The following is a 51253-nucleotide window of genomic DNA, read 5'->3' as shown; positions in this document are numbered from 1 at the left end:
CAAAACACTTCCAGGTCGTAAGGACGAATGCCCGATAAATTCCTTTCCACCCTTTCTTCCGCGGATATGGCATTAATGTCCAACCTCTCAATCCTTCCTCTGTAACCTCATCCTTCTCTTCAGGGTAGACAATTCCCCTTGAAACAAAGTCTTAGATATATGGGGAAAGGTCATCGGTCCCCACTTGACTTCTATCCCGCCCAAATGTGCTCTTCTCTTTCTTGCTTTTTCTCCATCTCTTTCCTCCTTTCCCTCGCATTAGGCTTATATCCCAAACCATAACGGTCCTGTTTGTTAATTAGGATCGGTACTTCGACCCTTCCCTGGAGGTATTTCCCAATCCTCTTCCAGGCAATGCTCCCTTTCCCATCGTTAGCTGTAAGCTCATTGACGTAGCTTTGGATATCTTAGGCTCTGGGATTTTGCTCATCTCGATGACAAATGTGGCATTTACGAATTCCAATGATCGGAATGAACATTCTATCGCTTCACTATCGGCCTCTATGTATGGCATATCATCGGTGACTGATGCAATGATGTCTTCTTCTGCATCTATAGTCACCAATCGACCCTCCATCACCAATTTTAACTTTTGGTGAAGTGACGATGGTACAGCTCCTGCAGAATGGATCCAAGGCCTCCCCAATAGGCAATTGTAAGATGGTTTAATATCCATTACCAAAAAATCCACCTCGTATGTATTTGGACCAATCAATAGAGGTATCTCGATTCTTCCCATCACTTTCCTCTGAGTGCCATCAAATGCTCTCACTATATTTTGGCATGATTTCATGTGAGAACTATCCACATGTAGCCTGTTTAATGTGGACAGGGGCAGAACATTTAGGGCCGATCCATTGTCAACAAGTACCCGGTAGTATACACCCTTTGCAACGGGCAGTGATGTGCAAGGCCTTGGTGGATCCCATACCGCCTGGCGGGATCTCATCATCGTTGAAGAAGATGAAGTTATCGGTATTTATATTGTTAACCAGGCGATCCAATTTGTTCACTGAGATATCTTTAGCGACATAAGTCTCATTTAGCACTTTTACCAACGCATTACGATGTATCTCTGAACTTAGAAGTAACTCGAGCACTGAGATGCGAGCGGGTTGCTTATGCAATTGTTCCACCACGCTATATTCGCTATGCTTCAAGAATTTTAGGAATTCTCTAGCCTCATTTTCAGTCACTGGTGTGTTAGTATGCGGTTCAGTTCCGATCGTCTTCGTTTTATCTTGTTCAACCGCCAAGGTTTTTCCTTTTATAGGCTCCCTTTTGTATTTCCCAGGTCGTAGCGTTTTCCACTACGCGTATAGAAGCCTGCGTCATTACCCTCTTCTGAAGCATTTATCGGGTTCTCCTCTCCCGTGATCATCACATTGCAGTCGTAATTTCAAGGACCTTTGCATCCTTGTAAGAAGCTACAGTTTTTGATTATGACCTTGCGCCATTGTATTCATCCTTACTCTTGCTTAAATATCACCACTGGTGATTTGGGCCTTTCCATAGACCCCTCCTCGAGCATAAACTTCTCCATTTTCAAGTCCTTTGATCTCTTCATAAAATTCTAGCTCTTTGTTGTCCATCAGATTTTGCACCAAGGCCCTGAATTCAGTGCAGTTTCGAATGTCATGGTCTTCTTCAGCATGAAACTCGCAGTACGTCTTCGTTCCTTCGGGCCTTTCTTTTGAATCTTGTTTGATGAGACCTCCTTCTATCATTTGTCTCCAGACCCAACTCAATGGGGTTTTTATCTCTGCAATGTCGGTTTTGATTCTCTTTTTCTCACCTTCGATTATTGCGTTTACCCCTTTATCAGCATGGTTGGGTAACGGATTCGCTGCTACGTTGGGTCCTAATGGGTCGTCAAACTTCATAATCCCCATCTTAATGAACCTTTCCACCGCCTTTTTAAACCCAGTACAGTTCTCAATTGAGTGTCCTGGTATCCCTGCATGGTATTCACATTGGGCGTTCGTGTCATACCATTTGGGATATGGAGGTTGCATGGGCTCGAGATAAAATGGAGATACTATGTGTGCATCAAATAACTTCTGATACAGTTCCCCGTATGTTATTGGAATGGGCGTGAACTGAAGTCTCTCTGTGTTAGTCCTTGTATTGGGCCTTGTGTTGGGTTCCTGCCTCGAGGGGGCTTGGTGACTAGTGGTTATCATTTTTGGAGGGCCAACAGTAATCGGTTTTGAATGGCTCTTGCTATATGTGCTTACGTTGTTTACTTCGCCCTCCTTTTTCCTTGGGGCTGGTCTTTTGAAGCTTTCTCCCGTGTCGATTTTACCGCTCCTTACCGCGTTCTCAATCATTTCACCGGACATTACCATATCCGAGAAGCTCTTGGTAGCACTCCCCAACATGTGGTTGATGAACGGGGCTTTCAAAGTGTTGATAAACAACATGGTGACCTCTTTTTCCAAAAGGGGTGGCTGGACTTGTGTTGCCACTTCTCTCCATCGTTGGGCGTACTGCCTGAAATTCTCGCTAGGCTTTTTCTCCATGTTTTGTAACGTAATTCGATCGGGTGTTATATCCGTTACATGACTGTATTGCTTCATAAAAGCTTGCGCCAAGTCTCTCCATGAACTAACTTTAGCACGACTCAGTTGGTTGTACCATTTGGCTGCAGATCTGATCAAACTGTCCTGGAAGCAGTGGATTAACAGCTGATCGTTGTTGACGTATCCTGTCATTCTTCGACAGAACATAGTTATATGAGCTTCAGGACAACTAGTCCCATTATATTTTTCGAATTCCGGCATTTTGAACTTAGGTGGGAGTACTAAATCAGGGACCAAACTCAGATCCTTGGCGTCAACCCCGCGATGATAGTCGATGTTCTCCATGACTCTAAATTTTTCCTCTAACCATCTACATCGGTCCTCCAGCTGTTTTGGCAGGTTCATTCTTGTTTTTCTGTTTCTACCACGTCATCGAGGTCTGGGACCACAGGATTAGTGGGATTATCCCCGGGATTAGAACCCGAGCCCATTTGAAAATGCACTGGTACCGAGGCACTAGCCAGACATTGAGGTCTAATGGTAACCGGTATCCTCTGTGGGTACACCTCTGGTTGTGCTTGGATGTTAGTTGGGGTAAAACCTGGAGGATAAACAGGGTCATCGTGATCCTCCCCAGCATCAACTACGGGGTCTTTTCCTTTGTTATTCCCTCCAGCCAATAACTGCTTTAATTGGTTCATCACAGTATTCTGGGATTCTAACATGTCCTGCTGGATTTTTTCCAGTCGTTCATGCATCTGATCTTGCATCTCTCGTTGCAACTGTTCCAATCTTTCCATCATTTGATCCATTACTTTTGTTTGGCGACGAGTACCGTAGTGATATTTGATTAGATTTTTGTTGGTTTCCAGGGTAACTGTCATAATTTAATTTTATTAGGGTCATTTTATGAAACTTACTGCATATGATGTAATGCAAATGTATGAAATGAATGCAAAAAGAGGCATTGATTCGAATTCAATTTCATTAGAAAACTCAACTAGAAAGCAAATTTCTTTACATAAAATAAATTACATATACGACTTCGCCTTTATACCCAAGGCCTTAACCTTCCTAAGAAGCCAAGCTAAATCTCGACCTCGGCTTGATTCTGACTCATATTTCAAACTCAATACATCGGCCTGAACTGCTAATGTTTGCAGATGATCAGCCACTTCCCGCACTTGAGTCACAGCTTCGCCCATAACGTAATCTCTGTCTCTAATCTGCCTTTGAGAATGATGGAATTGCTCTTGCCATTGATCATTACTCCTCTCAAGAAGCTCCATTCGTAGCTCAGAATTGTGTAATGCGTCCTCAAGCTCCTCTACCTTTTCCTTCAGTTCTTCGATCTTATTTAAGCTTGCTCTTAATTCGATCATGGAGTTGCGACTACGGTACGAGTGAAGTGACTTTTCTAGCTCTGTCACCTTGGCTTTTAATCCTGCCTTCTCATTTCGGCACTCTAACAAACTCCTTTCCAAAGCGTTTTCTCGAGCTCGAGCATCTTGAAATTTCTTTTCCCACTGATCGGCCCTATTCTTTTCCTCATTGATCTCTTGTCGCCACTGCTCTGACGTTTTGCCCAGACCGACAGTTCTCATCGACAATCGCAGCTTCTTGTAATCTGTTTTTAGACTATCCAAATCCTCTTCAGCTTTGTTCTTTCCCTTCCTTAATTTCTCGGCTTCTAGCTTGTGGATATCGATGTCTAATCCCAAATGCACTCTTTCTTCTTCTAACTGTTCTATCCTCTTTCCCAACTCAGAATTTCTTTTCTCAAAGTCTCGTTTGATGATCTCTAATTCTGACGGAACTACTTGTAGATGCTCTTCTATAGACTGAACGCAATCTTCCCTCGGCTTAGGGATGTTGTCATTGACTCTTTTACTCCACCACCCATAATATTCTGAAGTTGCCATCGCTCCTATGGTAAATCTTTTCATTCGGTGAACCTGTTTCCAAGCGTTAGATATTTCTCGAGTTTTTCTCTTGTAGTTTTCATCCTTATAAGAAAACTCACATTGAGCCAACCCTTGTGTTGCTGGTATGAACTGTCTCGATCTATATTGTCTTAATACGAGTAAAGGGGCATAACCGATAGCTCCCCAAATTCCGAGTAAAGGGACCCAGTCGAAATCACCACATCGATACAGGATCTCGTCGGGTACCATCCAAGGAGCTTTCCATTCAACGTCATCCTCCTGAAGATTTTGGAGAATCATCATCCATTTCTCTTCCGTGATGTCGTCTCGTCTTGGTGTAGCAACTTGTTCCTTCAACGGGGAATAACCTTCTGAGAAGACTCGATAAGAGACATTTTCCACCTTCCAAAAGTGACTATGGAACCACACCAATAGTAGCTGTGCGCATCCGATGAACCTTCCCTCCCCTGCTCTTCGACATGCGCTTAGAGATCTGAAGGTTTCTGCCAAGATTGCCGGGATGGGCGTGACTCCCTTACTAAGCCGATCGAACAAATCAGAGACGGCCTCATCTACGTGCCCTAAAGCTCTAGGGAAAATTACCAAACCATAGATACCTAGAGCGAAGACATCCACTCTTTTCTTCACATCAGGGTGTGCCAATACTAAATCTCGCAAGCTTTTCCAAGGAACGCATTTACTGTCTCTTTTCTGTTGGATCCGGGCAGCGACCCACTGTTCGCTCATCCCTGTAATGCTCATCAATTTTTTTAATAATGTCGGGACACTAGCAGCTCTAGAATAGGCTTTGTCAATTTGAATCTTTGGACACCGAAGCAAGGTCGTATATTCTTCCACGGTGGGCACCAAGTCCACTTTTCCAAAAGTGAAACAACTGTAAGCAGGATTCCAAAACTGGGCTAGGGCTCGGAATAAATGCTTGTCCACTTTGACACCAAGTAAGTAAGGCAAGTCCCCGTAGTCACGGTAAAACATCTGCTTGGTCCCGTCGTCCCATTGATCCCATATTTCCTTCATTTCTCGAAGATCATTTTGGATTACGCTGATACGGGTGAAGTCCCATAACTCTGATACGTACCCTTCTGCAAGACTATCGCCTTTCTCTCTCCACATCGTCTCAGCCCATAATCGTACAGCTGCATTGTCTTCTACTTTATCAAGAAACCTCTTTTCCATGATAAGCTTTCTATCTATACTGAACGTGAATCGACACCTCTTTTGAAATGAAAATGCCATGCAACCACAAACAAAGCAAATTAGATCTAGGATTTAAAGTAAACAATAACAAATACAGCATCTATTCGGTAAGCACTAGGGTCTGGAATAGCTCTATCTCGGTGGGTTCTTATGGCTTGCTATGTATGGTTTGGTTCTAAAGTAAGGGCACCTGAACCAGCAGATTCCTCGATCCTCACCCATTATAGGCTCATATGGACCGAGTTCAGTTCAGGGGAATACATTTCCCTATGGCCATGCGGAGATGAAAATCTCACGAAGACATAGGTACGGATGTATCCCGGAAGCTATTCACTATCCCATGCGGAGGTGAAAACCTCACGAAGGCGTAGTTTCTCACTCCCACTTAAAAGGTGTGACCAACGGTCATGCAATGGAATGTGCGGAGGTATAAAATAAAATACAGAACACGATAAAAATGTAACTCAAAACAAAAGATGAGAGGATCGTAAATTTAAATCGGATTTTCAACTTTCGACAAAAAGTCAAGAAATAATCAACACGTGGCTTGACTCTCTTATGTCCCCAGCGGAGTCGCCAAGCTGTTGACTCCATTTTTTGAATGAAAACGGGGTCGACTTGGATAAAAAAGAATGAAAACGGGAGTCGCCACCGATCCTTTTTGATGAGGTGTGATCGGGTCACCTTGAAAAGTGGTTGTTTTTAATAAACGATTTAATTTTTATTAAAACAAAGATTTTGGTCTGTGAAATTTTAAAAAAAACGGGTTCGGGAGTCGGTTACGCACGAGGAAGGATTAGCACCCTCGATACGCCCAAAATTGGTACCTAGTTGATTAATTAGTGTCTTAGTGTCGAAAATTGAAAATTTGAAGGGTTTTAAAAATACGATCCTTAAAAGAAAACTCTGATAACGTGAATTGAAATATAAAATTCTCTTGTTCCGAAGGAATATCACATCCAGCACATTAGGACACGATACCCTAAACCATCGAAACCAAGATCACCTTATAGTTTAATAAAACTATATTTTGAAGCTTTAAGAGGATATTTGGCTGTTTAGTCGAACGAGAAATCGAAACCCAGCACGTTAGGGCACGTTTCCTCGATTTTCCAAACGCGAAATATCGCCTTATTTAAAAGTTTAAAAAGGATATTTGGCTATTTGGTCGAACGAGAAATCGAAACCCAGCACGTTAGGGCACGTTTTCTCGATTTTCCAAACGCGAAATATTGCCTTATTTAGAAAAATTTTCCTTTTGATGTTTGGTGTTAATGCTTGACGAAACAATAACGAATACGACAAGGTAAGCAAAGTAAAGTGAGTAACAACAATACAATAGGCAAAATGAAATGACGAGGCGATTACATACACGAAGCATACAAATAAATAAATAGAACTAACATTTAAAAAAGCACAAGTGTACATGAATAAATAAACAAGCACCCAATAACAATGATGACAATAAATACAATTATGTAAAAATGTATATGCATGTATAATTTAAAACCATAAAATAAGAAATATATATATAAATTGCAGAATATGAAAACATAGATAAGTATATACGCATATGTGAAATCGATAAATATTTAAAAAATGTAAATGTATATTTATATACTTACAAATCGTGATAATATAAGATATATGTATGTGAATTATAAAATATATGAAATATACAAAAAGCATTTTTAAGAGTATAAAATATATAAGTATGTATATGATGTAAAATATGCATAAATATATGTAAGTGTATAAAAATTATGAAGTGTGAAAAAATATGTTTAAATAGGTATAAGTACGTATATCTACATATATATGTAAAATATAATATTTAAAAAGGGGGTATATATTTATATATGCGTAATATATATAAAATTATAATATAATGTTAAAATATTCACATAATATACATAATAATAGTGTTGAAAACATCTATTAATAATAAATACACACTTATATGTATTAAAGATATATTCATAAATATAAAAAACATATACTAATAATCACAATAGTAAAGACAAAAAATGTATACGTAACATAATGCGAAAATATATAAATGTTGTGATATCTAAAACATATACATAAAAATGAAAAAAAATGTATGACGAATAATGCAAAGATATTTGTATGAGATGATGGGAAATATACGAATAGCACGATATTTACAAGTGTATGCCTAATATAATTATAAAAAAATGATATAAATAAATGAATACATGAAAATAATACCATATACACAAAAATACCTATATATATATGTAATGAAATATGTGAACAAATATTAATATTAATGAATATATGATACATGTATATAATAATAGAAACGAAACAAAATATATATATAGTTAAATATAATACAATAATAATAAAACAACAATGATAATAATATTATATATATAACAATTTATATTTAAAATTGAATTAAACAGCAAAAATATTATGAAATTTAAGGTAAAAAATTGAAGAAGGGATGAGATTGGATTAAAAACCAAATCTCTGGGGCGAATTTTGAAAGAAATTAAAGGAGAATGAACTTATCAGAACGCGCGTTAAACTATGGGGGATCAAATAAATAATTTGTCCAAACACTTGAAACGACACCGTTGGAAGGGGGACTAAATCGCAAAGTGTAATGGATTTCAGGGTCAATTTATAAACAACGAATAACTTAATTGCGAAATATAAAAATGCGGAAGGGCCAATTGCGCAAATAGCCCTTCCGCTCAAAAACACGCGGATCCTACCCTGGTGTGGGTCGGGTCGACCCGCCCCACGTCCGAAACGACGTCGTTTTATCATTAAACAGGGGGGGACCAAAACGGTGCGTTTTGGTCCCCTATAAAAGCTAAAATTTTTTGAAAAAAATTCATTTGAGACCAGGTGAGGGAAAAAAAAAGGAAAGAAAGAGGGAGAGGGAGGGCACGGAGCGATTTCCGGCAAAGGGGGGGTACCGGACGGCCACCGGAGGCTCGCCGGCGCCGGCGCCGGCCACCGCATGCGGTGGCCGGAAAGGTAAAATTTTTTTATTTTTTTTTGCTAACTCCCTTTTTTAGATTTATGCTATGTAAAAATATGTAATAGAGAGTTTTTGAACAATAAAAACCTTAGATCTGACTGCCTTTTCTGTTTTTGGTCTTTTTCGCTTGAATCTGCTTTTTTCTTGTATTCTTAAGTAGTATTACAGTTGAAAAATGAAAAGAAAAAATCCCCCCTGTTCCCTTGACAGATTTCGGCTTTTAAAGCCAATATATTTGTTTTGTTCCTTTTGTTTATCATTTTCCCCATCATCGCATGCTTTCTTTGCTGTTGTTTCTGTCTCTGTTGCAGGTGGTGGGCACGGTGGAGCAAGTAGGGGTGTCAGACGCGTGGGGCGTGGTGGACGAGGAGGTGGAGCGGCACACATGCGGCGCTCATGGGCAGTTGGGGCTAGGGTTTGCTGTTGCTGAAAGTTTGTTATGGGCTATTAGGTTTGGGCTTGAATTTGGGTTTGGGCATTTTGGGTTAATTTTTGTTGTAATGGACTAGAAGTGTTTTACTAGTCTAGTTTGTTTGGGTTGGTTTGCTGGTATGGGCCCGGGCAAAATGGGCTTGTACAGTTATAAAATAATTAAATATATTAAATAAAATTTGTAATTATTGAAAGTTAAATTTATTAAATTATTTAAATTTAAATTTAAATTGATAAGATTCGTAATATTTTTATCAATAATTTGATGGTTGAAAGTTTTTTTCGGTAGTTTGATGACCAAATGAAAATAAGCTAAAAGCTGAGGGACTAATTATGCAATTTACAAGAAAAAAAAGAAGGAAAAACTTGGGGATTAAAATTAACTAACATGGCAGGCAAAGAGCAGAGTATAAGGCCAAACAAAAAGGTTCATCAATTCCAAAATACAAAGACAAGAAATAATACCACATCTAATTAAGCAAGAAATGTGGAGTGAGTGGACGGAGTGTGGTTAGCTTTATTTTTGTCCTTCTTGATTTCACCCATCATTCGTGCAGCCCCAGGTAGACCTCCACACCTCTTCATCAGTTCCTCCTTCACCTTGTTTGAAATTGTTGCGTCTTCACTTGTCTTTTTACCTTTCACTGCCTCGTCTGTTTGGATCATTGAGAGGCTGAAGTCGATGCAAGTTGTCGTCTCCCACCACTTTCTTTGCTGCTTCCTCCGACCTACACGTCACGATAACCGCTCCCCCTTTCTGCTTTGGAAGATGTTCATCGCTGAAGCATTTGTTGAGATCTTCATAATAGCTGTCTTCCTCTGCCTCCCCCACATCATCTAACACAATTAAATACTTGTTCTCCGCTAGTTTCTCCTGATGATCGCTCAGGCGTCTAAGAAGATGAGGCACATCGGATTTGAATTTGATGATGTCCCCTGGAAGTGTATCCTCAATTTCCTCTACCACCTCCTCAGTTTCCTCTACCTCCTCCTCAGTTTCCTCTGCCTCATACCACAAGCTTATCCAAAACATTTGCGTGTAGCTACTCTTCACCCTCTCATTTCGGAGAATGGACCTGCAAAGGGCTGTTTTGCCAACACCAGGCAGCCCGACAACACCGATTGTCTTGAAGGGTTCATCCCTAAATCCACCTTTGAGAAGCATTATTTCAAGCGACATCTCATCTTTCTTAAAACCACGCACAGCGGCTGCAGGCTTATAAGTCTTTTTAATATTTTCTTCAGTGATGAGCTCCCTTCGCCGGGATTGTTTGGGGTAACATCCCCGTTTGAACCTGCAGGTGGGGCAGCTCCTGCTGTGGCCGATCCATTCTGTTTCTTATCTTTATTTCTCAAGAAGCCAAAGGACTTCCCCTTGCTGCTCTTCTCTTGGGATGGCAAACTCTCTTGGTACTTGTCGTACAGGGTCTTTCCCTGGTTTTCAGGTAGTGCGGCCATATTCTATCTCTCAAACTCAAAGCTGCTTCAAAGTTGAGATCTTTTATATTACTACTAGTACAACCGAATGGTTTAATAGAGAAGAGATCCGCAATGATTATCACTCAGCTGAGATGGGAGAGGATGGATGGGAAGACACAGGGAGTGAAAGAACAAGGAATCCTTTGCGAAACCCTCAAAATGATATAGAAACAGATTCACTTGAATGAAAGAAAAGAAAAGGTTAGCGGGACCCTATTCTTATTACTGATACATCACGACTTTTATGGTCAATGAACAAAGTCAAGAGCTTTAAAAAATTTATGAATAAAAAATTATTAAAAAACTGCTAAATTCTCACATGTTGCAGCCAAGCGGGACAACTTTTTTAATCATTAAAAATTTTACTATTACAACATCCTTTGAGAAAGATGGATACTCAAGATAATTAAATTTATTGTTCCCAAAATTAATAATTAAATAATTTGGATGGTTTTAGCCCTTTTTCTTAATATTTTTTGTTTCTTATTTTGAGATAATGTGCACTTTTATCTTATTTATTATTATTATTTTGGCATTGAATTCTTTAAAATTATGTATATTTCATTTTAGGTATGTGTACTTTTCTTTTATAAAGTTATGAATATTTTTAAATTTTGAGATATATGTAAATTGTCATATTTTAATTTTTCCGTCAACTTTTTAATCAAATAAATAATTTTAAAAAATTGTGGATAAAGTGAGAACAACATTAAACAATAAAAATTAAATTTATTTTGTTTTTATACTAATCAGAGAGACTCCGGCAGACTCGATCCAACTCCACCATCTTTAAGAAGAAAAAGACATTAACTAGAACAACAAAGCCTTGGGCCAGATAGATGGCTTCAGTTAACTAGAAGAACACAAAGCTCTCTAGTGTCGTTATGCAAAGCCTTGGGCTGTTTTCGTGCATGACACAATCAAAGGTAATTTGGGCTTAGCTCGGATAGCATTGGCTCAACATGTTGTAGCATTTGCAGGGAATATACCAGTATCATTCATGAATACCTCTCCTTGTCCCTAAGGAAAAACCTTGATATTATATTATGAAACACTGATAAACGATAAACAACTAATTGCTGAGATTAGAGTTTGGTGCTAACAAGATACTGTTGTTTACTATCTAATTAAACCTTAAAGATCCTAAACCTTTGCTCTTTATGAACTCTTAGACCAAACAACTAATCTAATTAAGAAACTAGTAGTAAATAAAAATCAATCATCTATATCTAAAACATCTTAGCATTGGTGATGTCAAAATTTGGATTCTGAGCCATGAATTGCTTGAGCATGTTCTGGTTCTCAATCTCCTGACTAGTGGGAAGCCCCAACTTCTTCTGCCTCTGGTCAAACATCATCTTCTCCACAGTGGATCTCGTTTCCATGTCCAAATCAGACAACTTGCTCTTCTCTGGTTCTGCCTTTTGAGTATCAATCTCCGGTCCTCCCTTCAACAACGATTTCCACCAACTGATTTTGTCGCACTTGGTCATTAGCAAAGATATTACCTTTTGGTCCTCCAAACTCCAGTACGAATCGTTAGGTTTCACGGTCTCGAACAACTGCCCATCAACAATAGGGGTCTGACCCTTGAGCCCAACCTTCAAATAATCCTTCTTTACATCGCATACAACGTCCCGGGATTTGGTCCCCAGAGGGACAGGAACTGTAACAGTAACCTCTTGCAGGTTTTGTCCCCATGAATGGTTGTCCATGTCGAGACCGTTGTCTTTGTTTGGGTTTAGCTTCGGCTTCGGCTTCTCCTTGATCTCCTCTTTTTCCTTCGTCTCGTGCTCTTTCTTTGCTGCCTCTTCTTTCATTGTCCTTTCCTTGATGTTCTTCACAAGAGATGATATTTTCTTCTCCACAGAATCGGTGTTGAACATGTCAGAGTTTTCGGACACAAAGTTGAAGGCAGATTCGAGAAACCCTAGAGGATTTGAAGGGTCTAGAACTGCATTGAAAGACAAAGCAGAAGAAGTAGATGATTGCTTGTTGTCTTCATCTTCTATGTAACCAGAGAGGATGGCCATGGTTAAATTCTTGGGGGGGGGAGAGGGTTTGAGGCGTAGAGAAACGGATGATTTACTAACTATTAGGTCTTTTTTTCTTCCTTGAAGGAGACTAAAGGCGTCGAACGTATATATAGGCGTGGAGTATACGAGTTCAAATCAAAGTGGGAAGCCCTTCGTCACAGATATTAATTCAGTTTGCAGCATGTTTTTGGGTAACCTACATGTATCAAAAAGTTTTTATTTTAAGCATTTAAAAATAAAAAAATTATAATTTAACCTCTCACCTTACATAATCTAATATGTTCTAAAAGATATTATTAACTAGAATTTTAGATATTATTATTATTTAGAAAAAAATTGATCAAATAATATGAGTGTTTAAATTGTAAATTTTTATTTTTGAGTGTCTAAAATAAAAATTTTTGATATATAGTTACATGACTATTTATGTAATTTATCTTAGATTTTCTTATTCTATTAAAATACCAAAAATAATTCTTAAATTTATTATTTGAAGTTATTATAGTAAAATAAGTTTTTGAATTTAAATGTATCATCTATATATCCAAATTAATTATTAAATTTATAGTAAAATAAGTTTTTATATAACTTTATATTTTTAATTTTAAACAAAGAGTTATTTGACTTAGGGGCAAGCATTGAAGGCAAAAGAAAAAGAAACTAAGGGTTCAAATCAAGTTTAAAAAATTTTGGAGTTGTTAAATCTTAGTTTAAATTTAAAAATTTTCAGTTAAGTGAATTATCGAGAAAGAATATATTAAATTAAAACTTATGAATAGATTCTAAGTAACAACATATAAATTTTTATATATATCAACAATTCTTTCAAATCAAAATAAGAGATAAATAATATATTTTAATATGATAAAATTGATTTAATAATTTTTTTAATTTAAAGCTTTGATTTTATCATTTTAAAAAAAAATAAAATTATTATAATTTAACATTTATTATAGGTTTTTTGCATTTGTAAAGATTATTTTGAATTTTTTCAAAATTATACCCATTTATTTTTCTAAGATAATATATACAATTTGATTAACTTAAAATTTAAGAAAAAAATTGATTTTCCTGAGTTGAATGAAGTTTGAAATTTTTTTATTTATTAGCCTCCTAGCATAAAAGCATATGTATCTAAATACAAATAGAAAAACAATAAAACTTCTTTCGCCTAGATTGGTTGTACTTTCTAGAAATAATTTTCTAAAATTTTATCTGGTACAACATCCTATATTAGCAAATAGCTTCAACAGCTAGCCTCTTTGTAAAGTTGGCACACTCCGTTGATCCAAATGTTGCATCCGAGACATCAATCGAACATCTCTCCCTCCCAACACACTCCTGCAAGAAACCAATATATATTTTGTACTTAATAACACTAGGTTATCAGATACAGAAACATATAATCTGTATGTTGATGCCGAGAAAGTAGTCGTGACTACGTACCTTTTCCAAATAAGATATGCTTAGATCTGCATCACAAGAGCCTTTTTGGAATGAGCCACATTTTCCCTGAGGATCACCAAAGCTGGCGAATTTTATCTGCGATATGGTTTGACCTCCTTGGCATGATAGTTCCAACGTGTTGCCTTCGCTTACATTTGCACAAATCGAACCCACAGTGACGGTCTGAAAAGACACTTGCGAAGGGTTTCCACCCATTTCCTCAAATAAAATCAACATGTTGTTGTCGTCATTTAGGAATGATCTCGGAACATGGTACCTGTTACAAATGCAATACGTATATAGTATCAGGTTTCGGATTTTGAGACTAATTAGTTGCTGGTAAACCAATATTATGTGAGAGGTGACGTTTATACCATCTTTGAGAAGGATTGCCACAATTTGATAAACATTTTCTCTCATTGTATTTCCCACGATAATCACATTCCGTGCCACAGCCATTGCTATCAGTAATTCGTGCCGGCCAGAAGCGTCCGATGCTGTTTCCGTTTATCCAGGCATGCCCCTTGCCCATGCCTTGTAAATCCACAACTACAGGGTCTGTTCCTGGCGGAGCTTTGAATTCAGTCTAAACAAACACAATGCAAAAACAAGTTGCTTAGAATCATAATTTGAATCCACAATCAAAAGGGAAAAGTTAATTTGAATTATACTTCAAGTACCTTGTACCAAACCATAGGCATGCCGATGAAAAGTTCAAGAAATTCTGATGAAAACTGTAGTCTAGAATGGGGAGATTTTGGATCATGAAGTCTTTCGGCTTCACCATTCAACCCAATCTTTATCCAAGTCAAAATAAAGTAAGTTTCAATCAAATATTGTATATAATATTGCTGTAATAGAGATTTTCTAATTCGTTAACTTTTGAGACTTACCTTGTATTTCCAAGTATTTGATGACAAATCTATAGTAACATTCTTGTTGTCAGTCAATACAACTGGACCCCCATTTAATCCCTCAGGTCCTTTATCAAAAAATTGTCCATAGTTCTGAATAACGAAAAGAAAGCATGATATATCAATAAATTTGAAATTGATAATTTACATTACATGAATGTTGAAGTTCATTTTCAATTGTTAGCAAATCATCATTCCACTAGAGTGTGCCTGCCTACCTGTAGACCAACTGTGACACTGAGCAAAGTTAGATTGTTTGTGCCAGGCATTAGTGAAACTGGGTTCTTGAACTGAAATGCGTAACCTGATTGAGAGCCTGTAAAAAAAAAGGCTCAAACAAATTAAATGTAAATTTATTCTGATCATCTTTTGAGCAAATAGAATATATTTATATTTGGATCATATAGTTAAACGATACCGATCAGATGCCCGTTCACGTAAGCATAAAGGACTTGACCGGATGACTTTACAGACAGAGTAGCATCTTTCCAGGATGTTCCGTTAACATCAAAACTGTGTCCAACAGATAATAATGAGAAAACAAAAAATTCTACCATTTCTAAGGAACTCAATCACCTTATACCACAAGGATGTGTTTTGGATTTCAACATTACCTTGTCATATACCACAAGTAGTCACTAACATCAGAAGTTACTCTTTTCTGTTCAAGAAGCTGCCTAACTGTAAATATTCCTTGCCCAAGGAGGGTGTCTTTAATGGTTTCGGGAGTCCACATCCAGGATAATTTAGCAGTTTCATCATCCATTTGTTTTTTCACCATGATAGAGGTCTGTGTGCTAACCTGTGGGCAAATTTTTTTTTATACGCCTAGTTAGCTTATTATTCCATTTCAAGCAAACTGTGATAAACTTATAAGCATGAAAAAATAGAGTTTCTACCTTTGCAGTGTTGAAAATCTCCTTATTGCAGCCACCAAGGATACTAACAGACCAAGCTGGAACAACGAATATATTGCCTTCTTCCAAGACAACAGTTGCCTCTTCAATTTGATTATTATTGCTCAAGAAACAAAACCTTTCCCCGGTTATACTATTGGTGTACGTCGTCAGCTGGTTAAATTTCGAATTCAAAACAGCCATTTCATTCAGCATTAAATCTACAAGGTCTACCACATTTCATTAAAACTCCGTCACTTACCTCAACCCCATTGCCATAAACCTTTGTGGTTGCTGTACCATTAGTGAGAACCCTCTCCCCCACTTTAATAGCTGCGTGGAGTTGTTTAAGATGACCCCATTTTGGCTGGTTTAAATTGCCTGAAAACAGGAACCAATCTTAACTATTACTACGTTTTTGGAAGTGGAGGATTGTGCTTTTAGTCTTCGGCTCACTTACCGAATTCATCAAGTGGGGCATCATAATCATAGGATGTTGTGATGAATGGCCCTCCAGATGTACGTCCAAAGTTTGTTCCTCCATGGTACTGAAAGCATATTTGTTAAAAAGATAGATCAAAGAAAGAGACATTGGGAGCCAAGTTCAACAACAAAGAGGTGATAAGTGATAACCATACCATATAGTAATTTATCAACACTCCACCAGCTTGAAAAAAACGAGCAACTGAATAAGCCAAGTCTTCTGCAGGTCTGTGAGGGTCTTTTTGACCCCATTTTTTGAACCTACATTTGATAGTCCAATATATTTATTAGTTTAATCTGAAAATGGGGAAAAAAATTAAAGGAAATGAACATAATTGAATACCATCCCGTCCAGTTTTCTGTAAACATTTTGGGGATCAGGGTATTTTTTGGCTTAAACGTATGACAGTAAAACCCATTGCACGTGCTAATCTGTAGAAGAAAACATCATTTACCAGAATAAAATTAATTACAAAAAAACTATAAAAAAAAAGCAGCAAAAGATACGATGGGCGGTGGAGCACTCTGCTGTTGACACATAATCCATGGGACTCCAATATTTTGGGCTGCAGCTATTTCAGCACACCAATTGACGTATGCTACCCCTTTATCTTTATAAGCCCACATAACATTTCCATACTCGTTCTCAATCTGTCATGAGAAAGGGTTGAATTTTGTCTCAAAAGTTCTCAATATTCAATACTAAATATTTACATAAGGAAGGAAAGATAACCTGTGCTAAAATGATGGGTCCACCTTGTGAAGCAAAAAGTTTTGCTTCTTTGCACATATCCACAATCTTGGTTACAAAAATTCTCATTTCATTCTGCATTTGAAGTGATAAAAATGGTTGAAATCCATATGTTCAGACTTTAAATATGAAAACTAGTGAAAGCAGGAACCTTGTATATTTCATTATCTGTCCTTAATTCAATCCCTTCAATATTATTTAGCCACACAGGGAAGCCCCTGCATACGACATAAATATATATATTAATTCCAAAATTTATTGAATTCATTAGGTGATAGAAGAAAATTATTTTACCCATAATTCCATTCAGCACAGACATAAGGGCCTAATCTCAAGATTCCATGTAGTCCAGCCTCTTGAACTAGCTTGAAAAACTTTACAAAATCCAGGTTTCCCTCGAAATTATACTGTTTTAAACCATTAATAAAAAGGGTTGACATTGGCAGAGTAGTGCTGGTTATTTAAAGAATATAAGAAGAGAAAAAAGAAGTATCACTTGACGGCGGATAGGCTCATGAGCGTTCCAAAAGATATATGTTTCGACTGCATCAAGGCCCCCATCTTTAGCTTTCTGTATAAGATCTGGCCACATCTATATATACAACATATAAACAGTGTGTCAAGAAATCAATTCCATGTACCTAAATAGAAATGAAAGGTCAAATTCAAGTAAATATACCACAGGGGTGCTACGAGGGTAGTGGATTGCACCAGAAAATATTAGTTTACGTTGCCCATCGATGATCAAGGCTTTGGGATCATAATCAACCTCTATTGCTGAGCTTCTACATAGGCATAGCAGAGTTGAACAAATCACGAGAATCCAAATGTTCCACATATTTGCAAACTCTGAAATTGATTACTGTGATGAGAGTAGATGGTGCCTTATTATATAGGGATGAACGAATGCATAAATTAAATTTTTGGATTTCCATATCTATCTTCATCATCTAATATTTCAACATATCTATCTGGAATTTCTTTATTATTTATCGTAATTTTTATCCTACCATTTATCCAAGTATAATAAATATCACAAAATCTTTGGATTTATGTTTTTTTAGGGTAAATTATCTTAGTTGATCACCCAATTTTTATTGCGCCTTCATTTTAGTCACCAATTGTTAGTATTATTGAGGTACTAAAAAAATTTAAGGATTAAAGTGAAAAACGGTAGAAATTAAAATAATGCATAAAAAATTATCAAATTATACTTGTTTATCATATTGCCAAAAATTGTAAATTTCTTCTTTTTTTGGTATTGAAATTTTAAATTTCCAAAACATCAAAACCTATAAATTGTTGAAAAATTTTATCCATATCAACCGATTTGTTACTATAATATTAAAATTAATTTAATTAAATAATTTAACCCCCTTCTAAATTTTAAAATTTTATTTTATGTTTCCATATTATTCTTAAAGAATTCAACTCGGCTCATAGTTAATAATTGTCTATGAAACTTATATTTTCTTTGATTATATAATTTCAAATATTCCCTTAAAGTAGAAAAGAACAATGAAATTACAATTAATTAAATTATTTGCTTGTTCTTTGTTTGGGTAAAAAAGTGATGAAAAAAGTATGGATTTTGCTTGGCATGACAAATAAAATTAATTAATTTAATTAATTGTGAGAATTTTTTTTTACTTTTAGCTTAGTATGGAAGATTCAGATCATATAATAAAAAATTGTGCTTCATAGACAATTATTCAAGATGGTTATTTGAATTGATTTTAAATTTGGAAGCATAAAATAAAATTTTAAAATTTAGAAGGAAACTAAATTAATTAATTTCAATATTATAATAATACATTGACTGACATTATCATGGGATAAAAAATTTTCAATAACTTATTTAATTGATTTTGATGCGTTTGAAAATTAAAATTAAAATTTTGAAAAAAAAATTAGAACTTTCAGCAAGGGGCCAATTTGACCATTTTTTAAAGTATTATTTTAGTTCACTTTAATCCTTCTTCTTCTTTTTTTACCTCAATAATACTTACAAAATGATAACTTTTTTAGATGACCAAAATGAAAGCGACTAATAAGTTGAGTGATTAAAATGAAAGTATAAACATTATGTGGCATTTTTAGTTAACCATCATTAGATATTTAAAGACTGAGTGACTAAAATGAAAATGTTTTAAACTATTACTGATTACTCAGATAATTGGCATGATACCCATCCCATTTTTAAGATGATGATTAAAGACATCATCTATAGTCTTATCAATTAAATCAATAGATTTCACTTAAAAGAAAATTCCAAATCAAAAGAATGAAAAATTAAAGGGAACAAGCACAATAACTTGGAAGATGGGGTTTTTGATTTTTTTTCATAAATTAGATAAAAAGTATAATTATTAAAATAATAATTATACTTTTTATAATTATAAAAAATTATAATTTTTTAAACGTGTTTGGATAATAGAATATAATTATATAAAATAATTTATGTTGGTAGTAAAAAATATAATTATATATAATTTAAAATTTTAAAAATATTAATTAATCACCATAAAAAATTATTGAGGAATTTTTTTTTAAATAAGTAACGAAATTGAAGTCAAATTATCATATGTAATATGTTAGTTCAAGAAAATAGTCGACATTACTATTACAAATAAAAATAAAGATCATATGCAATTTTATCTGAATGTTCTAATATTCCATATTTGTTAAGTTGTTCTCTCTCTAGCATTTAACATGTACTCATTGATCTATTAGTTATTGACCAATTTCTTCATCATTTTAATCAAATCATTAATATTACCAAGATCTTCTTCTATATACTATTAAAGGAATGTGTCATCTCGATTCAAACAATGAATGAAGTTATGAAGTAAGTAACATGCTAGCATGATCCAACCTTATTTTTTTAGACTATATTAAAGTGGTGATGTTAATATGAGAAATCTCTTTTTTAGGGCAACAAATGTCCTCCCAATCACATTTTAAAATTTTGAATGTCTCAAATTAAATAGTTTGTGAGCCGTCTTTAGTGTTTGTGTTTAATTTCATTCTCCTAAATGGTATTGTACCCAGCTATATGGTGTAAGAGAACTTTTATTATCTATATAACTAACTTTGTGGATTATCAGATGCAATTTTTAACTTATTTTGGGACTTCTTGTAACATCCCGTTTTTCAGTGGTGTCAGAAATAGTAGTTTCGATACCACCAAATCTGACAAGTAAATTAGTAAATATTATTATTTAATATTTACGAGACAAGTGTGATTTTTAAAAAGGTTTTTATTTGATAATTTATGTTATATAAGTGATTTATTAAGTTCAAGTGGTTTTAGAAAATGAGGTATCGGGTCATTGCTTTTATAAATTGGGCCGTAAATATTTTTATAAATATTTAGGGAGTGTCATTATGGTGGTATTAAAGTTTTGTTAAAAAATTTTAATGTTTCGATAGTTAATTAATTAAAAAGGACCAAATTTTAAAAAAAGTACATTCCCAGGACTTTGTTCCCGTAAATTAGACTCGTAAATATTTAATAAATATTCACGAAGCTTGTTGTGTAGTTAATTAGGTTTTGGTTAGATGAATTTGCATAAATTAAGAGTAATTAGGTATAAAGACTAAATTGCATATAGGGTGAAAGTTGAATTATAGATTAAAGAAAAACTAAAAAAGACTAAATAAGCAATTATGCCATTGTTCTTTAGGTGAGGCGACATAAGTTAAATATATGTGAATTTAATATATATTATATTAAAGGCGCGATTTTCTCTGTCTGCCGTTTGGCACGATTTTCTTTGTTTTTTTTAGCTCTGTTATTTTTTTTATTTTTCTTTGACAATTTCTGGCTCGGTTTTTATTCCCAATTTTCGTTCTGGTTGGGGTTGTTGTGTTTCTAATGGAAGAGGAGTTGGCGAATCTGAGTTTATTGGATGATGAGAAAGAAGCGTTCCAAGAGGAAGCAGGGGCAGTGGATTGTACTTACTAGTTCTGCCTGGTGGGGCGTTGTCTAACAGATAGTGCTGTCCACTTCCCTTCATTGCGTAATACCATGTCAGATCTGTGGCATTCTATAGGTGGGATTTGTATTATAGATTTAAGGGAAAAATTGTATCTTTTTCAATTCTTTCATGAGGTTGACATTGATAAGGTACTTGCAGGAACACCATGGTTTTTAAATAACCATTTACTTATACTTCAAAGAATCCCAAATCCCAAATGGGGAAAATCCAGCAGCGTTGGAGTTAAACCTTACTGAGTTTTGGATACAAGTCCACGAATTACCTCTAGGGCTGATGACTGAGTCGATGGCTAAACAATTTGGTGATTTCTGTGAAAAATTTACTGAGTATGATACTTTCATACCGACTTTGGGTCTTAAGAAATATATGCGTATTCGTGTTTGCTTGGATGTATCTGCCTCATTGAAACGTATGAAAAAAGTCCAGATTGAGAAGTATATGATTGTTTATGCTCGGTTTAAATATGAAAAGCTAAGTCTGTTTTGCTTTATTTGTGGAAAATTGGGGCATGGGGAGAGTTATTGTCCATTTCAACTAAGAGTTAAGCCATCAAAAATTATTTTTGGCTGGCATTTATCACTGCGTGCGGTGGTGAGGTGTCGTAATATGGCGATGAGCATATGGTTACGTGCAGCAGATGGGTCATAGTGCAACGCAAAAAATTTGGAAAGTCTCAATCAAAGTTTTTTATTAAATGAGGATAAGGATTCAGGGCGTAACTGAAGGGGAATCATTAGGAGTCAGATCTTAAATTCCAATCTAATCCCATTGGGATATGTTCAGCAACAGGGCACTAGTGGACAAAACAAGTGGCGTAATTGGGGCAAAGAAGATTTGGTTACTGATGGGCTGGTGAATGGGCCCATGGATTTAGTCTTAGAAGAGGAAAATGACCCAATTGGTATGTTGGAAGGTAAGAAGAGACAGAGAATAGTGGAGGGCCCGCGTGTTCTTTTGGGTTCTAACACTGGAACAGGTTCTATAGATGTATCAGCTAGCTCTGGTGATCAGAGCAATCAGGCTTAATGAAAATACTAAGTTGGAATGTTCGTGGTTTGGAAAGATCACGAACAGTAAAAAGACTCAAAAATAAGCTGAGTCATTAATCCCCGAATTTTGGTTGGATCCGTATATCCGTCCGAGTCATGTTAATAGAGGTAAATGAATAATAAAGTTTTATAATTTATATTGAAATGACATGGTATGAGAAATGCAAGTGAAATAGTGAATTGAAAATAGAATGTGAAATATGTTGCAAATATATGGAATATGAGTTATATACTCATGAAATGAATATGGAATGGATAATGCAATTGTATAATGAAATGTGAAATAAATTGTGAAAATCTATTTATGTAGCAAGTATGAGAATTGAGATATTTGTTTCTCATACTTGCTACATAAATAGATTTTCACAATTTATTTCACATTTCATTATACAATTGCATTATCCATTCCATATTTGTGAAACAAATGAAATATGATATGGTTGTTGAAATAATTAAATATTAATATGTGTTTATATTTCAATAGCATATTTGAAATTTCTTATCTTTAAATATTCGAATTATAGAAATACCACTGAGTTTTTACTCAGTGTACGGTTTTGTTTCCAGTGCGCAGGTTAGGTATTTAACTTTTGATCGTCAATTCAGCATCCAACAACGATCTCGAACTCAAATGTGGTGATGTTTATCCTTTATGTCGGCATGTACCTAGTAGAGGTGCTCATGGGTCGGGCCGGGCCCAAAAAAAATTTCACCCCGAGTCCTAGGCCCGGCCCAACCCGGCTCGAAATATGGGCCTGAAATTTTGTCCAAGCCCGGCCTGAGAAAAAATTCCTAAGCCCCGGCCTGGCCCATTTTTTAATAAACACCAAAAAATTATTTTAAAAATAAAAAAGTATTTTAAAATAAAAAAATAAAAAATATATTTATTATATATTCGGGCTGGGTCGGGCCGGGCTCGGCCCAAAAAAGTGGTGCCCGAGGCTCGGCCCATTTTCTAAACGGGCCTTATTTTTTGCCCAATTCCATATTTCGGGCCTATATTTTTACTCAAACCCTCCCACATTTCGGGCGGGCCGTCGGGCCGGGCTGCTCGACCCATGAGCACCTCTAGTACCTAAGGTGTCTAAATAATAGTTATTTTGCGGTTTGATTGTAAATGAAGTTATAAGTTTAATTTTGGTTGGTTTTATACGTATAAATATGTGTTTGTTTTTGAAGCCATATTATGGCATGGTAAATTGAACTAAATCTAGATACGTGCATGTGAATATAATTTTATGTTTAAGTGCTCATTAACTAGGCAAATTGATTTGGATTTGGTATGTTTATAATTTGGATTAAAATGATGCTTCGATGACTTGTTTTAATGATATGAAATGTTTGAAATTTCTGTCTGTTTGATTTGTAAACTCCTGTAATGCTTTGTAACCCGGTTCAGGCAAGAGATACGGGTTGGAGGTGTTACACTTCTCCCGAACAACCAGGCTCATTCTTGATATTTTTGGATCCTAGACAAAACAATAAAATTGAGTTTTAAGTTCCTTAAAAGTTGATGAAAATTTTGTTTATGTCCCTTAAAAGTTGGTAAAAAAAAAATTTTGGGCCCTTAAAAATTAAAGTTCTTTTTTTTTGGGGCCTCTTAAAAATTAAAAAAAAATTTTAATCTCTCTTAGCCTTGAGTGGCTGCACCTCCAAATAACTCCTAAGGCCGAGCCTGCAAATAACATTTATTAGCACTCTAGAATATGAGGAGCAAACCTAATCATTCCATTATAATAGCAAACCAACATTATTACATTTTTATGATATTTCAATTACTATTATTCCATGCAAATTAATGTAGAATTTAAGATATAACCTTTATAAAAAAAAGGGTTATAAAGTGTTTAATCAAATTGCAAGAATAATATAGAATTTATAATATAACCTTTATAAACTTAATTTACTATTAGTTTAAAAACTGTTTAAAAATATTTTTTTCATATTTTATTAAAATATTAATGAATTTGAACATTATCTAAATTCATATACATTACTTTAAATAATCATGTTTGACAATAATACTAAATAATTAAATCTTAATCAAACATTTTTTTACATCATTTTTAAGAAACAATGTTGAACTAGTCTTTAATGAGATTTTAACATTAAACCTTAAACATACCATCAATAGATCACAACGTAAATTTATGCACCATTTATTAACCTTATAATTTGCTAAATATAAACTTTAAATATTCTTTAAACAATTAATATAGATTGTTTTCAAAACTAAATTTAGAAGACTAAAAAGCTAGAATGTTGAGTTTTTAGTCTAAAATTTCTAAACTTGGATGATATATTTAGGACCAGCATACTCACTCAACCAGCCTTTTTTGCATGCTTGCATGTGGAATTGTCACCAATTTTGCATATACGTGCATTGCTCGTAACAGTCATGCATAGGACACAAGATTAGCATTCATACATAAATTTATATACTGTCCATGTATTCTAATTTGTTAATGTCATACTCACTCAACCGGCCTTTGTTGCATGCTTGCATGTGGAATTGTCACCAATTTTGCATGTACGGGTATTGCTCGCAACACTCATGCATAGGACATAAGATTAGCAATGTAGCTTGTTTTCCATACATAAATTTATACACAATCCATGTATTATAATTTGTTAATGCATACTCACTCAACCCGCCTTTTTTGTGCGCAGTTGTCGTCGCCATTCTCGCATGTACAGCATTGCTCGCAATGCTCTAGGACATATAATTAGCAATATAATTCATTGTTAATGCATAAATTTATACACTATTAATGTATTGAATACATATCAATGATATTGATTATTTAGTGATATTTGAAGAACCATCTAAGATTTTCCTAGAAGAAGATAGTTATTCAAGTGTTCTTATGAGATCAAATAGTAACTAATTTTTCTTATATTTAGGCTTCGTGTAATTCATTTCTACCAAAAACAAAAAAAAAATACTAATACTATCATATATAATAGACGAAAATTCAATCATATATATATTACCAAGAGCAGATTGATCTGTTATGCATTATAACTGGCTCTCAAAAAAACTAAAAAGTACAAAATTTCAGAATTAAAGAAGGAGAATTTGACAGATACTTCCACGTGTTAACACATACAGCAGGTAGCACACAGCGTCCATAACTCAAGTGATTCCAGATGGTTACCACAGAAATTTGAAAACAATAAAACCCGCCAGCCAGTTTGCAACTACAAATATAATTCATTCAGTTGAAAGCAAAATTGTTGGCTCCTGCAAACGAAAATGCAGAGGAGAAGTAATCGACCATCGCCATTGCCAGTGGCATCTCCTGCTCCAGAGGATAACCATTCTCCGCTCAAATCAACCATTTTCAACAAAAGGAAGAGGACTATAGCAGCTAACGCCTCCCATTCGACTCCAGCTTCCGCTTTCTTCAACCTCCAATCCTCACTGCCTAATCACAAAACCCTAACCACCATCTCCGATCTCAAGGAATTTGCGTCTTCTCGACTGGAGGATATAAAGCGTAACCTCGTCGACCGATCTCACTCTGAGATTCTTAAGGATCTTGACGCCTCTCACTCGCGCCTCCATAAGCGCTTCAAGGTCTCTCTCACTTATTCCTGCTGATCCGCTTGATTATTTACATGAAATCAGGGGACCTTTGAATTTTAAAAGTTGTTATAATTAGACTGTTTTTTTTTTCTTAATTATTCTACTGCTAATTGTTTTTCCTAATTTGACAGATCCAGACACAAGCATGCCAACAAGCGATTGAGGAAGCTGAAAAGGAATACAAGAAGATATTGGAAAAGATTGATGAAAGCCATGAAGCAATGAAAGTAAATCTTTGGACACTGAATAAATGAGAAATTAACCATATTCTACAATTAAATTTTTTTCCCAGTTCCGACGCTATCATCTAACTTCCTTTTCTTTGTGTTCAATTTCAGGCTTCATATGCAGAATTCATGGCAGATGCACAAGCCACTGCTTCCCGTGGTATTTTCGTGCTACTTCTTTTCATCGCCACTGTTATTTCAACACGGTCTTTCATTATTATTGCTACGTTTTACAGTGTTTACTGCTTAGCAGAGAGTTCCCTGATTTGTCGAAAATTAATAGGAACCTAACGAAAGAGTTCATAAAAGATCATCTGGAAACTGGTTATGTTTAAGTTGCTTTTAAATCGGTGGATCCTTCATCTAGCTTTACCTATGGAAATCTAATTTTCATCACGCCACACATATTTTACATTTTAGTGAAATTTTCATCATCTTATTGTCCATTTGTGTTGCTGTCAGTTTGCAAAACTTCCATTTCTGAGCTTTCTAAGTCATTTGAGAAACGAATTGACGATCTCCGCAACCAATTTGGAATGCCATCCGCTTAGATTTGATTCTGAAACTGAACGACACTCCCCTCTGGATCTTCTTTTCTGGTATTTTTATCACCTTTTTTTTTTAATTACATGAATCTCTTAAATAGTAAACTTCCTTTTTGGTATGTTTGTCATTTTTGTTTCAGCTTCCCATAGGAAATAACTTTAAATTTAACGTAACCATCTTCTGATGTATCTGCAATAAGCTGTGATTTTCAGGAACTGATGAAAAGCAATTTGGCTTTTGGAGGACCTGTATAATTTGCAGACCAATGGAATTTTATTGTTGGACAAATAGTGTGTGTAGTGTATTGCTAATGTCGTGGTAGCTAGTTTCTGATTTGGAAAATTTTAAGCTTAATTAGCTAAAACAGATCAAAAATAAAATGTCGGCTCAGGTTCCGCTAACAATTTTAGGTGGAAGTAGAAATCATCTCAACACATGGGCAAAAACATACCTCAATGAAACACCTCGTTTATTTTTTATGTTGTTTTTCTGCCAGTTAATTTTGCTACATGTCCCTAAACTATAATTTTCATTTTATATTAACCCTAAAACTTCAAAATATTCTAGTTCCATATTTAAACTATCGATGTTATTTTAGTTTTGTCTTTCAATTATTAAAACTGTCAAATGGTATGTTAAATCTGATGTGATGTAATTTAAAATAAAATTTTTTAAAAAAAGTAAAATGTTTTTGTATAATTTAAAACTAAAAATTAAGTAAAATCAAAGAGAGAGAATGAGAGATAAAACTTTTATAAAAACTTTGAAAATTTCAAAATTTGTATTTTTACGACACTTATTTTTAGAATTTCTTTTTCATTTTAATCTATATCATATAAGATTTAATATTTTATTTAACAGGCAAATTAATAATTTTAATAATGAACCTTTTTTATACAACTTCAATAATTAAAAAATGTAATTAAAAAGTTTAAAGATGAATTTAAAATGAATGTTTTAGCGGTGTAATTAACTCTTCTTTTAGCCAAGATTGATCCTTACACTTGCTTCCTTATTTATTATTTATGGCTATTAGTTTATTTAATATTTCTGCTTATCAGTTGGTTTGTTGCATGTTTGTATTTTAATTTTTTTTAACCTACCTAAATTTCAAATTTTAAAATTTCGGTTCGGTTAGACCGTTAATTAATTATACTATTTTTGAAATCTTATATAATCAATTATATTACAAGGTACAATATATGTAATGTAATGTCATGTCATTTATTATTTTTATTTAATATTTATATAAAAAAATAACCAATGTCAATAGGTAAGATACATGTTTTCATACCTCCTATTAACGGGACATAGATTCAAGATGGATACACGAATCATCGAACTATCACACTAATATATCTAGCACTCAGTGCCTCATCGGTACATTCGAAGTATAATATACACTTAATTTGTTCCTCATCGGTTTAAACCAAAGTATATAAACGTGCCTAGCACCTCATTGGAATGTTTGAAGTATAATATGTGTTCCGTATCTCATTGGTATAAACCAAAGTATAATCTCATACACTAATCCTATGGCATGCCAACTATACTCGACTTTATCTGAAACTGTTAATAGGATAACCAATGTTTCAAACATATATTCATGATCCACATTTCACATTTTCATACATAGCTAATTTACATCATGTTCAATTCAATTCAATTCATACCATTTCATATCATCATATGCATATTATCACAATTTCACAAGTCACCAACTATTTTATACTTATCTATTTATGAGACAATTAAGTTCATTATCTTAAACATACTTAATTGCAAAAATCCATACACGTAATTTGAATTTAAATCATGAAAGCACAAACTGTAATAGCTACTCGTCTACGACCCTCACCTTTCATTTATCTCAAAATGACTCGACGTCATCTTTAGCTACTTACAATAATTCAATTATAGAAATGATATTAGTTTTCACCAAATCACATAAAAATTCAAATTAAACATAATTCGCATTTTAATCTCTATATCTGAAATGCTCATATTTTTCGATATTTAACTTCGAATCAAAATCAAATTTCATATTCTTTCATTATGGACATTGTACTTTTAATCTATATCATAATTTTTCAGCAATTTCTAATTTATTCAATTTAATATCTAATGACATAAATAAACTATATAATTTAGTTGAATTTCAAATTAAATCCACCATTTCCCTACTAATTTTGCAACACCATGCATGAACTTGAGCATTTAGCAACTAATTTTTCTAAGCTTCTCAACCATGAAAATTTAATCAAAACATCGATAATTCATTAATCTAAACATTGGGTTAGTTAAATCCAACTTATTTAAGCTTAAATCTATCTTAAATTATCAAAATAAGCCTCATACCTTAGTTAATTTTGTTGGACGGCAAACAAGAATGAAAGAGGGAAATTTTCTTTTTCTTTCTAATGGTTTCGGCGAGGAGAGAAGAAGGTAATTTGACGTTTTTATCATCCATTAATATGTTTTATATAATTTGTTTTTAATTAACATATTTATTTTAATATTTAAAGGTTAAAAATTAAGTTAACATTATTAATAGGTGATAATAATCATGTTTCAACACTAACATATTTTCTTTAATGTTTATTTACTCTAATGTCCTTGGCATAATATCCAATAAGGTCCCTCCCTATTTTCCAAATAAAAAATTCATTAACGATTGGACCTTTACAATTTAATCTTTGAACTACAATAAATAATTATCTTAATTTAATTACTCAACCCTTTACTAATATATTTTCATATTAAATATGAAAATCATTCAATCTATAAGTTCACTGACTCAGTTTATAGAATTGAGTTCTGAATCAAGTTGTTAGATTAATCGTAAAATTTAATGTAATGAATTTAACCGTAATAGTTTTGGGTGTGGCTATAATTTCAAAAATTCAAAAAATATAAAGACATAAAAATATAATTTATGCATAATACAAATACTAAAAATATAGATTATAGTAGAGGCGAATATAAAAAACATAGGCTTAGGTAGTTTCTATTGGGCTTCACCTTATATTTTCTAGATTTGAACAGAAGAGCCCAATATTTGGAGTTTTTGACATGGGCTTTGTCCAAGCCTGCAAAGTGCAAACGTTAGTTAGACCATATAAAGTTGTAATTAGGGAAGAGTGTGTTGGGAAGACTCAAAAGATAGGCCTGTTTTTCCGGGATGCCTCTCGTACTTTCTCTTTTTCATTGTTGTTCTCAGATTTTTGCCCACTCTAACAGTAAAGTAACTTTATTTCAAAGAGGAAAAAATAGAATGAATAAAAAATTTGAAATGTAGCTCTCTGGCTTTGGAATAACGTCATAAAGTTGGAGTGACTGCTAAAAGGAATGCAGCAATGTTAATGTAGTACCATATATGCTTCCACTCACTATTCTTTTTTGAGAATCATCCTAGGCCTGTCCCAAATCTCCGCAGCTAGATGATGTTATAATTGGGTTTGGCCTTGTTTCTTCTTTTCTCGATTTGTATTTCAATAATAATCTTCTATTCTTATCAGACTCAAAAGCTTGGAATGATTGGAGTGTTTGTTTCCTCGGACATCATTAATAGAAGATTTCTCAAAAGGGGTTTAAATTCAAATTTTAAATACTAGTGTTGTAACTTTGACTGCTGAACAATTCCTAATGCAAAAAGGAAGAAGAATGAGATTCTTCCCCATCAAACATGAAAAAAAGGAGACTTCTTTTAGTGAAGAGTGCAGTAATAGGGAGGGTTTTGGGAACACATATATGTATCGATTTATTTTGAAATAAAGGAATATTTGGTGGTGGTGTAGTTGTGTTAAAGAAATTAGCAAACCTTGCCTGCCTGCCTGCCTGCTTTTTTTTCATGTATGAGATCAACTTTAATGGGCCATATATAGGTATGGGCTACAAATCAACACAGGCCGGTATAATGATTGCAGGGGAGATCAGATCGTCGTAGATTCTGCTATTTTTTCTTTATTCTTTTTCTTCCTTCTAGATTCTGAAAGAGACTAGAAGATATTCATACATTTATGGAGATTGTGAATAACATGAGGAAGCAAGTTCTAATGTTTTAATATTTGCCATCCTAGTACCCATATAGCCCTATGATAAGGTGTACGGCATCTTCAAAGTTAAGCAAGCATATCCTTAATATAATATTTGAAACAAGAAGAAAACAGTGTAGTATGTCTCTTCTTTTAAGCAAGAAATAAAAATGGGAAGTGAAGCCGGAAATCAAAAGAAACAAGTGTAATCAAAATTAAAGTAATCAAAACATTGGAAATGGGGAAAGAGTTGGGGATTGAGATTACATTAGATCTACTTTAGAATGGATCGCTGAATGGCTTTATAATCACTTTTCAAACTACATTCCTAACGTTAACAACATACCCCAACCCCCTGGCCCTACCTTTCATTTTTCAAGTGCCACCAAACTGTCTCACTTGTGCCATATTTTCATGTTGCTACTACTTCAGTTTTTTTAAAACCTCTCCATCTTCATGTATAGGAATAGGATAGGGGTTTATTTATTTATTTATTTCTGATATGCTGACTGGTACATGAACATATATTAAATATGGTTGTTCCTTTACATGCATAGAGAATAGATAAAGAGACGTGAAGAAAATCAGAAAGTTGGGTAATTAAAGTAGTAGATGGTATTTTTGAAATTGCTAAACCCTGAACCAAATAAATAGGTAAGGGAATGAGTGGGATGGCTTTAAACCTTGACTATGCTTTTCTTGCTTAAGAAGAAGTTGTCTTTAACCAAAAGCTTAGCAGTGCCATGGCCCTGCCATGTGGCCATCTCAACCGAGGGGGGGGGGATGGATGTTGCATATGTATTAAAGAAGAATATTGATTCAGATTAGCCTCAAAAGAAGACAGTGGTTGGCAGTGTAGTGAAGAAAGGTTAGGAGATGGCATTGAGTTGTTTTGTTGTCCCTCTATCCCAAGCATTCTTTGCTTAAAGACAGGTTAGCCCCAGGAATAAAGCCAAGGCCAAAAACAAAAACAATTCCTACACTGTGTGCTTAAAGTTAAGAAATATAAAAAAAAAAAAAAGCACACACTTGCCCATGATAATTCCAAAAAAACACCAAATACAAATAGCAACCAATGCTGACAACCGACAAAAGCCAGTTAACATCTCTCTGGGTTAAAAGTTCTGCGTCTGCCATCTGTGCCCGAAAAAACAGAAACAGTTCTCAAAAGAATTAGTGACCGGTCACCGGTCACAGCCGGTTTAGTTTAGTCAGTGACCAGATGTCTACTTGAAGTACAATAATCTCTGAAACATTAATGGAGACTTGGGACGGTTTCTTCAGTCCGTGGCCATTGCTCAGACAAATAAGAATCTACCATAACCGTAACCCCCCCCCCCAAACACCCTTTTCTTCTTAATAAAAATCTCTTAGTTTAAATTTGGGGTCTCTTATTAGAATCCATTTTTGCTATATATATATGTTGACAAGATAGGAGATCTTCCTATATTCCAATTTGGATTTGTAACAGTGTTGATTCTTTCACCAGCTGCGCATCCAAGTACCACACCTCCTTCAGTCTGATTGGACCATCCATCCATGCATGCACTCCAACCCGGCCCCCCTGTCTTCCCTATAAAACTCCCTACTGTTTCATATATACACGCATATATTGATGAAATACCAAAATACTGTTTATTTTAATATATATATTCAAAAAAGTTTAAGAAGTACGTGGATCAATTGGTACGTGAAGCTGTTCCTATATATAATATTTTGACTGAATGTACTTGACCTTTCTGCTTCTGATGTCACCGTCTACAGCAACCTCATACATGCCAGCTTAATTATTTTTACACTAATAGCAATAGACTACACATATAGTTCTTCTTCTTATTGGTTAGTAATTCCTTAATCATTACACATTTAAGAACGATTTCCACATTCATGATCGATGTATGCTTCAAAACTTGGCAACCTTGTTATTCCCTCTATTTCTTCATTTAAATACTTTAGTTTTTTTCATTTTTCTCATGGAAGAAAGCGTGCATTAGGTTGCTTAATTACTTGGATTGCCAAGTGTTAAAAAAAGGTTTTGCATGTGCACAACTTAGCTACCCCTACCCCAAGCTATCTAATATAATATATATGTGTGTGTATATAGACACCCAAGCTAACCCTAATCTAGCTAACATATAGTTATTTTAAAGCCAAAACTTAATATTAACCAATGATTCTATACTTGATGGGTAGTAAACTTTTGTCATCACTTTTTAAGAAAAGGTTTTCCTCGTCTCGAGGGAATGAATGACCAATCCCTTCATACACTTAACCTAAAAACAAACGTACTATTAGAACGTAAGCACAAAAACTAGTTAAAATGTTGAAGCCAGTGTCCATTATTGGCAAACACGTCTTTCTTAAGTTGGAAATAATATTAGAATATCCAGTAGTTTTTAAAATTTGTTGTTTGCGTATATAAAAACAAAAAAGGAAAGTATCTTAGAAAGAGATATCATGGAATTACTTGATGAATTCCAATCCATCTGATCATATCAAATTTTTAACTTAACTTCCCCATTACCTTTTCCTTTTCCTCTTTTTCTCTTTTTCTTCACCTTAAGGGGGAAGCCATTAGCCAAGCCACGATTTTGTTTACTTTCTTCCATGGATGCACTAACAAAAACAATCGATATAGATTTTGCATGGTCGTGATGCCAAATTTCAAAATCTTTGAATCATAAAGCTAATTAAAACGGGTGATAAAGCCAACAATATCTCATCTTTTAAAATGAAGATTGATGACAGCTAAAGAAATTCATATCAACAAAAATATTCACATAAAAAAAAAAGTAAAAATGTAGTTCTTGTTGTCGTTTTGGAGAAAAAAAATTAAAATTGATAAAAGTCTCCTTTCAATAATATTCACTCTCTTTTTTCATGCAAATATTTTTTCCCAGATAGTGGTGTAACAAGGACCCCTCATCAGGGTGTCTAATTATTCATTTAATTTTAGGAACTCTGATTTTGAGGGATTTGTTTCGATATTAAGATGAAAAAGGAAACTAGGTTTATGTTAATATAAAAACAAAAATGAAATGGTGATGCGACGGTTCATCATAACTCGCAACTACTAATCACTCATCTCATAAGGAAATCCCAGCCATTGGTGTTGACGATGGGGTCTAAACCAATACAGCTTCGCCACGTACCCTACTTACAGTACACGTAAGAGATCCCAAAACTTTATTGCATCAGCAAAACACGTGGGGCCAACATGTCCTCCCGTCTCCGATCAGTACCGATTTGTTGCCTCTAATAGCTAATAAGAACACATTTTTCCGTTATTTAACGGCAGAATCCACTGATGCCGTCAACACCTCCTAACCCCGTCTCACAGTCTGAGTCAAGTAGTAGGGTGTCTATTACTATATAAATACCTGGCCCTCAATTTGTTTGCGTCTCCTTGTCTCTCTGTCCGAGTGTTTTGTATTAACATATATTTATTTTTAATTAGCTATTTTTGGCTTCATTTGCCGAAATCTAAATCCCCGGGCTTTCCATATACAAAACATTCCGTTTTTGGGAAGGTCTGGGATTCTCGGCCGATATATCGCCTGCATTTTTGTCACCCAATCCGGATATATATTGTTGTACGTTTTCTGTTTAATCTGATATCTTTTCCTTCTTCATTTATCAAAATTTTTTTTCAGCTGGAATTCATTGGATTTTCCATTCTTAAGTTTTAAAGCTTTCTTGTGTTCCTTTTTTTTTTCCGGTTTCAAAGCTTCAAGCTTCAATCTCCAAGACATTCAAAGCTTTACTGGGTTATTAAAGTTGGCCAGTGGGTAAGTGGGTCTTAATTCTTTTTTCCCTAGCTTTTATTTTTCTTTAATTTTTTTCTCAGCAACCAAACAAAGCGTTACTTTTCCTTTATTCTTTGCATCATTGTATACGTAGTGTAATTAAAGCTATGGCTTCTGAGTATGTGTTTGAATGAACGGGAAACCACCAGTTTTGATATTGTAGCTGTGGGGAAAAAAAACAGAGTAGAGCAGAGCAGAAAACAGAGAGCAGAGGAAATGAAATTAGAAAGAGAGAGAGAGAGTGAATTAGAGGTATAAAGAACGACAGCTAAGAAAAAAGAAGAGCAATTGAAGGGTATTAAAGGGTAAGTCGTTTTCGAACAATAAATGATGCCAAATAGTAGTAGTTTTCAGGCTTTCAACTGAAACAAATCTCAATGTCCAACAGTTGCTCCTCAATATTCTCTCGTCACTTTGTCTCTTTGTTTCTCGACACTTGAAATAGGCCCATCTTCTTCTTCTTCTTCGATAAAAATACATTGGTCCATCCATCCATCTATCTCCCACCAAAAAAGAAAAAGAAAAACTACTGTGCTACTGCTCCAATGTTTCTCTATATTATTCTTGGGTTGCTTTTTTGCTTTTGGTTTTTTAAATTCAATTTCCTTCATTTAAATTAGTATGTCAGAAACATCGGCTTGCTTCAACAGATCATTGTTTTATTTTGAATCTTTGCTGGTTACGTTAAAGCAAAGCATAGATTCCAACCTTGGTCCTTGTTCAATTAGGTTACTTTCCAATCGCTTATGTCCCATTATGTTTCCTTTCCTTTTTTTCTTTTAAAATTTTCCAATAATTGACTGCTTATTTTATTTGATTTTATTTATTTATTTAATATAGCAAGGAAACACTTTTTGGGAAGGTGTTGGGGGGCCTTACTTCTCTGATCCCAAGCTCTTTTTCTTTTTACTTCTCTTTTCCTTTCTGTCGCTGTCAAAAGAAAAAAAAAACTCGATTCAATAAGGTATGATGCTGATGCAACATTCACACTTGTTGGTGATTGTTTTCTTGTATGGTTTTGATTTTTTTTTGGGGGGGGGGGGTTTCTTTGTTCCTTTTCCATCCATTTGTTTTGTTTTTCTCGGGTGCCAAACATGCTGGAATTAGATCCTTTGTTTTTATCTGAATGGAGCAGTCTTTTTTTTTTATTGTAACAATGTCTGCAAGTATGTCTCCCCATCTCTGAACCAACCAGTACTGCATGAAAGAATCTTCCATGCGTTTCAATTGACCATCATTACCCTCACCCCCCAAACGTGAAATAAATTAGTAATCTACAATTTTTTGCCTCTTTCCAGGGATAAGTAGACAGCAACAAGAAAAGGAGTAATCAAAAGCAGAGGGATTTTTTTTAAGAAAAAAAAATGTTTACGTGCATAGCTTGCACAAAGCAAATGGCGGATGGAGGTGAAGAAGTAGAAGGAGCGCGTGGAAGTGGGACTCCCAGCACCAAAGAAGCTGTCAAAAGCCTGACCACGCAGGTTCTACTTATATCATCTCTTCGCTATCTTTTTTTACAATGCTTGTTGGCATGGTCTGGCCTTGAGCCTTCCTTCTTTTCTTCATTCATTGAATCAATGGTAGCTTAGGCTTTGCTTTAGTTCAGTTTCCTTTTTTTCTACTTTGGGCTTTGTTTGTGAGAAGGAACAAAATCATAATCCCAATTAGCCTTCGGGGGTGGGGGGGGGGGGCGGGACCACCTTTTTCTTCTTTGGACTCTTTTCTATTGGCATCTTTCCTTTCACGTTTATTCATGTATCTACACCACTGTTTTAATTTAATCCTATTACTTAATTACTATACTGCAAAAGCTGTGCATCGAGTGGGGCCTTTTAACCATTTCTTTCCATGTAATTCTGCTGTATTCAAGATATCGGCTATACGCAGTGATCCTCAAAAAAATCAAAAGTATTGTTATAGGATGAGAGTAAATGGATGGATTTTGGGTTTGGCTTTACTCAAAACCAGCTTTAGGCTTGTTAGCCAGAGCATTAATTAAGAAAGAGAGGATTGTGGGCATGAAAACATGGGCAACATCCTTGGAAGGATCCGATGGGGAAACAGGGGTTTTAACAAAGTGGCTAAAAGCGGGAACCTTTGGAGTAAAACGGAGAGGTTCCAGTACAGTATGTATTTGAGTACAGTGCAGGGGCTATGGGTGATGGGATTTGAACCTAGGGCGCACTAGGGTGTTGGTATATGCTGGTAGATCTTTGCGTGACTTAGAGCAACAAGAATCCCGCCACAAGCAATCTCCATCCGCCGTTACCCTTGTACTAATTTATTAGTTTTTTCCTTCTGTTTCTTGTTTTAGACCTCTAGGAGCCTCAATATGTCTACTAATATGGGTGTTACTTATTCTCTGGGTTTTTAGTTTAGATTTCGATGGATAGAATCACTTCCATGATTCCTGGCCAAAGTCCTCCCTCCCTATGTTCCTTGTAGGTTTCAAGAAAACAGATGTGCCTGACATGGACAGCTTCAAATTTTATTTTATGTACTTATTCAAGAAAAAGAAACAAATTTGTTGTTTTTACTACCCTTTTGACTGCTACCATTTCTCTTATTCCCTTACAGCACTTGATTATTTTTGGGGGGAATGTTTAAATGGCTTTGAAAGTAAAGTCGAGCAAAATGCAATAAGGGGGATTAGGAAGTAAAGTGGGGATATGTTTAGTAAAGACAAAATGGTGTAAAAACGAAGAAAAGACTCCCAAGTGTCGTGGGCCTGACCCACCATTGAATTCTTGTCGATCGACTGTGTTTGAAAAGTAAGGGAGGGGGAGGATATGGGAAAAGAAAAGGGAAATTCTATGCGTGCTAATGGCTGAGCGAGTGATATCTCATAAACTGACAGCTAGAATAGAACAGCTCTCAGGTGGTAGCAGAGAAGTACATTTTTTTTATGATTTCAGACTGTTAGACCAACAGTGTTGACTGTAATAATATTCCCCATGATATTCACAGTTGACAATCTCCTTTTGGTGTGTGTATTCTATCCCTTTTTCTTTTTCGTAGATCTTCCTGTCGGCCTCTACTGTGCACACTAGCTTGGATTTGGATTTAAACACCAATCAAATAAACCACTTCAAATTTCTGCATAATCTAGGCCTTATATTAACTTTGTAGATTGAAATCAATAATTCATAACAAGATAGTTAAGGTTTTGATTATGGTTGTTAGATTGAACACATCAATGCAGTTCCAGGAATGTCGAATTTTTGTTTTTGGCTTCTTATTTAACTTTAAATTTTGATAATATGTAGATCAAGGATATGGCATTGAAATTTTCTGGAGCTTACAAGCAATGCAAGCCTTGCACAGGCTCCAGCAGCTACAAGAAAGGAAGTCGACCATATCCAGATTTTGATGCTGCTTCAGAAGGGGTTCCTTACCCCTACATGGGTGGAAGCTCTAGCTCAACGCCTGCATGGGACTTCACCAATGCCAGTCATCATCCAGGGAGGTCAGATTCCAGATTTACAGGGGCATTCAGTGGTGACAAAACTCCTGGCTATAGGGAGTCTTTCTCGGTCCAGGACCTGGTGTTAGAAGATGAGGATGAGCCCAAGGAATGGATGGCACAAGTGGAGCCTGGGGTTCATATAACTTTTGTCTCTCTCCCTAATGGAGGAAATGATCTAAAACGGATTCGATTCAGGTATACATGCCGTCAACTTATCCATACCAGAAATGGGAATGTACTTTTTGAGCTTTTGTTAGTGAAATTTAATGAGGCGTGTATATATACGGAAACTGACGTTGCTTAGGCTTTGAATATTGAAGCCGGGAGATGTTTAACAAGTGGCAAGCGCAGCGGTGGTGGGGTGAGAATTATGATAGAATCATGGAGCTCTACAATGTACAGAGATTTAATCGTCAAGCATTACATACTCCCCCAAGGTCTGAGGATGAGGTAAAACACATTCTGTTGCTTACATATAAATCTGGTGAGAATTATCATGTAAAACATTCCCTGTTATTCCAAGATGAAATCAGTAACAGAAAAATTATACACTTCAGACGCAGAGGGATTCGACATACTCAAGGGTGGGATCGGCAATGGAAAGCCCTATGGCTCATTGGACGCCAAGAAACAACTATAAGCCTTACAGTGCAGGGCCTAGTGGGTTTTGTCCGGGTGGCACAAGAGGGGATGCATCATTTGATGCTTCACGGACGACCACCTCCTCTAGAGATGAGCCTTCTGTTTCGGTGAGCAATGCGAGTGAGATGGAGGCAGAATGGGTTGAACAGGATGAACCAGGGGTTTACATTACCATCAGACAGTTGGCTGATGGCACCAGGGAACTCCGGCGTGTCAGATTCAGGTAATCTATTTACATTTAGGCATAACTTGAGATTATGATTTAGACACGTATACCAAGAATGTCAAAATTTGATGTATTTGGGTTATGAAATTGGGCAGCCGCGAAAGATTTGGAGAAGTAAATGCAAAGCAGTGGTGGGAGGAGAACAGAGAAAGGATACAAGCACAATACCTTTAAATTTATGATAGTATTGCACCAAAAAAAAAAAGAAATTTAAAATTACAAAAAGGAAGAGCAGCGGTGGATCCAAATGTGTGTTTGCAGTTGGATGTTCCCTCTCAATTTTGGTTATGATAGCGGATAAGAGTAAGACAGATTTTACAGGGCAATTGGGGGTTGTCACCTTTACTTTGTAACTGATCTAATAATAATATGTCCTTTCACTCGAAAACTAATCTCAGTCAATTTTTCATTCATGGTGACAACCCAATTGGGTTTTGTTTCCCAGCTGCTGCTGGCCACCCCTTTTTCTATATTTATTTTTTTGTTGGGCTGCCAATTTTTAGGGGGCTTTTATACTACCACCTTAGAAGACCTTTTGGGTCAGGAATTACCTTCTCCGCGGTTGTTTTGTTTGTTATTTTGTAATACAGAACTTGATAGTTGAAGAAATGAAATTCAAATTATTGTTATGTTTGGACCCCATGCACATTGCTATCTTTGTTTTCTTTTTCTTACGAATTAGAGAAATTACACGACACTTCGAAGGTAATAAAACTGTTGAAGGCGTAGCAGTTAGGCAACCATTCTCTCAACGTTGGAATTCAATAACGATATTATCTCTAGTTTCTCATATATTAATTGGTTTCAACATTCACACCCTCGGAAATACGTCCTTGACTAAGAAAAGCGAATTATACCTGCAGTGAGATTCCGGAACTTTTGTTTTCTGAAAGACCAAGTTTATTTTCTTTACAATAAAATACTTAAAAAAAAAAAGAAAAAAGAAAACCTTTCACCCCAATAACCAAATAAACTGGTTTTGTACCGGAGAAGAAATTTCAACATGCAAACCAAATTCATTGACAAACTGGCACTTCATTATCAAAGCAAAGGTCAATAGAAACAAAAGCCACTCTCTCAATTATTTGTAACAGAACACAACACATGTATCATATTATGGTTATTGTTAAGAAAACACACAAACGGAAGACATAAATGATAAAACCAAAGCTCTCTTGCTCATTCCGATATTTGGACTCCATCGATATATAATACCCCAAGAAATGCATTATTATTAAAAAGACCATCTCATCATTCCACGCTACCTTCTTTCCGGTGATCAAGTATCAGTAGGGTTGGCAAAAGAAACATGTCATTAGAATCCGCAGTCCACAGAACCCCAGCCTTTATATGCAGAGTGCCTTATTTGCCCAACATTCAGCCGCCGATTTCCAATTGTCACATTTGCCAACTTCTCCGCTACATCTGAAGCTCCAATGGCATTCCTATCCTTGTCGATGGATGTGGCAACTGGACCAATCATTATATTTTCATGTCAATAACATCCAGAATACCAAACAAGACAGTAACGCAAGAACATCTTTCCAGCTCAATTACATTCATCTTCAACAACCAAAATGCGTAAAGTTATTATATGGTCGACTTTAACCATATATAGAGTTCATTTTCCTTATTTTTAAAAGGGCTGTTAATATTCAAATACTAATAGTCATGTAGTCATAATATGATAGATATCTAGATACAATGAAAAAGCAACACCTCAATACATACATAGATATATAAATGCTTACATGGATTCTTTCTTCCTGGTGGTTGATACCTTGGTTGTTTGGCAAAGCTCTTCAAGGATTTATCATTCTTATTAAGATCCTTTAGGGTGGAACAGGAAAAAAAAAAAGAAAAAGACCATATTTAGAAGCATTGTACAAAAATCACTACAAGAGAAGCAGAACCACTGATACACATTAGATTACAATTACCTGATTAACCATCTCCAGCTTGCGTTGCACACCTGCATGTATCAACCATAAGTAGGGAATCCCATCATATAAGATCTTGTAGGAAATAAACAGCATTTGCAGTTGCAATTTGGACGAACAAAACAAAGGAATAACCATATACAGCTCCATAAAAATGCAATACTGACAATTTAGTTGCTAATACGATCACTAATCAGAAGACCAAATCCAACGTCATTACTGAACTACCCCAGAGCATTATTACACACTAAAATACATTACCTGTGCCCAAAGCTGCATTTGCCTTCAGAGTAGAATGATTGCCAGTGAGCTTTGCATTAGGTAGAAACCCAGAGAATCTCCTAGGTGATTGCTGTTCCCATGTTCCTTTCACCCCAACTATGCATGCAAATTAAATATTAGGAACAAACTAAACCAGATAACGAATTCCCTCAAAAAGAGTGAGCAAAATTGGTAAGAGCTTTGAACAAACCAGATGGAGGAGTTCCAGACACAGCTGCTTTGGGACGAAGAGAGGGCGGAACATAATAACAGCTCTGCACAACAAAGAGAAATTATGTCAGAAGAGCACTAGCAACAACATAATTGCCATTTTAACCTCATAAAAGAACACCCCAGAACAATATTAAGAACACCAAAATAACTATAAAAGACACACCACCTGAAAGAAAGGATGTCGAAGGGCGTCGGCAGCCGATGGCCTTTTGCAAGGATCCCATGAACAGAGAGACTAAAAACAAAAGCCAAGCAAAAGTCAATTTGAACAGTCCCATCAAGGATAATAAAAAGCAACAAAGAGCAGACTTGCACTTAACTGTAATAAGGTTGATTGCGTCATCACTTGCTGATGGTACCAACAAAGACAGATGCACACCAGGGAACTTAAATGTTCAATAACACAGATGAAAAAAAATCAGATTCTACTCTCTAGTAATATGACCACACTAACTTTACATTGGTAAAATAACTTCGAATTAAAGCTATGAAGCATGTAATCACAATTTAGAGGGAGTAAGACCTGTTGGAATTGGTAGTTTATAGATCTTGCAAGGTTAAGCCCGTCAGACCACGTATACTTAGTTGGAGTACCTAATACACTGCAGATTTTGTAGATTTCATCTGCTTCACTGCACACATAATGAAAGGTTAGCATCAATCCTGTGAACAACCGGCCAATTACCCCTAGTTGTAGAACAGACTAGTAAAGAAAAATAAACATCACCCATGTCTAAGATGGCATAATCTCGGGGGGAAAGTTCACAGCAAAAATAATAAATTAAAAGAACATACCTGGCACCAGGAAAAAGAGGACGTAAGGTGAACAACTCGGCCATTATAGCACCCATCGCCCACATATCTGTAAGCAAGGAGATAAAGGCATTAGAAGGCTGCTAGCATTTCCATACTAAGTGAATAAGAACCGATTACACAGAGAACTTGCCAACTTTTGAAGTATACAGGTATGATTGAAGAAGTATTTCAGGCGCACGATACCTAAACAAGTCAAAGTTTAGATAGTAGTAATAGAAAAAAACAGAAAATAGGGAAAACCAAATAAACCATCAAAAGTATCAAACTTACCAGCGTGTTGAGACATATTCTGTGTATGGAGGATGTGAACTGATTTCACGTGCAAGACCAAAATCAGCAATTTTGATTATGTCTCTAGAAACCAATAAATTCTCTAGAAAGAAAAGGGCAGTTAGTCGCACAATATATCTTTTGAGTAAATGTACAGAGAAAAAAACATTAGATTAAATTAAACAATACCTGGCTTTAGGTCACGATGAAAATATCCACACTGGTGCATGTATGCAAGACCTTGAAAGACTTGGAAGCACCAATTTCTGATTTCTACTTCTGAAAAATGCTTTTCTCTGTCTTTCATAAGCTGGTAAAGATTGCATTCCTGGGATAATTGCATGTTTTCAGAAAGATAGCTAAAGCTCCAAAGATCATAGAGCAAGTTATAACACAAATACAAGCAGTCACTTACCATATATTCAAACACAAAGTACAGAACGTTATTTTCCCTGATGACTTCCTTAAGCTTCACAATATTGGGATGATTCATTCTCCTCAGAGACTGTCAAAAGAGATAGATTATAATGCATATGAAAAGAAAAAAGGAGTAAAACCAGAACAAAGGGACTCATATTACCTTAACTTCTCTCAGATTCACACACTCTTCCCACGAGTAATATTTCTTCTTCATTTTCTTAATTGCAACCTTCAAAACAGATGATACATATTTGAAAAGGATATATCAGAGTCAACACATCAAAAGAAACGTGTTTTTACAATTTCAAATAAAGAAAATTGTGGGCATACTCACAACTTCACCAGACAGCTTATTAATAGCTCTCCACACACAACCAAATGTCCCGTCACCAACTTCCCTGAGTAACTTGTACCTAATACCATCCAAAAATTGATAAGCAAATCTTAACTTGTAGAAAATAACTAAACTGTCTAGCACATCACAGATAAAACAACATACCTCTCCATTCTTGCAGAACAAAAAGTAGCCCTTTCTTTATTCAAGAGATGTATAAGAAACAACGGTAGTCATATGAGATATATCTTCAGAAGAAGATTGCTTGTATTAGAAACTATAAAAACATAAATTGTGCTGCTGGTCAGCTAAATCCACCATTAATTTCCTCTGGCAAGATGCAAAAGCATAAAACCAGAAATTTTATTGTCGATGGGCTTCAGAGCTTTATTTGTTACTAAACCCACAGCTTCGAGCAGAGAACAGGTATCAATGGAAGGAACAGATGAACTCCACAAAACATACTGATAGGACACAACCAGAATGATGTGCTCTATCAAACAGGAATGATCCAAAGCTCAAGATACACTTTACTTGGTTCAAAAGCTTCATTGTAGTCAACTCATCTAGGATAAATAGAAACTGTTGCAGAAAGCTCAAAACACCAACATCTCATCACTGATCAGTGCCCATCAGGGGCAATAACAGAAAACTAACTTAGAACTACAACTGCTACAGCTTAGCATGCAACTTTAAACTGTCTATCGATAGAGTCAGACCTGTGATAACAGAAGAACAAGAAAAATATGATAGAGATCAGAAAAAGTTCAACCAGTTTAACAGATATCGGCGAACATGATTATGCAGATACATGGAGCACCTGAAAAGCAATTTCCCAAAATCCTCATCTGGATGTTGTATCATCAATTCACTGCAAATAAAATATTTAGATCCTACTATCTTATTTTTAATCGAACAGAGAAAACAGAATTGCTTACTTGCGGAAATGTGCTAAAAATCCAACACCTATCTCAGAAAAAACTAGCATTCCAGCTCCTGTGTTGTGTGTTAAAAGGAAACTGAGAACTAAGTGCAATTGACAAAGGAAACCAAAAGAAAATCTCCACGGGCAAGGAACCGCCAATCGAGTACTTCTTGGAAGAAAAACACTCGGAAAAGGTAGCAATTTGACCAGAAGCACACTTGTTCCATGTCTTGAAAAGGAAACTAAATCCCTCTAAATCCAAGTCAGGTACAAGCTGATATGAAGAAAAACATCAATCGAAACTTTGAGTTAAGATAGATCTAACATGGGCACATTGAATTTCTACAAGAAAATAAGAAAATAGTAACATAACTCATGAACAATACTTATACAAAGCTTACTGTTTCTCGCCAAAAAAAAGAGAGGATAGAAGTACAGTATTACTCAGAAAAGAGTAAACACTAATTCAAGAATACAATATGCAACAACGAACAAAAACTGAAATAACTTTCAGTCTAAGCGATATATCTACAAAAACTGGAATATTCAATCAACAAAATCCAACTAGCGTCGACTCGGCAGATCAGGATAAGTCAATGCCCAATTCGAGTTAAGAACAATTCATATTCTCTGATTATAGTAAACCAAGCAAGCAAGCAAGCAAGAATCCCCGTGAGACAAGCATCATAAAACATCAATAGCAACTAATTAATTTAGGAAAAGATGAACAAACCCCAAGATGTTATCTGATAAATCAAACACGGAAACCCTTATCGATGAAATCACTTAATTCAATACGAATCCCTCATTATGAAACAGGCGGAGAAAACAACGTATCTATATCCATAAATTGGAAAATAGATTGGATAAAAAGAATCCTAATAAACCCTAAACATGAAAAAGAAAAAAGAGAGAAAAAGAAAAGAAGGAAAAAGAAGAGAAGGTGTCAGATCTAAACCTGAAAAAGAAGCGGCAAAAACACCGTCGCCAAGGACGGGAGGAGGTGGAATCCAGAGCTTCGCTATTTCTCTCTCGCAAAAGTAGAATTTTTGGGTGTCTTTTTTGTTTGTTTGGAATTATTATGGAGCGAAATACGGAATGGCCTTTAATATTGTTATTGGCTCATCTTGTGCGTGTACCAAGAAAAAGCTTAATTACGTGGGTAATTTTTATTTTTATTGTTTGGAAATGGGTACGGTAGTCAATATTCCTCTACTTATTGTTGGCCCGTTCCTTCGCTCTCTCCGTTTCTTCTAGATTTCCTCCCGTCATTCTGATCATATTGATGGGCCCAAATCCAACTCCTATTGGTGATCAAAATACATTGTATATTTCTTTTTCTAAAGAAAATATCTTGTATATTAAAATAAATCTAAAAAAAGTAAATTTCGTGTTTAAAATTTTTTGAAATTTTAATCTCATCAATATGAATATTTTCTATCTTATTTTAAACGAGAATTTTTTAAAATGCAAATCTTTGCCACTATTTTGTTTAAATAAATAAGCTTTAGGTAAATTTAACAATTTGAATTTTATGAGTTAAAATAGTTGTAAAAAAATAATATAAAAAATGTAGTATGAATATCATTAAATTTATAAGTATATAGTGTAATTAAATAAGTTTTGAAAGTAGTGAGAGTAGACTTCTTATTTAAGCATTTGAATCAAGTTTAAATTTTGGGTTCGACAGGTAAAAAACAAATAAAATAAGATTATAATATTTAAAAAATAATTATTTTTAAATGAAATTTGAATAAAAATACTTTTAAAATTCTTTATAAATTTTGAAAACATTCTTTCTTTTTTTAAAAAAAATCAATCCCGAATACAAATATTCTTCTAGAATACCCTTTTTTTAATCATTAGAAAAATGAAAACAATGATGGAAAATCAATGGACCACTTAAAAGAAGAGGAAAAGGGAAATGTAGTTTAAGCTTGGGGGGTGCGTGGCAACATATTCAACCTCGCCTTGGGTTGCTGTTAAATGAATTGGCGCCACCTGTCCGACTAAGAATTCTAGGTGTAGCTGTAGACGTTACACGTCATTTACAAACTGACTGCCCCCTTTTTTTAATTGCAGAATACAACTGAGCAGTCAAAGCACCCGGAAACTAGGCGGCCATTGTAATTGCCATTTATGCTTAAATTTGAGTTCGGCAAACAGACAGTGCCCTCCGTCCCTACTTTGTTGGGCCTTCACTTAGTCCATAATCTTAATGGGCTGGGCCCATTTTTAAAGAATGCCTTTGGATTTAGGGTTTTGTCTAACAAAAAATGATTTAGAAAGCAGAAAGAGTTTTCATTACACTTGAAAAATCACAACTGGGAAGGAAGTGACAAAATAATAATATTTCCACAGCCATCCCAAACTGACAACATATAGAAAGAAAATAAGGCCCACAAAATATATATAGAAAAAAAAATTAAAAATCTGTGTATAGAATAGATAGATGCCTTACAAAGAATATATATCTATAAAATCAACTATTATTGGGGGGAGGCTAACCCTTCAATGGACGAATATGAATTTAGAGGCTCTTTGATTTCTATGGATATGCTTGTATCCGTATGCAACTTCCATCTTTTCAGCTCCAACGTTACGCTTGGAAGAACAATAATATTATATTATATAGTACTTTTTAACTTAACCAGGCAAGACATATATTGTCATCTTGAACTGCTGCTAGCGGAATACCAGAGCTTTTTCTGGCAAACTAATAACTTCTCCTTCGCTACACCATATTCGGTGTCTTCTCTATGGCAGCTCCACCTCAATCCCTTGGCAATGCTGGCTATTGCATCAATAAAATAGCTTGATTCCCGTATTAATGCGTACCCCTTGGGTCGCAGGATTCGGTCCATCTCCAACAGCACATACTTCATGTCACACCTGCCAAAACCAAACATGCAATTATGTTCACAACCCAGAACAAACAAAGAACATCAAATGGGAAATGCACCCAATATCTACCTGTGGCTCTCAGCTGTGAAGAGGCCGTCAAGGTGAAGGAGATCATATGTTCGAGGATATGTTGAAAATGCTTCACACCTGGAAAAGATGCAACAGATTAGACACCCATGAGAAACATCAAAAGAACAACATGACTAGGATTCAGATGCCATGTAAATGCATTTGAAATTACCAATCATGATAAGTTCCAATAAGGCCCCGATCGTAGACCAGAGGCAGTGTGTTGGCAGCGTAGGAAGACACCACATTCATGGTCCACAGGGGATCATCAATAACAGCTGCAGCAAAACCTCCATAAACTGTATTCATGTCCATAACATTCCTTATCTCATTGGTCCCAAGTGCAGGGAGTAACTTTTTGTAGTGCTTGGCTCGGACCTTCCACTTGCTGTCATCATGCTTTAAAGCACTGCTACTCCCACCGGGAACATTTGAGATGCGTTCAGGTGCGACTTGCAACCTCTCTGGCCACTTTGGCAGGGACTCTAAGGCTGACTTCTTAAGTTCTGGCTTTGGGACTACAACACACGGGCGGAGTGGAGTGTACCATGCTGAATCTGGTTCAAGACTATCATCACACTTGGCAGGTAAGACATCTGGCTCAGCAAGCTTATTGTAGCAACTACTATCTGAAGATTTCTGCCACACAGCAATATCGTCCTTCTTGGCATACATTTTAAAGCACATTGAAGTCAACAAGCCCTCCAACTTCTCATAATCTGATTTCTGCTCTTCCACAGTTGTATTCCATCCTCGCCAGCGGTTTTCGTAGTTTACAGGAGGTCCGGACAAGACCCAAAAACCACCAGGACGGAGTATGCGATGAACTTCAAGGAGATATATTCCACCTGAAGGCAAGAGCATCTATGTTTTAAAAACTACAAGAGTGAACAAAAGGGGCACTTATTTGATACAATATAAGCAAAGTAAAAGCATGCAGTGTCAACAATGATAAGTAACAAATTATAATGGAATCTCGTACTAGTTTGGCACAAGTTCATAGATAACGAGAAGATTATGTTATTTCATAAACAACAGTTAAAGCACAGCTGAGGATGCAAGCTATTTACCGAATTCAGTCCATGGGATAAGGCATCTTGAGCAATGAGCCATATCAAACGAATTTGAAGGGAAAGGAAGGCGCTGGGTAGAAATGACACCAAGAATTGCAGGTATTCCTCGTTCCAATGCAAACTGCACCTGAGCTTCATGATTATCTCTCGGCGCAAGAGAAACTGTCAAAATCCCACGATCTAATAGATCACCTCCCCAACTTGCAACCTGCAAATAAATTAGAAAAAGAGAAGGTTAAAATTTTGGAGAGAAATAGGAAGTGGGAAGCAAAGAGACAGACAATCAGTTGCTTCCATAAGTCAATTTAAACATCGGAAACAACAACTGCAACTCACCCCACAACCGGTATCAATAGCAGTTCGAACCGTGCCATCTCTCATTTCAGGGATCAAATCTTGCATCAAATCAACATATGCACCAACACCTCTAGGGAACATAGTACCACCACCAGGAAACAGGAATTTCTCTCCTTGTTTCCTCAGCCAGTTCTGATTAGATTTCTGCTTATTGATCCAATTATATGGCACATTCCTGGAAGTACATCAACATGTTATTATACCATGCGAACTAAAGACAAATAGATAGATAAATAATTTAACAAAGCAATTTGATCCTCTCAGTCATCAACCAGCTATAGTGTACCTGTACCAACATTCATCACGGCTCTTTGGCCATCTAATAGGTGGCTTATACCCATCAGGAGGTGGAACCAAGCATTGCTTCCTCTCCAACATCGGTGGACAGTGGCGTTCCAAGAAAGTAAGCCGATGCGAACCATACTTCCTCCACCTCTGCAGCAATAAACACAACTCATCAGCACAACAATTTAAGGTCAAGCAGCCTTAACTTCATTAAATGAACAGTCATGTATTATTACCCGGGGATCAGTGCATGGAGTGTAATCCTGGAAATCAGCGCTGCATTCCTGGAAAGCCATGGATTTGATTTGAAGGGGGTCCACTGCAGGTTCCTTAGGGGAAGAAGCAGTCTTGGAAACATACTGCACACTCTTTCCCTCTAGTCGACTTTTCTCAGAACAGAAGATTCCTCCAAGATAGAAAGAAAACCCACATAGAACGATAACAAGCAATGTTGCAGGGACAATCTTGAAAGGTTTTTCAGGTTGTGAATTATATTTTCCATCTTTATGCTTCATGATTTCAGAACTATTTAGTTACTGCAATACAAAAGCAACAATCAGTCAAAACAGAAAAGAAGAACTCAACTGAGAAACACAGTTTCTGAATTTTTTTCCCTCGGGTAGATGGGAGCAAGTGAATGGCTGTTGTTGAACAAAATTGGTGTGCAAAAAACTAAAAAAGAAAGCCCATCAATGTATAACATGAGGTGCACGTACTGATGGTTTAATTTTAAAATGAGATGTTAGCTTTCTAGGAGAGATCTGAGTGATGGATACAGAAAGCATCCATCAACCCGGAAGAGGACGGAAAGGGAAAGGAAAACCACGCACGCACCACCACACCAGGAATCAAATTTAATGTAGATCTTGCTAGCAATCCGGAGCCTAAAGACAAGACCTTTAAAGCTGTAAAACTCGAGAGATCTAATGCCAACTACTACCGACATATCTGCATGGTTACTTTGCCTTTATATCTTTCACATGATATAGGGACCCAACTTAGCATCATAACCACGGTCCCCATTCATTCTATATTTGATACACACACTCTCTCCCCCACTGAGTCAAAAAGGTAACAGAGAAACTACAGATTTGGCTTGCTACCCACAGCATGTAAAGGAAAAAAGGGAACCCAGACATGCTTTATAGTCATTTCCTTGACATGGAAGAAAAGGTTAAATCGAGGTCAGTGAAGGCCAACCGGATCTTTTTGTTTTTGTTGTTTATTTATCATCAACAATTAACCAATGAACAAAAATGCAAAAAGCACACAGTACCAAATGCCAATATGCCGTTTATGCACTAACTTGGAAGCAAAGTATGGAACTTTTTCTTTATTCAAAATTTAGAAACACCAAGAAAACTGGAAAAGAATAAAAAAAAAACAAAGGAAAGATTTCGTTGGACTAGTAATTTAGAAGGGAGAAGAACCACAGTTTGATGTATATAAGGAGAAACCAAGTCTTTCCCAAGTGATTAACTGAGAATAGGAAATTGATAGAGAGAGAGGAAGAAAGAAAAAAAAAAAAGAGGTCAGATCTGTTGAGGCAATGCCAGAGTTATACAGTAAAGAAAAACAAGAAAAAGAAAAGAAGGATTGTATTTGGAAATTGAGTGTACCTTGCCTCACTTCTCTACAATTACACGGTGCCTGTGACTGTCTGAGTTACAAAAAGGAAGAAGAAAAAAGAGGGGAGGTGTGTGTATAATTACGGTACAGGGGTTTGTATTAAAACGAATGGGAGGATAAGAAAAGAGATAAATGAGCTGCGAAAACATACAAGTAAACACAAACAAACGCAGAACAAGCTCAGGCTTTTAAATAAGGTGAAAGAGGTCCTTGGCCCTTTCTTTCTACCTGGCTGTCTAATCCCCCTCGTCTCCACTAATTTCTATTGCTTCTTTTTCTACTAATATGTTTAGGTTTATTTTATTATTAAAACTTTTTAAAACAAAGGGCATAAAAACTATATATATATATTCTTGACTTTTTTTTATTTACAAAATTGAGTGTTTTATATTATTTTTGTAAAAAAATATATAATAACGACGGTTACGAGCTCTTGAAATTGACCATTCTTACTTGATGACAACCTGTAGTTAATAGGTTTCATTAAACAAAAAATCTTATAAGTTACCATAAACAAAGATTTCCGTATTAAAATAAAAAAGATTTGACAAAATAAAATCAAGGTAATCAAAGATTACATAGAAACATTGAACAAAAGATAATCAAGGTAATCAAAGATCACGTAGATTTCCTTTTTATCATGCTTACTTAATTTAGCTTCATTATTTAAAAGTAGAGCAAAGATAAAAATATAAGGAATAATGTTTGTTAGAATAGAGTTTTTAGACTCTAAAGGGTGACAAGTGTAATATAATGTTGAAAAAATATATTTAAAAACAAGAGACACGTAACAACTTTTTTAACATTGCTTGTGGAGTTAAAAAGATATAATATTATAAAAATATTAAATATTAATAATTTTAACATTGAAATAAATTAATTTAACAAATATATAAAATAAATGAGCTATAAAATTATTAATATTATTATTTAAATTAGTATTTTATTTTTATATTTTAAGATTAAATCACATTAGTATAAGCATTTCTATATTCATTATATATTTTAAAAAATATTTTTATATTTTAA

General features: G+C 35.3%; 7 protein-coding genes across 16 annotated transcripts; 2 read left to right on the top strand and 5 right to left on the bottom strand.

The window, feature by feature from the left end:
• Positions 1–9750: 9750 nt before the first annotated feature.
• LOC121224571 (probable disease resistance protein At4g19060) lies at positions 9751–10574 on the bottom strand. The gene is made up of 2 exons (XM_041108035.1): positions 10412–10574; positions 9751–10325 (listed from the first exon to the last, which is right to left on the bottom strand). The coding sequence occupies exons 1-2, from the start codon at positions 10572–10574 to the stop codon at positions 9751–9753; spliced, it is 738 nt and encodes a 245-aa protein (XP_040963969.1).
• Positions 10575–11609: 1035 nt separating this feature from the next.
• LOC107946804 (protein BOBBER 1) lies at positions 11610–12728 on the bottom strand. The gene has a single exon (XM_016881267.2). The coding sequence runs from the start codon at positions 12626–12628 to the stop codon at positions 11825–11827; it is 804 nt and encodes a 267-aa protein (XP_016736756.2). The 5' UTR covers positions 12629–12728; the 3' UTR covers positions 11610–11824.
• A 984-nt stretch (positions 12729–13712) lies between these two features.
• Positions 13713–17996, bottom strand: LOC107946805 (beta-galactosidase 15). The gene is made up of 19 exons (XM_041107278.1): positions 17801–17996; positions 17618–17713; positions 17416–17528; positions 17273–17339; positions 17104–17196; positions 16878–17021; positions 16714–16802; positions 16526–16631; positions 16348–16435; positions 16150–16268; positions 15891–16061; positions 15606–15793; positions 15410–15504; positions 15210–15307; positions 14971–15084; positions 14758–14874; positions 14452–14663; positions 14078–14354; positions 13713–13972 (listed from the first exon to the last, which is right to left on the bottom strand). The coding sequence occupies exons 1-19, from the start codon at positions 17957–17959 to the stop codon at positions 13865–13867; spliced, it is 2454 nt and encodes an 817-aa protein (XP_040963212.1). The 5' UTR covers positions 17960–17996; the 3' UTR covers positions 13713–13864.
• Positions 17997–25297: 7301 nt separating this feature from the next.
• Positions 25298–27011, top strand: LOC121224290 (uncharacterized). The gene is made up of 5 exons (XM_041107277.1): positions 25298–25751; positions 25892–25987; positions 26099–26147; positions 26450–26586; positions 26746–27011. The coding sequence occupies exons 1-4, from the start codon at positions 25428–25430 to the stop codon at positions 26536–26538; spliced, it is 558 nt and encodes a 185-aa protein (XP_040963211.1). The 5' UTR covers positions 25298–25427; the 3' UTR covers positions 26539–26586; positions 26746–27011.
• Positions 27012–33972: 6961 nt separating this feature from the next.
• On the top strand, positions 33973–39336 carry LOC107947373 (protein BREVIS RADIX). Of its 3 annotated transcripts, XM_016882021.2 has the most exons (7): positions 33973–34160; positions 34295–34355; positions 35672–35854; positions 37640–38034; positions 38160–38289; positions 38397–38704; positions 38803–39336. In XM_016882021.2, exons 3-7 carry the CDS (start codon positions 35738–35740, stop codon positions 38879–38881), a joined length of 1029 nt encoding a protein of 342 aa, XP_016737510.1. In that variant the 5' UTR covers positions 33973–34160; positions 34295–34355; positions 35672–35737; the 3' UTR covers positions 38882–39336. The 3 variants fall into 3 exon arrangements, with proteins under 3 accessions (XP_016737510.1, XP_016737513.1, XP_016737512.1); XM_016882024.2 differs by lacking the exons at positions 33973–34160; positions 34295–34355 and adding an exon at positions 34441–34678; XM_016882023.2 differs by lacking the exons at positions 33973–34160; positions 34295–34355 and adding an exon at positions 35205–35337.
• A 386-nt stretch (positions 39337–39722) lies between these two features.
• LOC107947372 (cyclin-dependent kinase F-4) lies at positions 39723–45131 on the bottom strand. Of its 3 annotated transcripts, none has more exons than XM_041107276.1 (19): positions 44866–45131; positions 43921–44181; positions 43803–43853; positions 43148–43701; positions 42983–43061; positions 42809–42877; positions 42644–42733; positions 42418–42556; positions 42229–42331; positions 42089–42141; positions 41938–42004; positions 41666–41774; positions 41463–41528; positions 41309–41377; positions 41120–41183; positions 40909–41025; positions 40648–40679; positions 40459–40537; positions 39723–40177 (listed from the first exon to the last, which is right to left on the bottom strand). In XM_041107276.1, the coding sequence occupies exons 4-19, from the start codon at positions 43153–43155 to the stop codon at positions 40023–40025; spliced, it is 1299 nt and encodes a 432-aa protein (XP_040963210.1). In that variant the 5' UTR covers positions 43156–43701; positions 43803–43853; positions 43921–44181; positions 44866–45131; the 3' UTR covers positions 39723–40022. The 3 variants fall into 3 exon arrangements, with proteins under 3 accessions (XP_040963210.1, XP_040963209.1, XP_016737508.1); XM_041107275.1 differs by having other exon boundaries at positions 43148–43564; positions 44866–45023; XM_016882019.2 differs by lacking the exon at positions 43803–43853 and having other exon boundaries at positions 44866–45023.
• A 1056-nt stretch (positions 45132–46187) lies between these two features.
• On the bottom strand, positions 46188–50828 carry LOC107947370 (probable methyltransferase PMT21). 6 transcript variants are annotated; one of them, XM_041107271.1, is made up of 9 exons: positions 50215–50387; positions 50026–50074; positions 48832–49131; positions 48597–48745; positions 48290–48485; positions 47951–48161; positions 47053–47728; positions 46881–46958; positions 46188–46799 (listed from the first exon to the last, which is right to left on the bottom strand). In XM_041107271.1, the coding sequence occupies exons 3-9, from the start codon at positions 49108–49110 to the stop codon at positions 46577–46579; spliced, it is 1812 nt and encodes a 603-aa protein (XP_040963205.1). In that variant the 5' UTR covers positions 49111–49131; positions 50026–50074; positions 50215–50387; the 3' UTR covers positions 46188–46576. The 6 variants fall into 6 exon arrangements, with proteins under 6 accessions (XP_040963205.1, XP_040963206.1, XP_016737506.1 ...); XM_041107272.1 differs by having other exon boundaries at positions 50029–50074; XM_016882017.2 differs by lacking the exon at positions 50026–50074 and having other exon boundaries at positions 50215–50828.
• Between the last annotated feature and the right edge of the window lie 425 nt (positions 50829–51253).

The sequence above is a fragment of the Gossypium hirsutum genome, chromosome D12 (genome assembly GCF_007990345.1).
Source record: "Gossypium hirsutum isolate 1008001.06 chromosome D12, Gossypium_hirsutum_v2.1, whole genome shotgun sequence".
Classification (NCBI taxonomy): Eukaryota; Viridiplantae; Streptophyta; class Magnoliopsida; order Malvales; family Malvaceae; genus Gossypium; species Gossypium hirsutum.
The sequence above is the reverse complement of the archived record's forward strand: the minus strand, read 5'-3'. Positions and strand labels throughout refer to the sequence as shown.

What these genes read in the sequence shown, in the direction of transcription:
- LOC121224571 (XM_041108035.1), bottom strand. Translation starts at nt 10,574, where the DNA reads ATGGCCGCACTACCTGAAAACCAGGGAAAGACCCTGTACGACAAGTAC. An exon ending in AGGAGCTGCCCCACCTGCAG is followed by an intron (nt 10,326 to 10,411) that starts GTTCAAACGGGG and finishes ATAAGCCTGCAG; the next exon opens with CCGCTGTGCGTGGTTTTAAG.
- LOC107946804 (XM_016881267.2), bottom strand. Translation starts at nt 12,628, where the DNA reads ATGGCCATCCTCTCTGGTTACATAGAAGATGAAGACAACAAGCAATCA.
- LOC107946805 (XM_041107278.1), bottom strand. Translation starts at nt 17,959, where the DNA reads ATGTGGAACATTTGGATTCTCGTGATTTGTTCAACTCTGCTATGCCTA. An exon ending in AGAGTGCTCCACCGCCCATC is followed by an intron (nt 16,803 to 16,877) that starts GTATCTTTTGCT and finishes TTTCTTCTACAG; the next exon opens with ATTAGCACGTGCAATGGGTT. An exon ending in TTTATGGCAATGGGGTTGAG is followed by an intron (nt 16,062 to 16,149) that starts GTAAGTGACGGA and finishes AAATTTAACCAG; the next exon opens with CTGACGACGTACACCAATAG.
- LOC121224290 (XM_041107277.1), top strand. Translation starts at nt 25,428, where the DNA reads ATGCAGAGGAGAAGTAATCGACCATCGCCATTGCCAGTGGCATCTCCT. An exon ending in GCCTCCATAAGCGCTTCAAG is followed by an intron (nt 25,752 to 25,891) that starts GTCTCTCTCACT and finishes CTAATTTGACAG; the next exon opens with ATCCAGACACAAGCATGCCA. An exon ending in AAAGCCATGAAGCAATGAAA is followed by an intron (nt 25,988 to 26,098) that starts GTAAATCTTTGG and finishes GTTCAATTTCAG; the next exon opens with GCTTCATATGCAGAATTCAT.
- LOC107947373 (XM_016882021.2), top strand. Translation starts at nt 35,738, where the DNA reads ATGTTTACGTGCATAGCTTGCACAAAGCAAATGGCGGATGGAGGTGAA. An exon ending in TCAAAAGCCTGACCACGCAG is followed by an intron (nt 35,855 to 37,639) that starts GTTCTACTTATA and finishes GATAATATGTAG; the next exon opens with ATCAAGGATATGGCATTGAA. An exon ending in CTCCGGCGTGTCAGATTCAG is followed by an intron (nt 38,705 to 38,802) that starts GTAATCTATTTA and finishes GAAATTGGGCAG; the next exon opens with CCGCGAAAGATTTGGAGAAG.
- LOC107947372 (XM_041107276.1), bottom strand. An exon ending in CCTGTATACTTCAAAAGTTG is followed by an intron (nt 42,005 to 42,088) that starts GCAAGTTCTCTG and finishes CCTTGCTTACAG; the next exon opens with ATATGTGGGCGATGGGTGCT. An exon ending in CCTCTTTTTCCTGGTGCCAG is followed by an intron (nt 41,775 to 41,937) that starts GTATGTTCTTTT and finishes TTATGTGTGCAG; the next exon opens with TGAAGCAGATGAAATCTACA.
- LOC107947370 (XM_016882017.2), bottom strand. Translation starts at nt 49,110, where the DNA reads ATGAAGCATAAAGATGGAAAATATAATTCACAACCTGAAAAACCTTTC. An exon ending in CTATTGATACCGGTTGTGGG is followed by an intron (nt 48,162 to 48,289) that starts GTGAGTTGCAGT and finishes ATTTATTTGCAG; the next exon opens with GTTGCAAGTTGGGGAGGTGA. An exon ending in ATTGGAACTTATCATGATTG is followed by an intron (nt 46,959 to 47,052) that starts GTAATTTCAAAT and finishes CATCTTTTCCAG; the next exon opens with GTGTGAAGCATTTTCAACAT.